This window comes from Argentina silus (genome assembly GCF_951799395.1).
Source record: "Argentina silus genome assembly, chromosome: 2".
Taxonomy (NCBI): Eukaryota; Metazoa; Chordata; class Actinopteri; order Argentiniformes; family Argentinidae; genus Argentina; species Argentina silus.
The window spans coordinates 23,646,387-23,714,207 of NC_139656.1; the positions used below are offsets into that span (position 1 = coordinate 23,646,387).

A 67,821-nucleotide genomic window follows, 5' to 3' on the forward strand; every position below is an offset into this window, starting at 1 on the left:
GTTAGACTTGCATAGTCGTTTATAGCCTTTGCTAGTTGCAGTCACTTTGGATACCCAGTTAGTTAGCCATTAAAGTATAGACCGGGCACATGACTCTTCTCCCTGACTCTGCCTCCCTCTGGTGCACGGGACAACTTCGTCGTACTGGGGATCCCCACTCCTAAAATGTTTAAACGAATTGTCTGATATTATTAGTGTAGGATTTGAGAAAAATGTTCAAACTGTAGCTAGCTACAGTGGCCAAGTGAAGTCTCATTTTACTGCATCCTGAGTAGCAGCAGGGATGATATTGGCGGAGGAATAGCTGTTCGCTCGACGCCCTGTTTTATAATAAAAAGCCTCAACTTGAAGAACTCTCCGTATAAATGAGTTTAATTTTGATTGATATGGCTAAAGAGGTTAGGCTATAATATTTGATTGATAAAGTAGAAATGTTTTAGAAGCGCTATAGTTTCTGAGATATCTGGAAAAACCAACACATGAGAAATAGATTGCACTATTTGATTAGCGGAGGAAAATCTATTTTGCAGCGGAGCTATGGCTGAGGCCATGTGCTTCTTTGTTTACAAAAACAGCGGTTTGCGAAGAGAATTGTTGAGGGGTGTTATTCAGTTACAGAGTGGATAGTTCAGTGATGAAGCAGGAACTTCTGAATTTCGAAGACGTGGGCGCGCAATCGGTGAGAAATCATGCATTTTAAACAGGACACTTTGGAATTGTTTGTCCTTATGACATGAGACGCCGCGGATTTAGCTAGTTTCGTGACGATTATGCTGCTGCTGGCCTTTTGACATGCGCGCCCATTTCTGGCCACGGTGCTATCTGTCGATGTATTGTTTGCCTAACCAAAATGTTTTTGCTCTGTAGCGCATTATATAGCCACTCAACTGCTTTGCAGATTGAATGAAAGTTAGTAATCGTGTATATCAGACGTGTACAATTTACTAACGCGGTCTAAGCTAGCTATAGCGGCTAGCTACCTAACAAAGGGATATTGGAAAATAAATTGCATTGGAGTCCTGAAAATAAAAAGTTCTTTTTCGTTGTGTATATTTTAGCGTTTCGTTTGTGCTCCAATGAGCCGAGTTTGACCTGAATGAACCTGCATTACAATTAGTCAGTTCGTTACAGTTTCATGTCAGCAACCCAACATTCGCAATCCCAAGCATGTACTGCTTTTGGAAGCGCACTTTCAAAATTGGTGCGGATGGATATCATCATCAACTACTCTTAAATGTTACCAACATTTCGTAGTTCACACCCCGGCCAAATGAGACAATTGACAATAATTGATTGTGTACTTGTGTCGCATTCAGTTCCTACTTCTTGTGGCTAGATGGAAAATACTTTGGCTGCGTTGCACTCCAGACCCGCCAGTTGCTCCCTCCAATCTTCCCTCGTTCACTCCCCTTCACAGATGTGACTGGACTGGATAAGTGTAGGCTGCAATGGGATAACTATGTTGCTTACACTTATCCAGCTACCGTGTTCTATCCGATCTGTGAAGCGGAGGGAAGGGAACAATCTTTTAGAATGGAACGCAGCCTCTTGTCTGACTATCCAATACAGTGTTTTTGTGTTCCTTTTTTTGCGGAGGAGGGGAGGGTCAAGTGTTGGATGAAACGCTCTGTTTACAAGCAGTGCCGGGTTGAGTGAAAGGAGTCTGCTTGGGGACCGTCAACCTTTCACGTACACAAACACGCACTTGTGTGACGAGCATTCTTCTGTATGTTGAAAAATAGAAGGGGAGAAAACCACTGCAGATACTGTAGAGCAAATATGTGGTGCAGCGTAATGGAAAATAGTGGCTGTCCAGTCCACTGATCCAGTCAGACCTTTGTCAGGTACTTAGGCTGATGTGAAATGAGTGTGAAATGTTTTCACCCTTCACAACACTTGATGATTTAATGTATGACCTTGTATGTGCTTTACTTACAGCCAGTTTTTGGTGTCCTCTCTTAAAGGGTGTATTAATGATCTTTAATCAGCACTCTCCATTGCAGCTATTCAAATTTACACAATGTGAATACAGTATATTATCTTTTTCCAGTTGCTTTTTTCCCTGACTTGCCTTAACCAACACTTGTTTCTGCTTAATATCTGCACCAGGCCTGGAGCTATGTCTGAAAAGACTGGGATAAACTCTCAATGCCTGGCCTCCGCTCCCTTGAGTCAAACTGGACCTACTGTATAGGTAAGTCTGCATACCACCAGCCAGCCCTTAGCAAATGTCCAATGCCATTTTTTTAGATCAGAAGGTGAGCACTGTGTAGAGAATTGGGACTTTAGGCAATGTGATTGTTTTTCTATGACAGACATGGGGGTGCCAGTTGGTTTCCTTAGGGGGTTATGTGGCTATATACAACCCATTATTTAGATAAAACCTGGAGTGGCTGGTTACGGAAAACCTGGCTCCAACCTAGTTTCTGGTCTCTATTAATGTATTTGTTAATGTCATTTTGATTTCAGTGAATGTTCACTATTGTCCTTGGCCTATTAACATGTTTACTAACATCTATTCTATAACTACAGTTTAGATATAAGCTTGCCTTTTTTAAATTAGCCATGGCTACAGGTACAGGCGTGTATCGGAATTGTTTTAGGCTGCTTGTCTGGTTAGACTGTAACGCTATCCCTAACCGTTACCATAACCAGTCGTAAACCATAACCTTATAACCATAACCTTTACTCTAAACTTAACAACTTGTGTCTTTTTTGCAGACCAATTTCCAGGTTCCGGTACCGTTGGCTAACCCGTATCCTAACCCTAACCAATACCTATACCTAACCCTAAACTTAACCAAGAGTAATAAAACATTGTGTTGAAAAATGTCACAGAAGGATTCAAGAGGAATAGTGGTGAATTTAAGAATACACACCGTTACCCGTAGCCACTTCTAAATTTCACACCTCAATGATATGCCATAGCATTTCATGGAGTAAATGAACGTTCTGAGACCCCTGATGCTTTATAAGGTTTGCTGAGTGTTCTATGGTTTGGTGGAAGGGGACTGGCGAGCTTGTCTGCAATGTAATAAAGTGCTTACAGTGCAGGTAATGGTTATGCCCTACCTACCGCAATGTGAGCACTTCTGTCACAAGGTAGACATCCTATCTGCACAGTTCACATGTGGTTATCCAACATCTAAGCCCAAAAGCTAACTGTAGCTGTCCAATTATATATTTACTGTTGCCTCAATGGGAGGTATCCAATGAACTTTTTTTTGTCCCTTTTGTTCTTTTTTTTGCCCCTTTGTGTCCAAAGTGCTGTTTGTGCAGGTAGATAAACTCATCAGGCCTACTGCAAAACCAGCACTTCCTGACTCAGAGGGTGCACCACTATTCCACCAGAGGGTACTTTTTTCAGTCATAGTTGTAAGTATTGGTAACAAAATGCCTGGGTAACTGAATTATGGTTTTCATATGCTGTATGCAAAGAACAGGCCTTATGAAAGGATGTGGGTATTGGGCAAAGGGAGTGCAGTCTAGTCACATTTGTTAAACAGTTGTCATAGTTTGGTGATCGACAAGCAAAAGTGAGTGTGAGTGACAGACAAACACACACACAAGTGTGCAGAAAGTTCACAAAATGCATTGTTGCTGGTTCAGGTCAGCTTTGCAGGGTGAACAGTCAGCCTGTGCACCTCAGAGTCGCTGTGCAAACCCATGCAAAACTGACTTTGACTGGAACCGATCACCTTTACTGACTCACTACCCTCCTGTCAACACATGAAAACCTATTGTTTTGTACCTTTCTTGTCTCCTCACCCATTAAGAAAGAGTCTGGTGGTCTGAGTCAACTGTGGGGTCTTACTCTAAGTTAACAACCCAGTTTTGCTTTTTCAGCTGCAACTTAAAGGATGCTTATCTCCATAAACTGAGGTTTTACATTTCTACATTCTGTAAGTAGGGCCTTTTATAGACTAGCTGGTGTTGAGAGGCGGAGTCTTGGGCAATTGCCAGTAATTTTAGTAGGCATTGCACTTGTCTCGGTCTGACAGTACTGGCAGAGCGCAACCATTTGAGCAGATCAAAGAAGCACAACACAAGTAGGGCAGTGAATTCATACCAATAGATGGAGGTTGTCAAATGGGCAATTTGGAACATCAACAGTGATGCATTCAAAGCAAGATATGTCTTGACTCAAATCTTTTTAAAACATGATTTGTTGTGAAGGTGTCTACTATTGACTAATGAAAAGAACAAATCCACTAGATTACAGGGTACAATTCTGCTTTAACTTTCAGCTACTGAGCAAATGCTTGAGATGCATGCTCAATGTATTCTGTGTCCCTGTGATTTAAAGTTGATGTTTATTTTGAATTATTGAATAAAGTTTTTGTTTGGACCCCAACTGTGTTGCCTTCAGCCTGGTTTTGTGGCAGCCCTTTACATTTACATTTTTGGAATTTAGCAGACGCCTTTATCCAAGGCGACTTACAGCAAATACATTTGTTTAAGTAAGTGAATTATGTATCCATCAGTTTGTTTGTTTTTAAACAGGAGAAAAACTTGTACAGGGGGGTAGTGGGGGTGATGAGGTCTTTAGGAAGGACTGTTAAGATGCAGCCAAGTACATTGCTCTCTTAATTACACCACAACTAGGTAAAACAAATGTTCCCCAAAGGTTGAAGGGAAATGACATTGGAGAGCCTATAAAAATGTAGATACTGTACTGCCATTGGTTGTATCCTTGATGTGGCACTGCGTTTTACTTTCTCAAGATGTCAGTTAGCCTACAAATGATGGATCAATTAAGTTGAGCAAGCTCAAGGGTTATAGTTGGAGGCTCTTTATTTTATTAAAATTAAACAAGGTTTATGGTCATTTGGACCAGAATATTTTCTCAATGGTGGCACAGTACCTTTTTTATATCTGTATGATGAAGTGCATCAAAAGGACATTATATAAATCAACATATAAAGATGGGTATGATGTTGACTGAAATGAGTACCCCCAACACATGTTCATTGAATTGGAATGTGTACTCTTTTAAAGGGGAGGGGGTTGGACTGGTCAGGACAGGCTAGTCTTAAAAGTGCTGTCATCCTTGTCTGTATCATTACAGCATACTCTGTATGATTATTTTAGGACGGCCAGTGTTACTGTTAAAGTCTCCCTACTGTTTGAGCGCATATCTCAGATTCCTACTTTGTCTCTCTCACACCTGTTTAAGCACCTCTCTGGGACTCTTCTCCGCCTCCTCAAAGTTCTACCCCTGCCAGCCCTGCAGTTTATGTCTGGGGCCTCTCTCTCTGCCTCTGCCACGACTACAGTACATACAAGGAAAGCCTCTACTGCCCTGTCACCACACCTCAGACTAAGGTCAACATAATTTAAAATAAATGTCTTTTCAAATGCACTGTAACATCATTAAAATTGATGTCTCTTCCGTTCAAACGCTCTTCCCTTCAATTACATTGCAAGTTATAGCCTCGCAAAACCTAAACTAAAAGGCCTGTTTCAATGTACTGGTGTGGCCTTAGCTCAGCACTCCTAGCGAGAGGTTCGAGAGAAGGTCATTATCAGATGTGATTTGCCATGTACTGCAGATAACATGATGACAAGGTACAAGTATTTTAAAGTATAGCTGTGATATTTGCTACCCTGGGGGTGATAAAGCAGTGCCAAGCCACATCTTGACAGCAGTTTGGCTGAAGCATGCTGTGTGGTTATGCTTTTGTGCCAATTCATATTCTGTCTCGAGGCTCCTCTCTCAGCCCTTTAGTCAGCAGTGGCACACCATTGGCCTAAAACACTTTGCTACATTTGGACAGATTATCACTTATCACAGCGCCCAGGCGAGAATCCACGTGGTTGTGTAAAGAATATCCAGCCTAAAATTAAGGTTTTCAGAACAAGCACCCCTATGGCGCCATGGCAGTAATAGCCCTTTAGATTTTCTTTCTTTTTTCTTTTTTTTTTTCAGTCCATTTACGCAAAACAGAAGTCAACCCTGCGCCCCTCAACCTGCTTGACTTGCCAACTAACATGTTAAAACGGAAAACTCCAGCTGTTTTGTGAGAAGGGGTTAATTTTGCCGTTCAAGCACGTTTCGTCAAGAAAAGGGTTGTTATTTCAATGTCACCCCATCTGATAACCGAACAAAGTTTAAAACCTGACGGTTGAAAAATGTGGAGCCATTCTGTAGCCATTTGGTAAACGCGTGTCATACCATGCGGTTCGTGTCATCCAGGTTGATATTAACGGGTTAGGTCCATGTGTTGTAGTTTGAGGTCTTCCTTCCTTAAGGTTCCTAACAGGACCATGTGCTGCTCTTAATTTGGGAAAGATGCCTAAACTTCAAGGGACCAACTAAACCTTCTGCTCTCAGTGGGTGCTCGGCTGACAATTTTTTACAACAAATTGGATTTCATTTGAAGTTTGACTTTTATCGTTATTCCCTCAGGTACACTCACTAATAATAATGCCTAATGAGCGCTTTAGCCCTTTCAACGTCTAAAGAAGAAAATGATTGTAGATGCGCAAGGGGTGGAGTTACTCTGGGCCAATAGCCAATGAAAAACAGGCAAATTATGAGTAGCATATTAAGATCAGTATTTATTAACTGTTATGTTCTCCTAGACCGACATTGGACTGTGAGACACGGATGCAAGTGTAGGTGAGTAGAACTCCGATTTTTTCCTATTGAACATCATGATGACATTGATGAAATAGACATAATAATGCCTATTAATTGATAGAGAAACTGCATCTCCATACTCATTATATACTGAGTGATGACTCGATTGCTTTATTATTACAGTATAGATTAGCATGCATCTCCAGTGTGATTCGTTTTATTTTAAGGGTGTTAAAATGAGTACCGACTGTAGTTGGTTTTCCCAAGAGGTTTGCAATTACTGTTTGCAATTAGTTAAGACTACTTGTATATTTTGAAAAGGTTTAAAGCCACCATCCGTGAGTTTTTCATTAGTCATGAGAGTAACACAACTTTATTACCTCATCATAACTAAAGCAGAACGTTTGCTCTATTGTTAACATTTCTGCCAGGCATGCAGAAATCACTGACCAGTTCTTTTAAAAAGATTGACTTGCATGGATTCAACTTGCATAAGTCATCTTTTTTTTTTTTTAATCAGCTCATTGATGTTGTGGCAATTGGGGCACCATAGCCTTGTGGGAATAGCTAGGGAGACCTTTAAATATACATATTTCAATCAATATCTATTCAAAAGTCATTTACTGCTGCTCAGTCATGAGGGGCTGCATTTGAGTTTAGCTTTAAGTCATGTCATATTTAATATGTTCACTAGGTAAAATGAATGATTGTATCATCAAATAAAGTATTGTTTTTAGGGTTGGGCAATATCCACATTTTCGTATTCACAATATTACTTTAGAAATGTTGTTAATTGCTGAGCTATGGTGGAGACATGCCAACATGAGCAAAAAGGACCGAACTGCAACGCATAGAGTGTATGGCTGGTGTTGTAAATAGCCTGGTGAAACAAAGAGACATGTTTTCACCGCTAGATGTGCTGTGCGTGGCAAAAAGCGAGATACAGCACTTGTAGTTATGCACATATCTTTAGTTTTAAGCACTTTCACAAACTATTTTCTGTAAGTGAACAATATCACAATATGCTCCATATGCTCACAATATTAGATAATCGGCCCAAATCCTAATTGTTGTCATCTCTGCTTATCTGATTTCCTCACTCCCTACAGCTGCAAAGAGCTACAGTACATTAACTTCTGAATTAGTGAAAATGTGTTTGGAATGAGCTCTAATCCTGTAATATGGTGCTGTGGGAACCAGTAGAACTCTTGAAAGGCATATGAGAGTAATGTGTTTGTTCCCTGGTAGAAGCAGATGCAAAGAGTAGAAATCATAATGTCACATGTACTTCTAGTCCAGTCAGTTGGCTTTGTGTGTGATTGCAGGTGACAATGATGATTGCTCGGGTTGTCCTGACGGGGACACTATGCTGCCTACTGTCGCTGCCAGGTCTGTTTCAACACTAAGCCAATATAGTTCTGGATAAACACAGATGGCCTAAATGTGGGGTTTTCTAAAACACTAGATGGCAACTGGCTTAACACTACATGGTCTACACACGCAATATAAATCAACTCTGCTCCTCTTATTCAGACTCTCACTGTTGTCTTCACACCCTCTCACTCTGTTTGTGTTCTCTGCTCTGCCCTCTCTCTTTTCCTACAGGTTTCCTGGAGGCTACACCGCTAATGAAGATGAGGAAGGCTGAAGGTGATAGGGAAACATGTGTTTCTGCTACTGCCACATATATCCACCATGTGCTTATTTAGCCGTGTGCTGATCTTACCTTGTGTGCACGTGTGTGTGTGCGCGTGTGTGTGTGTGCGTGAGCGTGTGTGTGTGTGTGTGTGTGTGCATGTGTGTACGTGCGTGTGCGTGCGTGTGTGTGCGTGCGTGCGTGCATGCACGTGTGAGTTTGTTCTCTATTTTTGATGTAATTTGTTGTTCCAACCCTCCTTTCCTTGACCATGATTCCTGCCTCTCTTTCAGCAAATGCAGCTGTTGGGGTAGTCAGCATAGACTCTGCCCAAGCACATGGCTTTCTGTCTCAGTCACGCCCAAAACGGAACCTCAACGCTAAATGGTATCATACCACACCTGACTTTCAGTCCTACTACAATTTCTACAACAGCATTGGGCACACTGAAGGAGTAAGTGAAAGGATGTTTTGGAATATTTCAAACAGGAAATTTAGTTAGAAATGAGTTTCTTCAGGTTAAGCGATAGATAACACCATTTCACTTTGTACCCCCTTGTCACCCCCTTGACCCCTCTTTACCCCTCTTTACCTCAACCCATCTCACCATTCATTTTCCCTTCTCATCTCTCCTTTTTCAACGATGGCTCTCTTGTCTATCTCAGCTGAATGAGATTAACAGGATCAAGATGCTGTATCAGCAAATGCGTCACCTGGAGCAAGTCCATGGCCCTGATGCCTCCAAGTACCAGAATGCCCTGGGTGTACTGACCACCACTACACCACCACCCACCACCACCCAGCCTCCTCCTCCTCCCACGACACCACCGCCACCACCACCACCACCCTCGTATTTAGACGCTGATGTCATTTATCTGTGTAACCCCAAAGACCCGCTTTGTAAACCTCAAATCGTCTACCTGCCAACCGGTGCTGTTCCGGTCCTCTGTGATCCACGATACCACCCTGCCTGTCATCCCAAAACGAAATCTGCACCTGTGGAACCAGCTGCTGCTGCAGCACTGCCTCCTCCTCCTCCTCCTCCTCCTCCTCCACCACCCCCTCCCAAAAAATCTCTTCCACCTCCCCCTCCTCTTCCTCCTATCATCATGAAAGGAATGGAGTACGACTGCGATCCTTACTGGGACCCTGACTGCCTGATTGACCACCCACCTCGCCCTGTCGTGGCAACTTCGCTACCACCCCAAGTTGAGGAGAAGGTGGAGGAGGAAGAACCTGCATCTGATGAGATTGGGGCCCCAGCACCAGTGGAAAAGAGTAAAGTCACCAGCCGTTTCTTTGACCCTTATGATTACCGGCGTGACCTCTTTGACCCGTACCGATATGCTAACCCTACCCCTGAACCCTAGTGAAAATCAGTGGATCAGTACAGGTATGAATGTGAATAAAGTCATAATAAACCAAAATGAACACAACAATTTCATCATGTATGACACTTATTCAGTGCTACCGGAACATAAAGCTGGAGAATAAAGCTTTGAGAAAATGGTTACACATTGTTTTGTTCTAAAGACAATATAATTATTATATATTACATTCAACGTTGTGTGTGTGGCTTTTTAAATAAAGTTAGCCTAATATAAAGGGAGTATCCCTTATGAACCATGTGCCATTCTATGTGGTGCAAGGGCGTCCTCCAGTGGTGAACTGAAGAGAAACAAGTGCATTCTAGGCACTCCAGGCCGTGGACACCATCTTGTTGAGGGACACCTGTAAGGCTAAAACAATATACAGTGTATCTCTTAAAACTGTCCATGCTTGTGTTGTTCAAGTAGACTTTTCTCTTTGAGTATTACAACCACTGATTGATAACAACCGAGCAATATGTGTTTAATGGGTTACAGTCAAACAAATGAGAGAAATGATATTTTTGCATTGTTAGCTGCAGTGGACTTTCAAACCCACTACAGGAACCACCTTGCTTCCGTCAGGTAGCGTGGCCGAGCGGTCTAAGGCGCTGGATTTAGGCTCCAGTCTCTCTGGAGGCGTGGGTTCGAATCCCACCGCTGCCATTGAGTTTTAACAGCATTTCCCATGTACTACTGGTGTGTTGTTGGCGTAAACTGATTTAGGTGAGCGGCTGAAAATCAACTGACCATCGTCATTCAACGTACATACGTTTGACGATCGTGCGCGATGTCATAAATATGCAATTTTAAAATATGTAGAGAAAGATTAAATATCAAATATTACTATAACCAGTAGCCTACTTAGCGATCATTTATTCGGAACAATGTTTCGCAATGCAATTTCGTGAGTCGTGACCCTCCCTGTTAGATTTGTCCTTTATTAGTTGTAAACAATTGACTGAAAACACGTTATGCAAAAGGCCCCGCTGGGATTCGAACCCAGGATCTCCTGTTTACTAGACAGGCGCTTTAACCATCTAAGCCACGGCGCCTGACATCCAAACCACGGCGCCTGACAGTCAAAAACGCTGAAACATAGTGTACCAAATTATTTTGAGGAAAGTATTTCAAAACAGTAGCTGTATAGTCAATTGAACTGGGAACTAGTCTCCGTCGCGAGAGAAGCAACCTTACATAATTAGAGAGGATAGATGCGACCACAGCCATATGCGAAGAAGACTTTGTATTTTATTTCCTGTCCTATCTCGACAAAACTCCACTATCCAATGCTTCTTGACATGTACATTGTCAATTTCTATATCCTTAAATGTGTACACGGCATAGTATGATGTGTCCAACTATAGCCAACTACAATTTTCAAAGCTCTAATCTACACAAATGTAGCCATTTCTCAGGACAAAATCACTTCTTCCGACGAGGATGGGATTCGAACCCACGCGTGCAGAGCACAATGGATTAGCAGTCCATCGCCTTAACCACTCGGCCACCTCGTCTTGTGCTCCAGCGCGCGAATACAATGTCTAAATCTCGTTGTACACCTTACATCTTATGTAAAATGGCAAAACTGTGGTCAAAGGTAAACGACGGTGTCGCTATTCTTTCCGAGACTGAGAAGAGAGGAAGCACACTCATTTCTCCATTAAGCGTTACTACTAATTTGTGTCTTACATTTCACAGAGTTAAGATCATCAGTTGTAATCAGATAAGGACATAAGGAGTGTTGCTTTTCTCCAAATATCTGGTGAGAATAATCATATCTCATCGCTGTCCAATCATCATGATCTGCAACTTCATTAACGAAGTAACAGGTAAGGATGTACCTCACTGACGATAGACAGAAACAGTGTTCGAAATGGCCATGTATGCGGGGAAATTAATTTCCATCATGGGTGCAACACACAATTTTAATCACTGCTGCTGGTAATTGTCACATGTAATTTAGACATACTCCATCGTAGATATTTAGCAAAATTGTTATGAAATGTGAATGAAATGTAGGAATAGGCCGTGGAAAGTCTACTCGATTTAACTAGAGAAGTCTTTACGGTAACATTTGCATATTGTCAGCACAATCAGTTTAGAATTAAATATTTTTTTCCTCCACTGCACTTGACGCAAAATTGTGGTCAAAGCTGAATTACGCTATAGCCATTATTATCAGAGAAAATAATAGATTTCCAACCATTCAGGAGTTGTTACACAAGTTTACAGTAAGGCAAATGTTAACAGAATAACGACGCATTATTTTATTAAGTCTCACATTTGACAAAATCATGATCGTCAGGTGTAATCAGATAGGGACATAAGGAGTGTTGCGTTTCTCCAAATATCTGGTGAGAATAATCATATCTCATCGCTGTCCAATCATCATGATCTGCAACTTCATTACTGAAGTAACAGGTAAGGATGTACCTCACTGACGATAGCTAAGAAACGTGTCGGAGACGATCATGTATGCGAGGCAAGTCATTAGAGTCATGGTTACAACATAAAAAAATGTTATCACTTCTGCTGGTAATTTATACATCTATTTTAGACATACCCGATCGTAGATATTTTGTAACATCGTAATGAAATCTGAAAATGTAAGCGAATAGGCCGTGGAAAGTCTACTCTGTTCAACTACAGAAGTCTTTGCGGTAATATTTGCATATTGTCAGCACGACAAGCCTTCCCATTGGTGCTTACGACGATTACATTTATTTGTTTTTGAATTGAGAATTTGTACTATCGACCCATATGATAACAAACATTTACTGTTAGTCTAGTTTTGAATACATTTTTGCTTAAATTACGTCTTAATATCGCCGAATAAACAAAGGGGAACCTACCTTCCTCTCCAAAGTGTGGACTGCCACTGCCCCTAGTGGATTCAAAGGGTAAATTGGTCAACTGGTGTTCGAAAGCGTACACATGTTTAAATGTCTGAGATGAAGTTAACGACTACACACTTGGACATATTTGCACATAGGTGGAAAATGCTCAATATCGCAAAAGGAAGACCGTTGTTCACTAAATGGCCATGCTGCAAAGTCTAAATTGTCTAGGCCTATTATCAAAATCAATGGGCAAGTAAGTCAGGTATTAGGTCCTAATTTAGGGTTAGTGTTAGTTTTTACTGTTTACAACATAATAATAGACGAACTTAGTTCCTGTTTTGCAGCATGTAAATAATCTTTGATGGTACTTTAGTGACGACTCTGCTCTCTGTCAATCGAGACGCACACAGTCAGTGGCAAGTCGCCAGGCTGTTACAAATGCAATGAAAAGGCGCAGATAAGAAAATGTGCGACACATACAGAAAACAACATTGCTTACTGGTTCATACCAACAATCGCTCCTCCTCTAGCATCCAACTGTAAGAGAGATTAATATTGCCCTCTCCAACACTCACTTGAGACCAGCTTCCAAAGCATATTTCAAATGTTAGTATCTCTACAACTTCATTCCCCTTGTCCTCGGCATGATCTGAGTCATGACATGCCGTGACAGTACCAGTGGTAGTACCACTACACTTCGCTAGGCAGCTCACCCCGGGCCATAGGATAACTTACTATTAAGTTGGGAAAAGGCTTTTATATCTATGTCATACTACTAGCTACGCTTCTTTATGCTAGAAAACGTAACATCCAAAAGGGTTTCAATAGCCTACACAAACTTGCTGAATAACTAACAAGTGAATATCTCGATAGACATGATAAAAATCTCTCGCTGCTAGCACTAGCAGAATGTACCGTCCACCCCAAGGTTGTGACACTTCTCCATCTTCTTACCGACTATGACCATAATCAAATATCAGGTAAAATCAGACCACGGCTAAAGCAATCGATATTATTGTGGTTATCAACGTTTTGGTAAAGAAAGACATGCACCTTTCCATTTTGACTAGTCTCGGTAAATAGCTAGTTTAGATATTTGCTGGCTAGACGAGCTAGCCAGCGGTTAGTGCGCGAAACTAATTAAATGGTTGGCGCCAAGAGAAAAATACATATACATACATAATACCTTTACATTAATTCCTTATCCTTTTTTTTACCTTCTAGATTAGTTTAATTGTTAGGAAAAACTTGAGTTCCTTAGCCTCTCTCCGGATATTTTATAGCCTCTACATAATTACTTGATTGAAGCAAGGATATGTTGTTTAATTTATGGGGTGAAATAAAACATAATTTACCAACATCTTTTAAAGATTCCGGTTGTAGGTTGGAAATGTGAACATGTAAGATAGCGTGGCCGAGCGGTCTAAGGCGCTGGATTAAGGCTCCAGTCTCTTCGGAGGCGTGGGTTCGAATCCCACCGCTGTCAATCTGTTTCTTTGCTCTTAGTGTATTAATTTAGATATGAGGTGAGTATATTTGCACAAAATTACCATGATTATTTAGTCTAGTACTTATTTCCTATATATTATTTTTGTAACCGGTTATATATTTTGTAACCGGTTATATTATTTTAGTAATGGTTTTTGCCATGGCTAATTTGTATTCCTAAACAAAACCGGGAATTTGAATTAAGATTCAATAACATTTATTTCAATTTGAGAATTTCAGGTTAACCTATCACTTTGACTTCAACCTGGAGCACCACACCCCCTTTCTACGCCATTTTGTCGACACACCATCTACGTAGGCCTATCTAATGATTCGACCCTCATAACGATAATGTGTTTTATTCAACTAATAGCCTATGGTTTTGATATAATAGATTAGGCTTGTCCTCATTATGAATTATGCGTTCCAAAACTACACAGCCACCACTGGTAACACTTGACCGTGAATTGGCTCTATGCTTTGTCACAGACATGGCTGCTCTCTACCATTCCTTTGGCTGGCCACCCCTTTCAACCTGCGGCTCCCGGGATGACGAATGACGTCATCAAGCCATCTTTGTTCCCTTAATCCAAGCGTCTGTTTATTACATGTTCATTACTGTAGTGACACAGAGACCCGCGGTAGCTCAGTCATTATAAAGAGGTATTTTGCGAGGTGCCACACGATCTGAGATTTAGAAAAAGGGGAAAATTTATAACCGGGGGGAATATACACCTTTTTGGTAAACATTATCACTCCCTCATAGAAAACGCCAGAAGAGTGAATCGACCGAGAGGGAGCGAGTCGAAAAAAGAGCGCTGAAGGCAACCCACTCAACAGCCACTTATTAGGCGACTACATTCCAATCGGATTTGCGTACATTAATAAACTACCATAAGAAATGTGAGTATCACATGTTTGTTGCAGTGTTTAATGTGATTTATTATATTCGTGGTCGGTGTGTAGTAGGACGCAAGCCTTGTTGTTCAGCGATGGTTTAAAGACAATTAAATGAACAATTGTCTCCAAGGCATATACTGCATTTGCATCACTGCGCCAGTGTGGTTAAAGATCCTTATCATTCTATCATTATGTTTTCTTTATGTTCAGTTGTATCCTATACCTGACCATTTAGCCTACAGAGAATATTTATAATACACGCAATAACATTAGCCTAGGCTAGAAGCCAGTATAGGCATCGAATAACGATTACTTGTTGGCTCCTGTTTAATGCCAAAATTATTTGCAAGTAGCCGACAAATAAATTGGCTATTTGTAGTTAGCTAATCGCTGTTTGTTTGCCTACATTTTCCCCAGAGCCTATTGAAATATAGCCTATATATTTTTCATCCCTGGGATATTGGACACGCACACGTTTTCTCCGGATTGGACTGGTTTGATTTGAATGGGTGGTCGTCCATATTCGTCTGTAGTCCATCTACCTATTCATTTGTAATTTTCATATAGCCTGGGCTAGAAGCCAACAGCAATTTCCTCATTGCGTTATTTGGATAGATGCTTGGTTTCTGTCATTCTGACAAGACAGAATAAGCGGGCAATAGACACTAGCGGCGTCGAACTAATATCTTGTTTAATTGTATTCCATCCAACATCTTGCACCTGTTATTCACAGAGAAACGACAGATCCGTATTATTATCATGCTTGTAGCCCAATTGAAGTAGGGTACACTATTATTAGCCATCTTGTGGGCTTAGCCTACGTGATATTGCTAACCAACTGTGGGGGTGGGGGTAGCCTAACTGACGCTCATATCTGTCGATTGTCACGCGAGGACGGACAAAATCTTTTATTTATTTTTTTGTTTCAATGGGTAAGCTACTGGGGATGTGTCCGTTTACCCGTGTTTTATTTGAATAGCTCGTTCGAGTTTGTTTTTTCAGCGACTGGGTCGCAGGTGTTTCAATGACGGGAAGATGGCCGTGGCAGCCTTTTCTCTGCCGATTTATGCATAGAAACAAGTAACTGTTGAAGCATAGGCCTACAGGTCGTTGAAACCAGGCCACGAATGTCTTACAGCAATATGTTGTTGAATTACTGGAAATGTAGCGATAGGACACCCTTGGTCTTGAATTTCTTCATATATTTTCTCGCATAACGCCCTTGATAAACTGGTGGTGACTGACATCGCTGTTCTCATTAAACTCAGACCGGCCTAACCTTATCAGCAAATAGCCGATGAAACCCCCTGGCCTCTCCCTTTTGTTCAGAAACCACGGCACGACTGAAAAGGGAAATATTCCCCATCTACGAGATTTATTATAATAGGCCTTATGACAAAGGGAACCAGACTAGATACCCGTGCAAAGCCGAGTCGTGTTTCAGCACTGGTCAGCGCTGTCGCTGTCTTTCCTAGTAGTGCTGAAATAGACTTGCGGGCAAGATCAACTGAGTGTGTGTGTGTGTGTGTGCGCAGCTACTTAAATTCTTTCAACCAGACTGTCACATTCATGGTTATACGACGAAAAAAGGTGTTGACAACGTAGGCGACTTGTTCAAGTTGGTCAGCCATGAATAGCCGAGGCCTAGCCTAATCGCTGCGTCGTGTGTCTGCTGAGGTGAGCGATGCAGGTGGTTTAGCAAAAGGGATGTGGAAATGTTGACTACACCATGGCAGTCGCTGTCTTTATAATCAGCTGGAGACCAAATGATGGCCCTGTTGACTGAGAAAATTGCAATTGTAAAGGTAGGCCATGCCCAGGGTATTTCTAATGTCACTGTACCACCACAGCCTACACACAATATATTTGGCTCCCTTCGAATGTGTTCCCCGGCACTGTGCACATAATCGGCCGTTTAATTTCATTTCAAGCCCTGAGAAAACAAAGAAATGATGTAGGCTACGAAACACATGCCGTTATTGTAGTGGGGGGTTCCAGAAATCGTCCTCGTTCATCCATCTTCTCGCTTTTCCTCGCGGCGCAATGACGATGGCTTTTTCCGCGGTGAAGGTGAAAGAGGCTGGGTATAGGATTTGGGCTCTAAAAATAGAATCGTTGTAAACGAGATGACAAAAGGTATGTCCTAGTCGTTTACTTTATTATGGAAGCGACAGACGGAGAGCAAACAATTTGGCCAACATTACAATCATTTATTTGACCAGGTGCCACACATTACCGCGAATTATAATGTGTTACTAGACAAGGCTTTGCAATCGAAAACATCCAAGACTGTAGCAAAGGATTTATAGCCACATGGGGATTAGCTATCTGTTAGGTGGCCAAAGCCAAAGGTGACCTTTATACATAGTTTTGTCTCACTCTGGTGGAGAAACTGTGTCACTACATACAGGCACACAACTTTGTGTTGAGAAACCAGATTGAAAGCGAACATGCTGTGCATTACCCATATACACTATAACTTATTGTTGGATATTAATTGGATTTTACAGCTCTCAATCTGTAAATAAACAATTGGGACTGGTTGCTCACTCATGCACACATCATGTAGAGCAATGTAGAAAACCATCAAACAGTAGCAATAGCACACACAGCTAATTTACCACTGCCCTGCATTGCTGGAACTACATATTGCTATCCAAACAAAGGTGGGAACATGTTGCTCCGTTGTTCACACAGTGAATGACCAACACAACACCAGGAGGACTGATCAGGGCAAGAACAGCTCATTGAGGAAGGAATCCCCTGGCACACTGCCTTGCCTCTACAGTACAGTGTTTTTAGCCTCCTGATATGACTTTCCATATGTGAAATTGTAGTTTACTCTTGTCAGAAACATTTTTGATCGCTGGTAGTGTGATCATGATAAGCAATTTAGAATAAATACTCACCACACACTATCACCAGAGTCATTAATAGAGATGCTGACTATGGCTCTGCACATCTCAGCCTAAACAATACTCAGCTGAAGGTTGCAGGCCAGGATGGTATCTCCTCTAGAGAAGACATGCAGCATAGAACAGGTTTCCATGAGGACATACAGTGTGATGGAGGTAGGCCAGGTTGCAGCTCATTCAAATGGGAAATATAACAGCATTGATAAATCAATGGATTCTTAGTGAAATTAGTCAGCCCTCAGAAAAGCATGTCACAAGCAAAATAAAATAAATAAAGACAGGTGAATCAGTCATCGGTAATATGTGAGGTTTTCTCTATAGTCTTATATTCTAAAGCATTTTACTCCTGGATTTGAATTGGATAACCCCCCAGTAATGTCATGCGTTACATTACATTCTAAACGACTCAAATCTAATTATATCTAATTAAATCTAAGTAGGCTTATTTGTTCATATTGACAATCATCGCGACCTTAGTGTCCATTGTGTCTACTCAGTCATAAAACATTCATTGTGTTCTGCTGTGTGCGATCATGGAATTTGACCTGATGCAGAAGGACCAGATGTAGATGTAGATGTCAGGACTTGTACATTTACCTTTCTTGTTACCCTTCTGACGCCTACTGTGGTTTGAAATTAATATCAATAATGGTTTGGTCATAATGGTTTGGTCATACTCCGTTCATACTACGTTCATTCAGAAGTGGCGTACGAAAAAAACGCCCACTCAACATGCTTCAGTAGTGTGTCATGATGTATCCAATGAGAAAGGTGCTGGAAGCACTCAGGTTTTGCATTATTGATAAAGGTTCTTCAAAAGATTAAAGATCATTTCATTTAGGCCTTGGATGCCAGTGTTAAGCGGTTACATATCACATTTTTGTTCAGTATGTGTAAACCCATTTAGACTGTTGTTGAGGTTCATTTTAAAGTGAGAGACCCAATTGACTTGATCCAATATAATATTGGAATTCTGCAACACTAACTGCTGAGTTTTTCTTATAGTACCCACGGTTTTCTGATATCTTATCGTTATGTTTATGCACAAGCTGACTGTTGGCCTACTAATACGATTTCTTGCATTATTGAAGGTGACTAGCCTTGGGCCTAATGGACGTGTTGTGTTTCATTGATAGGTCTGCCCCAGCTGCTGGCCCCCCTGCCGATGGAGCTCAGCCCCCTCCCAACACCACCAGCAACCGACGCCTGCAGCAGACACAGGCACAGGTGGATGAGGTGAGTAACCCTCATCCATACACACAGACACACCTTTGCATTTACAGACATAGAGACTAACTAACGCTCAGACATTTTTTTTAATGTAACATCTTCACCAGTTTGTAGATCTGATGAGGCCTTCTGTGTGCTCCCACGCTGTGAATACTCATTCAAACTTTTAATTGAAACAATCGGTCAATACTGTAGACAGAATGTATACGAGCACACACAGAAACTCCCAAGTGGACAGGAATGAGTGTTTGGCTGTGTTTGTCTCCCTGCCCAATCCCTCACTCCTCATCCCTGTTTCCATCCATGTGTTTTCCTCAGGTGGTGGATATCATGCGTGTAAACGTGGATAAGGTTCTGGAGCGCGATCAGAAGCTTTCAGAACTGGATGATCGGGCCGATGCCCTGCAAGCTGGAGCCTCACAGTTCGAGACCAGCGCTGCAAAACTCAAGAATAAGTACTGGTGGAAAAACGCCAAGGTGAAGGCATAAAATAAGACAGAGATGTACCGTAGAAATATTTCGACATGATGGGTTTTTTACATAGGGCTTTGAAGACTAATCCTTTAAAATGGAATGATTTTGATTTTGTGGAACATTCCAAAAAAATCACTAAATGCTGAATTTAATCTTATAATAACTGCTACTGCTGTGTCAATAACTGTAATGTTTTACCTCTCCTTATCCCCATCCTCCCTGTCTCACCATTTTGTCCATGTCCAACCTTGCTTTCTCTAGATGATGATTATTCTGGGGGTGATATGTGTGATTGTCCTCATCGTTGTCATCGGTAAGGGTCAATCACTGACAATGGAACCCATTTTAACAATTCTAATGCATCATCCATTCTAAATGAAGACATACAGTATACTGTGTTTGTGTTGGCCTCTTTTCTCACTTCCTGTCTCCCTTTCCTCCTTCCGCAGTCTACTTCAGCACCTAAGATGAGTGGCTCCTACCCCAGTCTGCACTCGAGACTGCCCGCTTCCTTGCAACAGAAAATCCTTCAAATCTATGACAAAATTAACCACTGACGATTCATTAATTAGATTGCTCCCCAAATAGTCTTAATATGACCCCCCCGACCCCCCCCCCCCCCCCCCCCCCCCCCCGAGCACCTGCTTCCACCGCCTCACCTCTGGACCCCTGTCAATCTTCGTCCTGTGAGTCTGTGGCCCCGCCTCCTTTGTAAATACTTCCTGCTTTTCTAATCTGTTGTTCATACTCAGAACCCAATACTTGTTGTGATTATTACCAATGACAACAATAGAAAAAGGAAATGATGACCCTGGCGATAATTGTTATATACCAGATATGAAATATATATATATAGTTCTTTGTAGAGTTTTATTCTGATATAATGTTTTTGTAGGTTGTGTGTGGGTGTGCGTTTTGTATTTTTTAATTTTTGTATTAATTTTACTTATGCTTCAGATTTGAACTACTGCCTATTAATCAGAGTGTGTATATCTTGCACGGTCTCTAACTGTCTCTGCCTGTCTCTGGCTTTCTCTTTCTTGCTCTCACACAGAGTATAGGTGCATCTTCGCACAGTGGAGTTAGTCTCTTTTAACCGAAGTACTTAAACAATATTCCCATCCTTTTCTCCAATCTTTTGTCTCTCTCTCTCCCTCTCTTTCTCTCCCTCTCTCTCTCTCTTTCTCTCCCTCCCTCTCTCTCTCTCTCTCTCTCTCCCTCCCTCTCTCTCTCTCTCTCTCTCTCTCTCTCTCATATCTTTTAGCCATACTGTTTCCTTAGCATCCTCTCCTCCTCTCCTCCTCTCCTCCTCTCTTTCTCTCTTTCGGTCTCTGTTAAACTTTCTCACCTTTCTCAATTATACTTTTTCTCTTTTCATAAACTGCCACAGTAGAGTTGGACCAATGTCTGTAGATGTTTTTTATTTTACTTATTTAGTGTCTTATTTCGAAAACATTCCTTCATTGCAATCTAGTACAAATGCTGTCAGTGTAGCACATGTATGTGTAAGTATCTTTGAAAACGAAAATAGGTATATAAAGAGAACATGAATATTATCATCAATATCAATATAAGAAGCCAGAGTGGAAAACAATGATATTGATAGAAATTATGGATTAATTGTTTTTGTTTCGTGTATCAGGATTTGAACCTGTCCAATTTGTTCTCTTGTGAACATTTTCAGAAACATTAAATATGATGTCGCTGTAACATTGCACCCATCCGACAGGGAGGTCATCAATAACATCCTCGGTATGGACATAAAAATGATACTTTACACCTAAGGGTTCAACATGCTAACGGTGTACAAATGTGGCTATCAACAGAATTATTGGTTTAAAAGGGTTAGGGCTCAGTCGACCATGCCCTACCTGAGGACACAGATAAGCCTTAGTCTCTCATCATTCAAAAAGATTTTGGCGGCCAAACTATTCCCATACACACTTTATTTTGTGTAGGGGGAGTGGCTGATTGAAAAGGGGGAGGTGGTTTAAAATGCACAAATAACCTTGTTTTTGATGGCGCTGTTTGGCTGGTCAACGGCATGACCGGCCGAGAGAGAACCTCATGCAGCAAAACCTCACCGTATGATGAGCACACACACACACACACACACACACACACACACACACACACACACATATATTCAACTCAGCCTTATTTGTACTGTAAGTGAAGGTACAAGTGCAGAGATGGATGAAGAAAATGGCACGAACACACAGTAGGCTTGTTTAAAAAAGATAATCTTGCAAGTGAATGATTTGGCCCCATGACGGCCAGCTCCATTGTCTCAGATCCAGGGAGTTGCTGTAGAACATTAATGACGCGTATTCCAAGAAATGCCATGAAAAATAGTTGTAGTATTCCCAACACACAAGCTAGTGAGTGAGTGTTTAGCTATTGCAGATGTTCTCTCTCTCTCTCTCTCTCTCTCTCTCCCTTATGTTGTCTCCCTAGTTACTGCCTTTTTCTTTTTTTAAACATAGTTATAGAGTATATTTATATAGTATATTTTTTGTGTGTGAAGCAGACAGGTAAAGAGGAGAGTTCAATCAGGACTTTATTAACTGTTATGAGCAGTGAGCGCCTCTCTACCTCTGTGCATCTTGTGTGTCTTTTTGCAGTTCAGCTCTGTAAGTTATACACTGCCAAGCAACTAGGGAGAGGCTTTTATGATCAGTTATTTTCTCATTGGTGTCCTTACTGGTTTGGTCTTAGTCTTTTGCTCTTGCATGTCCACCCCTTACCCCATCCATCTGTAACCCTGTTCCTAGTGCTATCTGCCAGGCCTGTTGTCTACTTTAGCAGTAGCAATAGAAGACAAAACTAAACACTGGCATTGTGGGATATCCTGTCTTTCCCCACTCTTGTCTCAACATGACCTCTTTCCAACCCCACCTGCAGATCTGCGTAGAAGGCTATTTTTTCCCTCAGCTCCCCTAAATGATTCAGGATCCCTGTGTGTGCTCTGTGTGCTGTGTGTGGTGGTGCAGCTCAGCCTGGAATGTCCCCGAGTTTATCCTGACAGATTAGGCCACTTAGACCTTAGAGGTAAGGTCAAGCCGTTTCCATGGTAACTCGTTTACACGAGCAGAGGGGGGAGGGGGGGTTAACAGATCAGCCAAAAGACTGTGTTGAAGTGGCCTCAGCACCTTTTTTTCCAGGTGTGTAAAGGAATGCTTGTTGGATCATTTATCTTTGTGGGCAGAGCAACTCCAACCACTTCACATCACATTGCACATATGGGTGAAATATCACACTGACACACGCACGCACGGACGCAAGCACACACACTCACACACACACAATTAGCACACACACACAATTAGCACACACACACAATTAGCCTTGGCACATATTTTTCCTGTAAAGAGTACCACCCCCCCCCCACACACACACACCCCTTACCCTTTATTCCCCTGAAGTAGAGCAAAACTAATTTACAGGAAAATTACCAAAGACCAGATTGTCTTGCTTATGCTGCCAACTGCCATCAAAAACAAGTTGAGGGACACAACATATTTTCCCTGAATCACTTAAACAGTGATTGCACTCCCCTGTTTTTGAAAGCTTAACCCAAAACACCCACATTCATGTGACTGTCTAACCCTTTCAGATTTTAGTCAATGTGTCATCCTGGCAAATAGATGGTGACTTAAATGTGCTATTTTAAGATATGCAAGAGAAACCAAAACCCAAGTAAAACGTGCTTCAGCCCCCTTCCCCTACCATAAGACTGCTGTGTATACCCAAGTCTGAAGAGCTACAGTACTTGTCTTGTGTCTTAGACACATGCTCCTATAACTAATGATAGCACAACTCCTCTTTTTTGTGTGTCTCTGTAGTGCTGACAACAATTTCAACAAAATGAAAGAAAATATCAACTTTAACTATAGCTGTTAAATAAAAACAAACAAAAAGACATAAAAAAAAATAATCTGTATTGTTCGGTGTTGTAGCGTGGGGGTGTATTTGGGGGAAGGGGGGTCCTATTTCCTCAGGTCGGAGATTATAATAGTTTATCAAGATGTAGGTGAGGACAAGAAACTTAATGAAAGCTATGTAAACATAACAATTCCAGTCAATTCGAAAATATTTGAAGGTCACAAAAAACAATTTAGAGTGGAGCCTTCAACAGGAGTTACTATCATCTCAGTGGATTGAAGTGACATGACACCACTGATCGGGGTAGGACTCTTGTGTTGTTCACAAATCCAAGGGTTGTCCTAAGAGTGCTCAGCAAATTTAGATAAAATAAAGTAGACAACATTGATTTATGTGAGTGCTCCTTTTGCTTTTTCTCTCTAAGGATGGATGTGCGCATCGTTTAATGTCCTGGCACTTTTCTGTTGTATTCTGGGGGGCTTTCTGTTTTATTTTTATTAATATTTTTTGTTTGGGGGGGGGGGTGTATAGAATATGATGTGGTGGAGAATATTGTTTTATGCCAACCTTCGGATGTGTTCAGTGACCTCATCATAGGAGGGAACCTTTTGAGCCACTGGACCTGGACCTAGGTTGGCCATAAATTCACAATACTCTGTCCACTACATTAACTTTATTTATATTTTTGGACCAAATATTTTCTTTGTAAGTTGCATAAAGTAACTTTGGTATGATGTCATTGGTTTAGACTGTGTGAACTTTGAAGGAGGGGGGGGGGGGGTGAAATAGAGACTTACTATCATGTTAGTCAGGTCAAGAAAATGGGATGTGACTTGAGAAGTCATGTCAATTGTTCAGAATGCTTAGAATGGTGTTAAGATTTGAGCCAGAATGCTGTGTTGTTACTATATTAAACATTTATTTTATCTATCATTTTGGGGAAAAACTATTTCTTGAGTTTAGGGGATGAATGCCCACATTGCTCCTGTTCGCCTGGCCTTACAGGAGGGACTAGACTGGGGGATCATGGATAATGTGTTCTATTCAGTTGGTTTTGTTTTATTTATTGATGTATTTATGTTTTCGATTGGGGTTGGATACAAAACAAGGTGGATTACAATGTAACAGAGGAAACCAATTGAAAACCAGAAGTACATAAAACAATTGTAGTGTAAATCTATCAATGTCTTATTATATTGATGAACATCATGGAAATATATATATATTGGAAAAACAATAATTATGATGACCTGTGTTTATTGTTCCGAGTTAGACATTTCCAGCGTGTGTGTGCGTGTATGTGTGTGTGTGTGTGTGTGTTTGAAAACAATGACAACATTAAACTAAATAAAATCGATGATAAAATGGGTCCAAATACGATTGAGTTATATGTACAACTGTGTGGTAAGATATTTTGTTACTATATATTTCATCAAGGGGCAAGCGGTGGAGGCATCTCACATGAACTTTGAGAAACCTTGCACGAAACACAAAATGAAGTCTTCACCGGAAATATTAACTGAAGAATAATAGAATAAAACACAATAAATATATAAGAATAATCGTCACAGGGTTTTAGGTCTAGAGTTATGTTATCCTTAAAAATATAAAATATCATGTGCATTGACTGACATAGCCTTCATAGCATTTATGAACCACACTCACAATCCATGCCGCACAATCCCCTAAACAGCCAAATCTAACTTGAAAGAGGATGTGAAACATAAGTTATTATGTTACGCAAAACGTCTGTGGGAAAGCAACATTTTAGTCATGTGTGCACAGATCAACAAGACACAAGACCCTTTTATTGCCACACAATCCAGGTAGGTGGAATTTGTTTGCAGCACGACGAGGAGCTCCACATTCACCATCATATCAAGCAATGACACAAGACATGGTTCTCTGTGGCTCAGTTGGTAGAGCATGGTGCTAACAGTGCTTAGGTTGGGTGTTTGATTCCCGCTGGGATCATATATACTGAAAAACGTATGCACTCACTGTAATGTAAGTTGCTTTGGATAAAAGCGTCAGCTAAATGGCTTATAATAAGACAGACAACACAGAATAATACAACATGATGTACAATGAGGTGCAGTAAGATGTTCAAGACAGGTTCAGAGGTTATGTAGTGCAAGAGTTGTGTAGAACAAGAGGTAAATGTAAAAGAATAGCATCATTCACATGGATGCTGAATGCATTAAACATAGGAACCTGGATGCTCAAAATTGTTTTCGTTGTAATGGACATAGCACATACTATTTCATAACACACAGACACACTGTATATGAAATTGAGCAAATCATTCATCATTCAATCAATCGTTCATTCCACAAATCATTTATTTGTCAACAGTGTCCCGAACTTAAGGTATGTATCTAATCATATCCCTAAAACATCATTGGGCACACCCTGGAGAGGCCCTCAGCAAGACGATAGTTCGCAACAAAAATATTGTACAGCACCACCTAGTGGATATTTATCACTCTACATCCATATGCATGTTACCCATAGCCACAGGTGTATAGTTTCACTGTCATGGTGGCACCGACTGACAATGTATTTCATTGAGTTAATGCTGTGAATAGAAGGCCAGTCGAAGGCCTATATAATCATAGTATAGTTGTTAATCATAGTAGAAGTGATATGTAAGATTATAGCCCATTATTGGGAGTGGGTAAGCTAAGCTAGTGATACAAATAGTAATAGGTAAACAATTTCGTTCACACATCAAGAGAGTCTGTAGCACAATGGTAATCCTGTATCATACAAATAACCCTAGTATTTCCTGGGATTTGCCCATTCAGCCTGCCAGTGATGAACCCAAATTTACCCCGGGCCCTCTCAGACACACCTTTCTAATTCTGCAAGCCACAGCAAGTTGGCAAAGCACAGTTTCCAGGAGATTCTTCATCATATCATTAGTGTCAAAGACTCATCCACAGCAAACTAACTCTCTGGGCCCCATGTTCTCTGTGCACAACAATCGCAAGCAGTGAGCCAAGTTGTCCAAAATAACCAGAATATTTCAAATGGACAGGATGGGACATAATCCAATGGGAGTTTAAACAATAATGAAGGTAGCAATTGCATGGTGTACAATTCATGCTGTATTCAGAGTTGTTAGGTTGTTGTTGTTGTTGTTTTTTTGCAAAGTTTAGGAAATGGGGCCCTCAGTAAATTCTTGATAATCTGAGTCACCCCCATTCATAAATAAATAAATATTCCTGGGTCTGTTGTATAGTGTAGCCTGTACACGTGGTGTATAGTGCAACATAGGCCTGGGCCACAGCAACAGCATTAACACAATGTCATGTTCCTTTATGGTTGTATGCCTATAGATCATGAATAGCTGTATGACGTTGACGGGAAGACACCTTTCAATTGTTCACGGATCAGTGGTATCTGATGCTGGTACCATAAAGGAAAGGAGTCGAGGAAAGGAGACGAGGAAATGACTCAGTTCTGAGTATTGGGACGTATCCAGACAATGTTCTAGCTGGGTTGTCGGAAATAGCGGAGCACTGCTGGGGCAACGTGACAGCAAAGCCCCGTGCATGTTGGGCAGAACCAATGAACGCAATGGATGGGCGTGGTATATTGTAATTGGGCGGAGTCGGACCTGATGGAGACCAATCACTGCGACATAAGGGACACGACAGGGGCGTGCGCACGTGTGCTTTTGCGTGTGTTCCCACTCTCGTACAAAGGGAATGTGCTGTTCTATGTGTACTTTCAGGCGAACGTCAGTTGACCATGTCGCTATAGGTGTCGATAGGGCGAGTTTTTCAAGGATCTTTATTCGTTTTCAAATCTTCTGAATACTTCGTTGAAGGCTTTTGATCATCATTGTTTCACTTGGATCGTACCTTCTCTTGATGAAAAAGGTGAGAGTGGCAGCTTTATGAGCATTGTGGTGATAGTTCGGTAGATAGCAAACTAGCTGGCTAGCTTCCTAGTAATACAGTTGTAGCAAAAGGTTGCAACTTGTTTTTGCCATTCACGGTTTGCGCATCATTTGTTTTACAAGGTTGTGTTTCTGGTTGTATTTAAAAAAATATATATATATTGTCAAGAATTTTTTTTAAAGTAGTTTTGCTGCAGGAAGGAATTGATTTGGATTGTTGTTTATGACTGACATGTTTTTATAGATTGGCTTTAGAATATTGTGTTGTGTTTAGTTTATTGTAAGTGTGACGAAGTCACTGTTTGGAGGCTGTATGTCCAGCAGAACAATTACATGGGCGCATGCGGAACCTAGCCTAAAACGCAAGGCACGTTGCGTTCACTGCTGTCAACAATAATATCAGCCGGTGTCATCCTGGCAAGGTGGCGCTTAAATCCTCAACACATGCCATGACACACGGGAGTTGACTAAAGCCAGAAGCGAACAGAATTTTACCAACTGTTACAGTCAGATAATTGTTTTTCACTGTGACTAAATTAGTTTGTTGGGTATATTGCTCTATCTACGCTATACATCGATAGGAACAGAGTGATGCAGTTCTTTTAACCACCACAAAATGACTCCGTGTGAGTCATTTAGGGTATAGATCACTTGAATGACTTGATTCTCTTGAAATTAAGTCATGTACCCAAATAATTCTTTTAAATATTAAGTGTATTGACAAGTGTATGGACACAATAGGCTTACTTGATTTTCGACGTAGCTACATTGTTAGATGTAGACAGTAATCTACTCTGGATTTTCTTGAAGGAGAAGCAAAAATAATGCTAATTTGATTTCTGTTTAGTGTGGATGACAAATTGTACTATTACACTGAGTACTCTGGTATACTCACGTAAAACTGCATATTAAAGTTTCTGTATTTCTTTCAACAGGTGAAACACTGGAGAGGTGAGGAAGGTGAGGAACACATTTTTCTTCAATTGGTTAATCAGATTAATCTGACAAAGTAATGGAAATACCTCTCAAGATCTATCAAGAACAATCCTGAAAGGAACATAAGGGCAGTGTATTTGAAACAAACTACACTTAATCTTTAGATCGTTTCGCAATTTTTTCCTTACTCAAACCATGACTCTATCTAATAATTATATTAGCCCAGCCTTGTGGTAGGGTGCGCATCTCCTTGTTTCGACGGAATTATTGGTGAACAATAATTATAAACCACTCATATAGATTTATGATGAGTGATGATAATGCATACATCACTCCTGGAAATGGCACTAGTGGAGTAAGTGTAGAAGAAGATGCAGTGGGGGGTCAAGAGGTAGGCTCCCCTGGACTGAGCGGGAGCTCTTCTACCAATGGAAATCGCATCCGGTCATCCGGAGGCAGCTCCTCCAGGGGTCCTGAAGTGTCAAACTCTGATGATACTGACGCCCACTCAAGCGGGAATGATTCTGCTGAGAGGGAGGTCGAAGGTCACATGGGACGTGAGCCGTCAACCTGCAGCTCCCACAATGGGAAAGACTCTGCCATGGAGACAACAGGAAGCAAGAGGTGACAAATTTAACATAATAAACATGTATTACAAACATTCTCTGATGGGTGGTAGACCCACCACGCCATGCATGTGAGAAATTAGACACAGGAGACTAGACACACGCTAGTTATACACACTGGCTAGATTTTGAAAATGTCCAGTGTTATAGCTCAAAATGGAAAACAAATCACGTCAAACGCCTCTGATGAAATTGTCTGCTCAACAGTGCTATAACTGACTGTCGTTTCTACCTTTCAGCTCAAACTCGCACAGCCCATCCCCTCCCAACAGCTCCATGGCCTACAGTCTGTTGAGTGGTAGCTCAGAGCAGGACAACCCCTCCACCAGCGGCTGCAGCAGTGACCAGCCAGCCAGGCTGCAGACCCAGAGAGAGCTGCTGAAGGCCTTGAAGGAGCTGAAGATCCGCGTCCCCGCAGACCATCGGGGAAAAGGACGCTCCAGCACCTTGGCCTCCCTGCAGTATGCACTCAATTGCGTCAAACAAGTCAGAGGTAAATGAGTGACCGTATGTCTATGGTAGCTACAGGGTTAAAGATGCCTTTTGCAGGATGTTGATTGTGATGCTCAAGCATCGTCACTAAGTTGCAGATATTGAGTTTAACAAACGTAGAATATGTGGTTTCAGATCTCGTTTAGCTACAGTTAGCATGTATCTGCTTGTATTTTGATTTGACTGTGTTTTGTTCTCTAGCAAATCAAGAGTATTATCACCAGTGGAGTGTGGAGGAGAGTCTCGGCTGCAGTCTGGACCTCTCAGCCTTCACTGTGGAGGAACTGGACAACATCACCTCCGAATACACTCTTCAAAACACGGTAGGAAGTTAGAACTACATACCCATACCTTTGTCGACTTGCACTAGGCCAAAAGCTCTCAAACCCAACACCACTGTGGCTCTAATCCTCTTTCTTTATTTCTTGACCTCTCTTTTACAGGATACATTCTCTGTGGGCGTGTCCTTCCTCTCTGGGAAGGTGGTTTACATCTCCCCCCAGGCTTCCTCTATGTTGAGCTGTAAGCCTGAGCGACTGCAGGGGGCGCTCTTCTCTGAGCTCCTGGCACCCCAGGATGTCAGCACCTTCTACAGCAGCACTGCTCCCTGCCGTCTGCCTCCCTGGGCCTCCTGCACTGGCTCTGGTAAGTCATAAGAGACGAGAGAAAGAGGAGACAGATTGGAGCTCAAATGCATGAATTGAACTCCTTCACATAAGTCCTATTTAATTCACTTCAGTTGGAAATGGACAAACCTGTTTGACTTGGCTAGTATGGAGATTGCTCTTGTGCTAATGTCTTTTCTTCTTCTACCATCTTTCTCAGTGACCTCCCCTGTGGACTGTACTCAGGAGAAATCCATGTTCTGCCGCATCAGTCGGGGGCGGGACACCGAGGGCGAGGTGCGATACTACCCCTTCCGTCTGACCCCCTACCAGCTAACGCTGCGAGACTCTGACATCTCCCAGCCCCAGCCCTGCTGCCTGCTCATCGCTGAGAGAGTGCACTCAGGATACGAGGGTATGTAACTTTCAGATTTTCAGGCCTGATCAAAGTTCTAAAACACATATAAACAATGCTAAACCGGTACAGGTCCAAAAAAACTATCCTATAATTCACACTCTGGTGTGTCCAGAGTTATCTCTGTTCTTTGCTAACCAGCCCCTCTCACTCTCCCTCCATTCCCTATTCTTCCAGCTCCCCGTATTCCAGCGGACAAGAGGATCTTCACCACTAGCCATACGCCCAGCTGTCTCTTTCAGGAGGTTGATGAAAGGTCAGTGTTCTTTGATTGTCCATCTGTCTGTTTCTATGTGAAGAACGTTTTCCTGTGGCGGTCCAGGTGTGTGTTATGTTTGCAGTGTGTAATAATGTTTTTATTGTTGTTGTATTGTAGGGCTGTGCCACTGTTGGGCTACCTGCCCCAGGACCTTGTGGGGACTCCTGTGCTCATGTACATCCACCCCGATGACAGGCCTCTCATGGTGGCCATCCACAAGAAGAGTGAGTACCTCTATCCCCTTCATCCTTTCCTCTCATAGATACACATACTTCAGTACACAAGCTTTGCAAATGGGCACATTTACAAGGGGGGGGGGGGTTTAATCCTCCGTAATTTTCAGAATGAGAGAATTAGGTGAAAGTAAAGGCGACACTCATACATATGTGTTGTTCCTCCCTCAGTTCTTCAGTCAGCAGGGCAGCCCTTTGAACATTCCCCCCTTCGTATGTGCACCCGGAATGGGGAGTATCTCACCATTGATACCAGCTGGTCCTCCTTCGTCAATCCCTGGAGCCGGAAAGTTGCCTTCATCGTTGGTCGGCACAAAGTGCGAACGTGAGTAGCCCCTTGAATGAACCTCTCAACAACTCCAATGATCTTCACCTCCCTAGCAGCCCTAAATTGTAACATCTTGGTATAGCTATCAAGTGGTTCAGGTACTTTGTTGGGACCTTCTTGTCTCTTACCTGTGTCCCTCTCTCTCTCTCTCTCTGCGCTCACTGACAGGAGTCCCCTGAATGAGGATGTGTTCACCCCTGGAGGAGAGGTGGAGGCGCGGGCCATGTCTCCTGAGATCCCCCGGCTGAGTGAGCAGATCCACCGTGTGCTGGTTCAGCCAGTGCACAGCGCTGGCTCGCAGGGCTATGGGAGCTCCCATGGCTCCCACCACCACCAACAGCCCAGTCCAGGCTCATCTTCAGGCAGCAACAGCCCCTCAAAGCTGGCCATCCAGCCCCACAGACCAGTAAGTGCAATCACGTACGCATGCACACATGAATCTGATGCCAGTTCTGACTCCCAGACAGGCACATCCAGAGCCAGTCTCATGTGTCTCTTCTCTTGTCCCCTAGCAGATGACGTTCCAGCAGATGTGTAAGGACGTCCACATGGTGAAGACCAATGGTCAGCAAGTCTTTATTGAGTCTCGCAACCGGCCGCCACTCCGCAAACACACCACCAGTGGTGAGCATTTGAAATGATACAAAGACTATTGAGAGATGAACATGCACATATGACCTTCATAAGGAATAGCAGTGAGAGAATGCAGAACTAATGGTACATTACCCCCCTGTCCTCTCTTCAGTAGCCCTGGTGGAGACCGAGAAGGTCAACAATGACCTTGGACCCATAGGGCTTTTGGGAGTGCAGCCACTAAGGAAAGAACCATCAGCTACCTACTCATACCAGCAGATCAACTGCCTGGACAGCATTGTAAGGTATGTGGCCGCTCTCGCGCCCATGTGAAGCTGTAAACCTTGGAAATGATCTACTTGCTATTGCCATGTGTTGGGCACTTTGTAATGCCATATGTCATTTTCTGTCTGTAGGTACTTGGAGAGCTGCAATGTCCCCAACACGGTGAAGAGGAAATGTGGCTCCTCCTCCTGCACGACATCATCAACCTCCGATGACGACAAGCAGAGGGAGCTGTCAGGAACAGCTAAAGGTACACACATTTGAACATAATGCTGTAGGAATGCTGACCTGCCCCAGTGCTCTTTTAAATGGTGTGATTTAGGTAGACTTTGACCAGTATATCTAACTAGATGTGATGCGGTTTTGTCTGCAGATTTGAATGCCCAGGGGGTGAATGAAGGCCTTAAAGGGGGGGGTCCACAGGGGTCCCATCCACTGAGCCCTCTGACACTGCACTGCAAAGCTGAGAGTGTGGTCTCCGTCACCTCCCAATGCAGCTTCAGTAGTACCATCGTCCACGTAGGGGACAAGAAGCCTCCAGAGTCAGGTGGGCTACAACACTCTTGCTGTTTGTTTGACTGACTATCCCCTCAATGTTTTTTCCACCCATTCTCCCTCATTAATCTCCCCTCCTCCAATCTCACGTTTATTGTTGACATTCTCTCTTTCAGATATTGTTATGATGGAGGAGGCGCCAGTGACCCCGACTCCCACGCCCACCTCTCCAGCCCCAGCCACTAACGCCATCACCACCACAGTGACTCCCCGGCCCTCGGCCCAGCCCAGCCCAGCTCATATGGGAGGAGGACAGCTGGAGGTTCAGGCCTGTTGGGTCTGACCAAAGAGGTGCTGTCTGCCCACACACAGCAGGAGGAGCAGGTGTTCCTCAGCCGCTTCAGGGACCTGGGCCAGCTGCGCATGCTGGAGCCCGGGCCTCCCCCGCTGCGTGGACACACAACCACACCCAAAGGTAGGTAGCAACCAGGAGGAGAAAAGAGTTCTCACCAAACAGTAGATTTTAATTCTCACAGAAAAGTAAGGATCTCGTTACCTGTAAATGGCAATCCATCATCCATTATTTCACTGCTATGTATTTCACTATTTCAAGCCTCTCTTGGTCTTTGTGTGTTTCAGGAGTGCACAGCTCGCAGGACTACCCAGCAGGTGGTAGTGGGCGGAGGCGTGGGAGGGGGGGCAAGAGACTGAAGCATCAGCAGGAGGGCTCCCAGCATGGCGGCCGCCCTCTGTCTAGTTCAGGCATGAACAGCAGCTCCAGAAGGGCAGGGGAAGGACACCCAGGGCCTGCATTCCCCGTCGGTCAACCTTTGATGATGCAGGGACCCCTGACCTCCTCCTCCTCCTGGCCCACCTCTGTGGCCTCTCAGGCCAGCCTCCCTCCTGCTGTGACCCCTTACCCTCCAGGAGTCCTTCCCTTCTTCCCCCTCTTCCCCTCTGTCCCTCAGCAACTCCTGGGCCACCCAGGGGTGGACCCCAGCCTGCAGATGGGCTTCACCAGCCCCCAGGCAGGCTTCCAGTACTCCATGCATCCCTCTCAGTTACCCCTACCCCTGCCCCCTCCAATGATGGTGGTTCTACCCAACTACGTGTTCCCTCAGCTCAACGCGGCTGTACCACAGCTCAATGCTGCCCTACCTCAATACAACACTGCTATACCGCACCTGAACCCCGCTCTCACACAACTCAACCAGGCTCTATCGCCATTCAATCAGGCTGTACCAGTAACCCAACTCAATCCTGGTTTGGCTCAATTCAACCCCACGATGACCCAAATTAATGCCGGCATACCTCACTTGAATCCCACGGTGGCTCAACTCAGCCATTTAGCGCCCCAGCTCAACCCTTTAGCGCCTCAGCTCAACCCAGCATTGTCGCTGATACCCCAACAGATACCCCAACACTTTTACAATCCCAGTCCTACATTCCCTTTCCCAAATGCTATTCCAGGGGTTCCCGCCTCGGCCTTACCGATATTGGACCCCATCGTAATCCAACGCGGCCCCTCCCGCTCAAGTACCCCTCAGTCGTCAGGCCAACACCCCCTGGAGGGGACGGACTCGCCCCTCTTTCAATCACGATGCTCCTCCCCCCTCAACCTGCTGCAGCTGGAGGAGACGCCCAGCAACCGTCCTGAGGGCATGTCCACCCAACAGACCCCGCCCCCACCGGGAGTGGCTGCTCAGGATTGGGTAGGGAAGCAAGGAGGCTCTGCCAACCGCAGCAGTATTAAAGATGATCTCAAAGAGAACGATAACGTGAGTTTTTAAAAATTCTTCTGCAGTCCATTTTCTTTTTCTTTAATTGTCTGATGAATAGAACAAGTTGTGTTGATGGGCTCGTGAGTTGTTCTTGTCTCACTTGTTCTCTCTGTGCTCTCACTCCAGGCTGATGCGGATGAGTCTAATCAGGACGCCATGTCCACGTCCAGTGACCTGCTGGACCTACTGCTGCAGGAGGATGCATGCTCAGGCACCGGCTCAGCCGCCTCTGGATCCAGGTCCTCGGGCTCTGGGTCAGGCTCCTCTGGATCTGGCTCTAATGGATGCAGCACGTCAGGAAGTGGAACGAGTGAGTTGGAAAACATACAAAATCAACCAGCGTTTACTGCCCTTGTCATAGGACATTTGTAGAGAGTTGACATGCAAACACACATACAAACACTCACAAAAACATATCCCATATTGAATTACATTTTTCATGAATGTGATAAGACAAATATAATACAGTATGTTGAGAGTGGGCTAAACTTTGACCTTTCAACTTCAGGAAGCAGCAACACCAGCAAGTACTTTGGTAGCGTCGACTCGTCTGAAAATGACCACTCCCATAAGCAGCCAGCAGGTGGTGCTGAGGAGGTCCAGCTGATGAAGTATGTCCTTCAGGACCCCATCTGGCTCCTTATGGCTAACACGGATGACAAAGTGATGATGACGTACCAGATGCCCACCAGGTGAGCAGTCTTTCATGGCCACTTTGGCTTGTCATGGTTACAAGTCATGATGAGTCATGTGAATATAATACCATATTATTCGGTGTTCAAAGTATTAGTATTAGACATGCATGTGTGAGATATGTAGGAATTCATTGGGATTCTTCAGACTGGAATATCTGTGGATGTGTGTGTGAGAGTATTTGTCGTGTTTTTAAAGGGACAGAGAGACTGTTCTGAGGCAGGATCGGGTGATGTTGAGTGCTGTGCAGAAGCAGCAGCCGCGCTTCACTGAGGAGCAGAAGAGGGAGCTGGTTCAGGTCCACCCATGGATGGGGACTGGTCGTCTTCCTCATGCCATCATGACCCCTGTAAGTGACCTTACTGACCGCCTTAACTTCATTCCTGTCACTCTCAGCTCTGCCTGAGCCAGCCACTGTGGGACCGTCACACTTTACTTTTGATTATTCATTTAAAAAGGCCATCTAAATAATCACAGATGACCATCCCAATGCTGTTATGACTACCAACGAGAAGCCAATAGGTTGCGATGGGGATGAATAGATAGGAGTGTACTGGTGTAAGGAGTATGTGTTTTCTAAACCTTCTCCCCTTCCTGCCCCTCTCTGTGTGTGTGCTTAGTCATGTACTGGCTGTGGGTCTCCTCCCGCCTCCTCAGCCGCGCGGCCTTTTGAAGAGGAGCTCCAAGACATCGACCTAACAGAGGTTCTCCAGCTGCAGGAGACACATGTCACCATGGCATCAGACACTCCCGACACATCCATCCAGCAGACGGCTGACACAGGTGACAGGACAATGGAGAAGGACGGACACGTTGCTGCCACGAGCAGTCAGGGCAAAACAGCTGAGGAGTCCGAGGTGACGTCATCCTTGACAGGGAAAGGGCTTTCTGTGGCTGACAAAGGCAATTGAGGACCCAAAAATAACTCAGACAATTTTACGTAATGGCGCAATGATTTGGAACAGATAGAGGCAAAGTCATTGCTGAAGAATGGAAATGGATGTATGGGAATAGATAAGGAGCCAAAGAATACCTGATTGAGTTTGAATAAATGTAACATATGATGGAGAATGTAGTTCACTGTCTGTAAAAAGGTGTGTTGTATACATTTAGGAGTAGAAAAGGAATCTCTTTGTAAATATTCACTTTATTTGTATATTTGTGCCTGCACTACTCCCCTAAAGTAGTGACCGTTTACATGCTATTGTGTGTACCAACGCAATAGAATTTATTGATCCAATGTCCATATTGGAAAATGCTGTCATATCTGTGATGGTAAGAACAATGGTTAAATACTAAATTCATGTTGAAGGATGTATTTGGTAGAATACTTACTACAAAATATTTTCTAAGTTGATATTGTACAGTGTTTGTCTGTATACCATCCAAGAGCTGATGTACTACAGTTTTTGTGGGTTTAGTTTTTGTCATGTAATGTAATTTTTTCTAGAATGATGATACACAATCTGTGTAAAAAGATGTACAGTTTTAGACAATAGACATGACTATTTTATCCCCTCCCCAGATGTACATAATACATAATTTCAAAAGAAAATGTTAAAGAATTTCCAAATACTCTGTTCTTTGTTTGTGTTATGGGGTGTTCTGTCCAAAAAGTATTGCCAATTTCTCTGGAGCAGAGATGGGAGTTCCCATGGTAACGAGAGAGAGAGAGAGAGAGAAAAGGCTCGTCGTATTGGTCAGATACTCTGTGTTTGGGATTCAGTCTATCCCTTATTCCTGCTTTCTCTCTCTCCTTATGTATTTTATGAATGTTAACTTCATATAAAACTTCAATAAAACAAAAAAAAACACTTGTCAATATTCTGTGTTTGCGCCGAGGGATTTTGGTATATGATAATAAACGTTTAAAAAATACTCTTGTTTCTAGTGTCTGATGTGTTTTGCGTTTGTGGTGTGATTAGTATCTACTAGGTACAGTATTCGGATTCGGTTTTGTCAAATCTGTTGTTGCCTTCCCTACCACTCGAGGGTGTAGATACACAGTTAGTGGTGAATTCAAGGAGAATCTTACGATGACACAAAACACTTGTTTTGAAACATTGGCATCATTTTAACTTGCCGCAAATATGTAAGTACCTATCCATCCTGACCTCTCGGCTTATTATAATTATGAAGGTTACAGCTAAATAAGTGCTACACGGTGTACCCCACTCTAACACTATCCCATCAGGGGAGGCTGATGGAGGTAGAAATTGGAGGATGGGCTCATTGGAATGAGGCTGGCCTCTGATTTCTACCTCCACTGTATCCCCTGTACTGTAGGGAATTGACTGAAAACCTTACCTGATCTGACTTGTGTGATCAACAATTCTCTCAATGATGATGCATAGCCTTAGAATAGCATTGATATAAAACCATCATAACCATATAAATCCATTTTATGAAAGAAACAGTGTAGGGTGGGTGGCTCCTCCATTGCTGGAAAGAGAGGACGTCCCTGACCCTCTCAGCGTGAGCACATTCTAATCCCACTCCTTAGTTTTCCAAGAATTTCTGGAATCTTCTCCTCAACAAATCAGCAGTTTAGGTTCCACAGGCAGGATGATTAAATTGTGGCTCGCGTCTTAAGTCAGTGTAAAACCCAGTGTGGTAGCGGAGGGGCTCAACTGTGAGCAATAAAGAGCCATGAGATCAACGCTCTTAAATCAAAATGGTCTGCCGTCTCTCTTTCTGGGGTTGCAAAAAAGGAGTTCAAAGTGTTTTGAACATTCCACTCCATTTTGCATGTACATGGAGGGAGAGACAGTACTCCTGGCCACTGGCAGAGTGAGAGAGAGGAGGCAGGGACACTTTTCTCCCAGTGGCAGCGCTATTTCCACCCATAGACATATTGGCATTATGGCCAAATGGTTAGAGCATGAAGTCAGAGCAGAATAGCTTCAACAGATGCCTTACATTGCATCACTATAGAACTGAAGATATACTCTGAAAATGTATGTCATTTTCATTATTAGACAAGGAGAATCTGGAATATTGCACTCAAACTTCTAGAAAACCCTACCAATTTAATGTGGTTTTCATATACTGTATGCATGGTCTATTATCTGATAAAGACTAGTACTGATTTACCCCTGCGACACAGGTTAGATTGAAACAAAAGTACAGGTCACATTATATACCCATATTTTGGAAAAACTGAGGCTATGACCCAAGGTAGAAGGTATGATCCAAATCTAAACACAATACTTCCCAGAAGACGTGTGGACACCTGGCGTTCTGGCACAGGGTTTGCTTGACTGTTATTCTCCAACAAATTAATCATCATTCTCATCATTCTGCCAGAGTTTGTGGTCTGCTTCGATGTCTGTTTCTGCTCCTCTGGGATTTCTCTGAATAACTTGATTTACCCATTACTCACGATTGAATATTTTTGTGCATAGACGTGTTACCTTACGAGCAGTAAACATTTCACTGTATACTTATATGCACGTGACAAATAAAGAATCTTGAATCTTGAATCACTGTTTCATTCTTTTGTGTTTTCTCTGTGTGTGTACGTCCATAAGAATGTGTGTTTGTGGTGGACTCTGATCTTTTTTGAGCTGCTTTTGGGTGAAACCATAATGACAGAGAAGAGGTTTATGGTTCTTCTGAGAAGAGCAGTGGCAGTTTGTGACCGCCTCACACACATTGTCACCGTCTCACACAATTGCAGGTTTCCGGAAGGCTATTGTCACTCCGTTTCTCCGTTTTCTTCACTCCAGTCTTTAGTTTTCCTCTCTCCCTTCCATTTTTACACACCTCAGATTGACTTCATTGGTTCCAGAGATGTTGTGCAACTCTAGACAACATACATACCTCCGAGGGGTTGTTGGTGGTGGTGTGGTTTGGCTGTTGGGATTTCTGTCTCAAGCAGGGACAAATCAACATGACTCACTGAAAGACAATTTTCTATTTTATTTCCAAATTTGCTTATTTTTGATCTCCCATCCTTTACTCCATCTTTTCAGTTTCCATCTCGCTATAGAAGCTCCCTTTTCCATCCATCCCTCCCCGAACACAGACTCTTACTCCCCCATTGCTTCACCCCTTTTCGTGCAGTAGTCCCTCTCTCTGCAGTAATGGCTGTCCATCTTGATGGATTGTTCTGGAGCCGTGGCAGAGGCCTACACCCTTGGACTCCAGCCAGGTGTTAAGGTCACTCATACTCCCACACTTCAGCAGCAGATGCAAACACATAGACGCCATCCACCCCCCAGCAGACTCCGCACGTCACCACATTCCTGCTCTCCCTCTTATCAGAGCTTCAGCTCTCTCACACACACAGCAGTCGGCACACTGGAGAGTTACAGACCAGCTAAGAACAAACACCCTTATCATGGCTACAGGCCGAAATGCATTGTTTTTTTATACAATAACAATGCATTTCCTCTTCACTTCAGTTTGCTCCTCAGTTCAGGCACCTTGGTTGGAGAATGAGGTAGCAGCAGAGTTCCTTTCCCGAGTCTCAAACAAGCAGCAGTTCCATAGCATTGGTGAATATTGTTATTTCTCTACCTGTAACAGCAGTACAATTCAAAGCAGTATAGCAGTATACATTAGCTGATGAATCCTTGTTCAAATGATTGACCATCTGTAAAATTGGTAACCAGTGTGCCCATGTGGTGAGACTGGGATGAGATAGTATAGCCTGTCTATGCCCCCTCCTCCAGGCTTTGATCATGGTGCTGTTGATCTGTCCCCCTGGGTGGGGCTGTTTTTATGGGCTTCATGAAACAGCATCCCCCTCTACAGGCCCCAGCTATGTAGGCCAAAGGGTCGGTTCTGCAACAGAGCAACCTTCGAGGAAGAACACTCCCCCCCTCTGGAGTGTTTTTCCTTGTCTTGTTGCATTGTGGGGGTTGATAGAGCCCCTTCTGACTCTATGAAACTATGGAGCTAAAGAAGCTCTAGGGGGCTAGGGAAATGTGGTCCAAGGAAAGAGGCCAGACAGTAGCTTCAAGACACATTTCCATAAAAAAGGCTCAAGTTCAACTTCTTTAGTAACTTTGACTTTTAGATGTCCTTGAGAAAATCACACAAAAATCATAATTCTGAATACATCAGTCAAGGTGTTGGTCAGAAGCTTGCACTTACTGGAATGCAAAGAAACAGGAACTTGCTTGTAAAGTGCCACCCCCCGCTTTGTGCCCCAGGCTCTACGTCCAACCGTGCAGCCAGCATAATGATCCACCAGGCCCTCTCTCTGGGAGTACCTGAGACATGTTGTCAACAAAACTGACAACTAGGACAAGTGCTATAACTTCTGCTATAACCATAACATGCTAAGTCTATAAAAGTAATGGTCAGATCCAATACGGTGCAAATGATACTTTTTGATGCTATGTAGAAGTTTTGTAATGAGTTTGCAGCCAATGTTGGGTACTTGTCCCTATTCCTCTGCTTTCCTCCTCTCTTTTTCTTTGTGCCCCCTCTTTTGCATCTAGGCCAATGTTAACATTTAGACAACATCTGGTTATAATTAACCTCCCCCCTCCCTTCCCCCTCACGTCGCCTCCCCCCTCTATGACTCCTTCTTGCTCCTTCTACCCTTTCAACATCTCTCTCTCTCTCTCTCTCTCTCCTCCTCTTTCTCTCCGCCTCTCTAGTGGCTCCCTCCCCCTGTCCTTCACCTCTCCCCGTCTTGGTCCCATCTCTCTACCCGGTTGCTGTGTCTACACTCTGCATCATGAAGTGTGAGGGCTGTATCTGGGCTCTTTCCCTGCTCCTGTCTCTCAGTTTAGCCAGGGCTCAGGCACAGAGCCAACCACAGACGACCAACTACACCAGGTGAGGCGCGGGGGCATGTGACTGGGTTTAGTGGGTTTGGAATGTGTGTTTGTAAGAGGAAGCACAAGAGGCTCTGGTTGAATTGATTGCACAGTGTATACACAAGGATGCACATTTTGTCATTAGGTCTGGTTTAAGATGTGTAATGGGTGCCAAGTTAGGATTTGCTTTGGTGTGGATATGGCAGCACTGTTGTCCCAGTAGCTGTGACTGGTCTGTAGTGTGCTGTGGTTGAGCTCACAGATGTTGATGCTTTGGAGTCTGCTTGCCTGCCTGTCTGCATGGGGTTGCACCAGGACAGCTTGGCTTTGGACATCTTGGCTCTCATCAGATGGCGTCTCTCTTCGCTGGGGTTCTGCAGTCTGAGCTCGTATTTAGTGAAAAAGAAGGAGTTTTCTCAACATGTCTACGTTCAAGTTGGCGTCAATGACATTGGCTGGAGTCCTGGAAAACAAATTTTCTCCCCCATTTCCAATGATTTGACTCAGCTTCTTCGCTTTATAAGGAGTTTATTTTGTTGCTGTTCGTTTGACGACTCGATAATTGTTGAAACAAACTATTTCTAATTTAGTGTGCTGAATTGTAGGGATGATTATATCATTCAGTTAATTTGCCTATAGGACTTGTTAACAGACACAACTGTAAGAAGCACATTCAGCACCTTTACTTAGTGTGTTTATTCTGTCCCTAGCATCAGACAGTCTGTGACTATACTGTATATAATTATCAGTCTGTGGCTATATACTGTATATAATTATCCATGAAAGTATGCTGGCAATAGTCAAGGCTTGGGTATTTTCCGTTGTAACGGAACTATGTGTTATTTGGGAGAAGAAGCTTGGATTAAATATTTGAGCAGGAGACTGGGGGGTTGAGTTTGAGATTGGGATAAGCAGAGGACATAAAAAAAGATAAACAAAAAAAAGAACGCAGAGAAATGTAGGGGAGGTCTTCAAGAGGAAACTCTTGTGGAGGATGCCATGACCCCCCACAAACTATATCCAGTCTCCATCCTGTCTACAACCCCCCAGGTCTTCAGTCTCTAGTAACCGACACCCAAGTTCCAAGGGGAGACATTATTGCTATGTACTAAAGGGATTTAGAGATAATCTAGTGAGGAAGTGAATCATAATACTGAGTATTAGTGTGTGTGTGTGTGCGTGTGCGTGTGTGCATGCGTGCGTGCGTGCGTGCGTGCGTGCGTGCGTGCGTGCGTGCGTGCGTGCGTGCGTGCGTGCGTGCGTGCGTGCGTGCGTGCGTGTGTGTGTGGGAGTGTGTGAGAAAGAATGTGTGACTGTGTGCATAGGCGTGTGTGTGTGTGTGGACAACACAAAGTGCTTATACATTCATCTGTACATCCTCATGTCCATGATAAACATATACTCTACTATTCTCATGGTATTAAACTTCACTCTATGTTCTCACTCTGCTCATTCTCAGGCCAGTGTTCCACTGTGGAGGTGACTTGGTCTCAGACTCAGGCTTCGTGGGCAGCGAGGGATTTCCAAGCTACTACAAACCCAACAGCAAATGCTTATGGCGCATCACCGTGAGTCACCGGCCCCCACAACATATATAATGCCTGACTCAGCGTTTTCCCCACAAACTTATTCTAAGACTCATGTTCTGCCCCCTCTCTGAACTCCAGGTCCCAGAGGGCAATGTGGTCATGCTCTCCTTCCGCATCTTCGACCTGGAGGCTGACCCGCTCTGTCGCTATGACTACTTGGATGTGTACAACGGCCACTCCAAAATGGTGCAGAAGCTAGGAAGGTTCTGTGGAACGTTCCGGCCTGGTTCTCTCATCTCCACCACCAACACCATGATGCTGGAGATGGTGTCTGACACAGAGACTGGAGGGAGAGGCTTCCTGGCCTATTTCAATGGAGGGAGACCACATGTAGATGGTAAGCTACCCTTCCTCCTAGACTTTGATTGCTATTTTTATGATATGGTTATATACATTTTTTCTTCTATTTTATCTTTTATTCTATGCACTTTTAGATTATTCTTGTATAATGAAAAGCGCTTTATAAATTATTATTATTATTATTATTATTATTATTATTATTAAGTCTTTCTTTCTAATAGGAATGACTGAGAATGAGAAAAAAATTAAATGATTCCAGATGACTTCATTCGGTATGCCTGTATGACTTGTTTTAGAAAATCAATTCTGCGGAGGCAAGATGACAAAGTCCCAGGGCTCAGTCATGACACCCAACTGGCCTGACAAGAATTACCCAGCTGGCATCAGCTGCTCTTGGCTCATCACAGTGGAGCCAGACATGGTAGTTTCCCATCCCATCTTTATTATGCATAGCATTCTGCAAATGATGCTGTCACTATTATGCACAAATCATAAACCTGATGTGTTTTTCTGTCTATGTTGGTTAGGTGATTGAAGTGACGTTTGGTAAATTTGACTTGGAGTCGGACAGTTACTGCCGCTTTGACTATGTGGCATTCTTCAACGGTGGAGAGAAAGACGACTCTCGACGTATTGGAAAATACTGTGGAGAAGTGATACCCGAGTAAGTGGTAAAAGATAGAAATGTGTGTGTGTGTGTGTGTGTGTGTGTGTGTGCTTGCATGCATGTGTTTGAATTTGAGTGTCTGCATGTGTTTGTATTTGCCTATGTCCCTGTCTGTTTGTTTAGGTTACCATTAATCTCACTGTCTTCCCTTGCTCTCCTCCAATCCTCCCTCTGTCTCCACCCACAGAACGATCGTGACCAATGGGAACGTGCTACTGGTCCAGTTTGTGTCTGACCTCAGTGTGACCTCTGATGGCTTTATGGCCACTTACACCAGCTACCCCCGCGGCTCCCGGCCAGCAACGGCTGACAGAAACACGGGAACCCATGTAGGGTCAGTCCCCTCCAGGCCTGCTGTTAAACCCATCCTGCCTGTCATTAAAACCACCACTACCACCCAGCCACCCACCACCACCACAGCCAGATACATAGCCCCCCCAACACTACAGCCCCAGGAGCCCACCGCCAAACCCAAACCAGTCAAACCAGTAAGAACCCGTGGACCAATCAAGCCAGGCCAGGGCGGGAGAGTGGTGGTAAAGAGGCCAGGTAAGTAAAGCTGGAGCACTAATGTGGCCAGAGCTGGGTGTGTGTATAGTAGGTGTGGGTGTATCTGTGTGTGTGTAACTGTGTGTGTCATCTGTGTTTGTTTGTGTTCTACAGTCCCCTTGAACCCACTGTGTGCTAAGGCATGCAAGAGGGATGGAACCATCAAGACCAGTTTCTGTGCCAGTGAATTCGGTGAGTTCCACACACTGCACAGCAAATCACAGAGAGCTAGCATCATCACACCATAGCCAACCAAGGTAGCATTCTAATTAACTCTAACTCCCCCCCCCCCACCTCCCTTCCTCTCTCCCAGTGATCACAGGGAAGGTGACAGCACTAACCCCTGCTCCTCAGGGACGTGTGAGTGTCAGCATCTCGCTCATTAAGGCCTACAAGGCGGGGCGACTGACCATCACCCAGGCTGGACAGGCCATGTCTGTCAAGCTGGAGTCAACTTGCAAGAAGTGTCCTTTACTGCGGAGAGGTAACCCACCCTACAACATTATACACACATGCACACCCATGAAGGCCGGTGGAGGTAGACATCGGAGGAGGGGCTCATTGTAATGAACACAATGTTGTTTGATACCATTCCTCATGCCATCCATGAATTACAATGAGCCAGTCCTCTGATTTCTACCTCCACTGATACACACACATACTGTATCAGGAAAGATAGTATTGCAAATGCCTGATCCATATATTGTTGATCAATCTCCTTTTCAGGTTCAAACTACATCATTATGGGCCAGGTGAACGAGGATGGACGTGGCACACTGGCACCTGGTGCCTTTACTGCCCCATACAAGGCCCCACATCACAAACTGCTGAGCAATATCAACAACCAACCCTGCTAACCTCAAACCTCAGTCCGCCTATCAGAGGCCAGAAAATCCGGCCTCATCCAAGGATACCATGACAACTAACGCAATGATGCCAAAATGGGATATATGAACTGAATGATCCACAGTATGTTTTTCCTGAAGATTCTCCATGACCATAACTTAATTGATGAAAACAAATTCTCCAGGGTCTCTCACAGGTATCACATAGCAGCAGTTTTTATCCAACTCATAATATGATTATATTGTATTATTTTTGTAGTTTTATAAACGTTCAAATGTCAGACCTTATATTTGTAATTTATGTCTCTGAATAAAGGATTTATAACACATTGGTCATACGTTTTTATCATATGAACTTTAACCGTAAGAAAATGTAACATTCAGAAGTCATCTGTACAAATTTACTGCACAGTGATTGTACGCCTCCTAGTGGTCAGATTCACAATAGAATAGTCTTTCTATTGACATTCCAAAAACAGGCGCAGCAACTCTGTGCTACCAAACACGCTTGCTACCAAATACAACATGTTATGGGTTTAAATCTAGATGCAACCTAGAGTAGTTGATCAGTGAGCACACACTCATACTAAAATACAGGATAAAATCCTTATAGGGATCTCTAGAGTGATGCATGGGCCTATAATGTATGATCACGCACTTTGCCTGGCGTGACCACGACAAAATGACTGACTGCATACGGGGAACTGCTTCGACATTTCTCGTATGCAACAGTGTCACCATGTGGCCAGATATCTGTTGCCATTTTGTACTGTCAACCATGCCATTCATGGTGTTGTTATCACAACTAAATGATGTGAATTGCCTTGCCTCTTGCCAAATATCTAACCAGGGAGAAGAACAGTAGGGCCAATATAGTCATATTTCAAACTCAGTTATATATTTCAAAATCATTACGATATGATGATTCATGTGGGCTATTAACCACTCTTCAGGTTGACCATGTTCACCTTTTAGTTGCAGTTACTATTTAATCATAATCTGTCATGATTATATAACATGTTATCAGATCTCATTCTGATATCATGTACATCAGGTATTATGACGTTTGCTTTATGTTCACCCAGGAGTGTTATCTGATGCACCGGATGGCTTAGTTCATATGGTATACTGTGGATGGAAATGACATAACCTTTCTACCATGTCGTATCTAAAACGTGTGTTGTTTGTTTACACGGGCAATTTAATCGCTACCGCTCCCCCATGTCCTATGTCAGGTCACTGCATGTTAATCTTTAACCTACGTTTACAGTCTCGCATAGAGGCCTGTTTGTTCAGTAAGTACATCCCTTGTTTTCCTGTACCAAAACATATACAGTCTCATTCAGACAACCCACACAAAGCGGTAGATAAACAAAAATAACATGAAACAGACGTTAACATTTTAATCAAACGGCACAACGAACACTGGATTTGTTACACTACATAACAGTATTGGTCTTGTAATTGTTAGTCGCTCATTGATTATTTCACGGAAACAATACAAATGCAATATTGACGGTAATAACTGACATTTGCACAATCATAACAAATTGTACAACCGTAGACTATAACACCAGTTGCTAGATAGGAATTTACAGTAATAAAGATTTTCACATCCAGTGTAGTTACTGTAACAGTATCATCTGGTTAGGTTTTTCAATGGACCACTACAAAGCAGGCTTTACACGTGCAACCATAAAAGCAGACAATCACATTATCAAAGGCACACACACACAGACACACAGACACACAGACACACAGACACACACACACACACACACACACACACACACACACACACACACACACACACACACACACACAAATGTAACCCTACAAATAAATAAAGTGACAAATGACTACAATGACGTCAAAACATGGAGACATGAAGAATGCACTGAACGGTAATAGGCAGCGTAAACAAAGCAAAGATCCTGTCTCACAACCTTTAGCTAAAAAAAACGTTCTCCCATTTGTCAAACATGTTCTAATGTCAATCATACAGCTCACAATGGTGCTACCAAGCAACTAACTGCAACCTTGAGGTTACATAACGAAGCTCCTCACCAACACACAAGTGCAGTTTGCCAACCATTACGCGTGACCAATGGTCCTGACATGTTACTTTCAGTCAAAGACCTAGCTAAGGTAAGATTCCTCTGTCTGTCATGGTCTGTGAGGGCGAGAGAGAGAGAGTCTGGTTGGAGTCGCAGAGGCTTCTGAGCTCACAATTGGCTGCTTGGGGCATGAAGTGGGTTGCTGAAGGTTGCGGTAGGTGCTAGATGCAGAGGATGCTGGTTAGTAGGTGGCATCGATAACGTTGCCTTCCATCTGATGTCTGTAAGTCACTCTGGCCTTGTGGGAGAAGTACACAGGGTACACCCCCCCTCCAGCATCATCCCTGGCCCAGGACACTGCAGGGGAGTACTGAGGCTCCACCTCTCTGGATGGGACTAGGGAGCAAGAAGGGGAGAGAGAAGAGGATTAAAAACACATTCACATGACATTCATACTGGGAAGTCAGAGTCCCACCACTGCTGCCCATAAAAGGAATCCCACTTCTCCTCTAGAGTGTCTTGTAGTGTTCTTACCGGCATTAGGGGGGCAGTGTCTTCCCTTGCCCCTGCCTTTACAGCGCCTGTACCAGGGAAAGCATTGCAGAACCTTCACGCCCATGGGTGCAGCAGCAAGAGGAGCCAGTCTGAAAATAGAGAACAGCATTTTATAACTTTGAACACATTTGTTATATATATAAAGTATTTAGCACAGGTAATTCTGGCATATTTAGGTGAAAACAACTGCCACAACTTTGTAAACTTTCCAGCCAGAATATGTTCTACAGTTTCAAATATGTGCTTTGCTCAAAAATGCAATTACTTTTTACCCCTCCAGTGAATTGCACCAGCAACATTTGCTCATTTTCTTTTTCCAAACCTAACACGCCAAACTTGGTTTGGTTGTAAAGCTACATTATGAAAAAGCATTGATAGATTTTCTGAGAGAGTGAGATAGCTTTTGGGTGGTTTCTTCCTTGTCCTTATGATTAAAGGTACCTGATGGCTGGACTATTAAATGAATAATTTCAGCTCTGGTCGAAGCCATAATTGGTCCTGCCTAAAGGCAGGCACTTCATCAAAGGGAGCTTTTAAATGTAATGTATTCAGTATCTGTGACCCAAATCTTCAGCTGGCTCTGTGCCGGAGCCAAAGACCCAAAAAATCTAACAGCCATAATCCAATGCCTACTAATACGGCTTCATACTCTTCAACTCATTTTAACTGAGTGTCACAGGGCATATCAACGCTGGTCATGTTCATTTCCACCATTAAAGTTTGGGTCATACGAATAATTGAGCTTTGTTGTTCGACGTTTCTCAATGGATTTGAGCAGCAAATCCAGGAGGCTTAAGATGTCTCTTCAGGGAATTGCTGTGAGAGAAAGTGGACACACTGCCAGCAAGCATCTTGTGATCCGCAGTAATCTCAGAACTCAGAAAATGTAGGACTCTTAATGTCACCTGCTGGTCCATGAGGAACAAACAGCCATGTCCCCCACATGCCCAACTAAGCATATTGAGAGTTGTTGGTTTTACTATATGCCCATTAGGTTTGACAAGTAAACTCACATCCATGATCATATTGCAAGTGATGTGCTTCAATTTCACATGGCTAATGCAATGCCAGTGTAACAAATGAGGTGGAACTGCTGGAATCAGGTCTTGAGCCCAGTTTGAGCCTGCGGGTTTAGGGCAAGCATGCTAACTACTTATCCACAAAGAGCTAGACCCCTTGACATAGCCCATTGTTCATTAATAAAGTACACATGCAAGATACACAACTCCACTAGGTTTGTGCATTTCCATAAAGGCCAGGGAGACTGACACATACAGTTGCTTCCAATAGGCCATAACGAAGTATCAGACAGCATCAGTGCTTGAACCAGTACATTTAAGGCAACAGGGCAAGTGTACCTCCCATGCGATCAAGTGACTGTCCAGAGGACGCTACTTTTCTGCACGCTAGACCTGTTACGGTCAACCAGAAACGTCAACCGGTAAGCTAGATACACAGTCCGTTATATAAAACGGCTGGAGGATAATCTGCTGAGAGGAAATTGAAACTAGAGCAAGTCAACAGAGCGAGAGAGACGGCTTATAGTATCACAACATTCACAGTTGTACTGTTGTACTGTGAATGTAGCTGCGGCTGCATTGTCTTCAACATTCAACTTGTTGGTAGCCTTAATCGGTCTTAATGTGCGTACTTGGTCATTTTGTGCGTGTTTGGTTATTTTGCGAGTGTTTTGTTTTGTTCTTATTTTTTTGTTATCAGGTTAGCCATCAAATCAGAAATTGTGTGCAACTTATTCTATGCACAATGGCAGCTCATGTTTATTGTTTCCAACACGTGAATATAGAAGTCATAATAGAAATCATTTTTAAAGAAGATCTTATACCATTTAGATCTCATCCCCTAGCTCATGTACCCAAAAACACCCTAAACAAAAAAGAAACTCAGAATACAATCTATAGGCTATATATATCAATAATCAATCAATATACAACTATGAAATAGAATATTACACAATAAAACAAATTGCCTAGGATGTATTCATGTTTTTGAAAGTATAAAGTTCAACTCACCTGCAGAATTCAAAAGATCCAAACTAAATGAAGTTGCCTAGTTATAACTTATATGCAAGCAATTTTCTTTGAATTGTTGTAGAAATCGTCTTGTTTGTATCCTCAATAACCGTTTCTGTATGATCTTCGAGTGGTTGTGAGGCGAGCGCTCATTCCCCGATCTGACTGACGATGCTCTAAATACTAGTCTCCAGCTCTCCTGCCGCTACAGCGACGGCATGGGAAATTTCCACTGCCGACTCGGAGTCTTTAAATAGCTAATCCCTCAGCGCGTGGCCACAAGACAAAACATGCCTCCCTCTGTCGCTGACCCCAGACTTGTGTGTTGGCACAATGACATTGGCCATGAATCAGATTGCCACTGAACTGTTGCTACTGCCCTCAAAGCACTGTCAAACATAATTAGGTGACTTAGCTCTGTGCTGTAGGCCTAATGTAATACACCTGTACTTCCACAAAAGCCACTGATCAGGTCACCAAATGTTAATGCCATTGTTTTGTCCATCATCACAGTAGGTCAGGACAGAGAACAACTGGGCATCAGAGCAAGTAGGGCAACTTTTAAACAACAACAATATGATTTGCATATTGGCCTGTTTGTGTTTGGATGTCCCTAACTGACAGCAATATACTCTGTTACTGCTTCAGTTAGGCTATCAGCCACATCTTGCTTTTCTTTTTCATGCTACTTTATTGCTTGTCCAACAACCATGGTGCCTGCAATATAGACTTTCAGTTCTGTAAGTATTTTGGGCTGAAGTGAGGAATTAAGGGTAATTAAGACAGATTTGAGTTGCCATCAATTGTCATTTGGATTGTTGCTTGAGTAACACTATAAACATAATATGTTTTGATAACTTTAGGTGGTACATATAATTGTGCATGTATATATATGTGGCTTTATTCCAAATAGGTTGTCAATGTCTCCTGAACATTTCTCATATTATCATCATTCACAAGAGAACATAAGGAGACTCTTACAGTGACTAAGTTATGCAATACAAGTTTTTTTATTGATTCTGTAGGCCTGTGACATTGTAGGATATACATAGATTAACACTGCATTAACTTGGATTAAGATTGTTTGAACATTGGACAGCTGCCAAATGACATCATGGGGATAGTATCCTTGGTAACCCACAGGTTTTTTGAGTGACGTAATGGCACTGTGCAGCTGGAATTCCACAAGAGGGAGATGTTGCATACATAATAGGAATATCATGTCTCCAATGGTGTCTACTCTACAATGGTAGAGTAGTATTTTCTTGAACACAAAGCTCCTTCTGTAGTTCAATGGGAACAATTTTATTCAAAACATAGTATCAAAAGTACAGCAGGATTGAATATAAAAACAAACAAAATAACGTGACAATGAATTACAGTGTATGTTACAGTGATGTTTGATAGTACTTCATGTAGCAAAGCTATGTTTTAAAGCAACACGTTTCCTCTCTTTCTATCGAAGAACCAGTGTATTGTATCTTTCCAGTCCCAACTCCAGACCACCCCTAACCAAGATCACAAACATAGATACACATAGGTGTCCTTAGCCATCTCCAGACCTCAACTTTCCCTACCCCACTTTCTCATACACCCTGTTCACATTCCAACCCCCCCCCCTCTCTACAAACCCTCCCTCTTCCCTCCTCACACCCACACACTGCCTTTGCCCTCTCTCTCCGAGCCCCCCTGTTGGCCACAGCAGCCCCCCCCCAGACTGCGGTGGCGTGAAGCTGGCAGGTTCTTGTAGACGGCGCGGCTATAGGGGATGAAGCACAGGCCCAGCTGGAGGTGGCGGGCCAGGCGGCAGTAGGCAGCCAGCGCCAGGACCAGCAGAGGGGTGACCAGCAGGAAGCCCACTACCAACAGAGCCACGCAGCCCCCGTCATCCAGCAGGTCTGTGCAATACAAGGACGTCCCATGGGGCCGCACCTAGGGAGGAGGAGAGGAAGGAGAGGAGGGGGTCAATAGTCTATCTACACTGACACACACACACACACACACACACACACACACACACACACACACGCATGCATGCACACACACACATCCTCCCCTCCTCTGTGTTTCTCAACTCTCTCACACACACACACACAAACACACACACACACTTCCTTCCTGAATGACAGTCTTACCGTGGAATGGCACAGGAAGCCAAACACGACCATGACGAGTGCAGGAGTGAGGATGGCGCCGAACACGATGCTGGCTAGCCCGGCGTTGACCAAAGCGATGATCAGGTTCTGTGCTGACACCAGTACAGAGCACGCCCAGCAGTCCAGAGAGCCTCTCAGCTCCAGAGGGGCTTCTGCCCCCCCTGCTGCACTGCCCCCAACTGAGTACGGGGGCGGCACCACTACCCCTGACCCTGCTGTAGGCGACCCTGCCACCACAGAGTTCAAGGAGCTGGCATTCTGGAGGTGAGAGTCCAGATGTGACATATCGTCAGAGTGGGGCTGCTGGGATACACTCTTCTCCAGGGTTCCGTTCCGTGGCAAACTCATCCTCCCTACGGCCTCTGAAAACAAAATGATTTCAATAACTTATTCATTAATTTATAATCTATTTATTAATGACGTATCATACAGTGTTATTGTTACCATCATTGTCGTGAATTTGGTGGTGGTGTTTTAGCTGTATCAGATAACCGGCCTGGCCTGGCCACTTCCCCTCCTGCCTTTTACTGGTATTGTAGACTGTAAGGCTGAACATGAATATCCCTGATACACTGAGTTTGGCATGCCGTCTTTTTAGATTAGAGGGAAAAAGACTAAGAATGTTGTTCCATTAATGTGAGGGTAGGTTTCCTAAAGTACATTGGTGAAAGGTGCGGAAAGTAAACACAGATAACTACGCAAAGCTAGGCAGGAGGAAATGGACTCCCTTTGGCCCCACCCCCATCCTCCTGGATGACTACAGACTCAGAACAATGCGCCAGGAACAGCCAACCGCCACCCCCGCCCCCTCCACACACACACACACACACCCACACACCACCCTAAAAAAACCCTCTAAACCCCACATTTTAACTGTCAACAGGTTGTTTTTCATTGGATTTTACCTGGTCATTATAATAAATCATAATAATTATAATACTTCACATTTACCCCCTTGATCAGTTTGTATTGATGGTGGGAAAGGGACTTGAGCTATCATAGTCATGGTCACATGTCCTCACCTCTAATCACTGCCCCAAAAATCTGATACCGCGACTATTGGTATTGGTTAGTATTAACGGGAGCTTAGCAGGCTTCACCTCTCAATGAAGATGATGGGTGAAGAAAACTACTTTGATACAAAGAGTTGGACTCTCCCACATAGTCTCCACATGAATCAAGATAAGATACTCTCATCTGAACTCACTCACAGTAATGATGACCTGTGTTAACTCACTGTGTGCTAGTGCTGCCGATCTCTGTCCTCCTCTGAACACTTCAGCAGTTTGACGATGAGGATACGACCTCACTCACAATCGTCAATATGTGTGTGAGACAATAAAATAGACGTTAGACGTTAGTCTTCTTGATGTAGCGTTGAGGTCAACGGTGATGCTTTGAGTTTTTTTATATGATGATGGTGAATATCTAGACCGATCTTGTTCTCAAATGTTTCCTTGTGTTGCCGGTAAAGTTTCAGCAGATAGTCTTCAGGTGTTTTCTTGATGTTCTGTGTCCGCAGATCCTTGAGTTGAAGCTAGTCTCTCTCACCTCTTTGCTGTGTGGGAAAAAGTGAGTTCTGCGCAGTGAAGGCAAATTCTGCTTTCCTGCTGGCTCTCGCTCTTCCTTTCCTGCCTTGCTGTTTCCTCTCTTTTACTCCAGTCAGATCTGAGTGTGAGAGTGTGTGTGTGTGTGTGTGTGTGTGTGTGTCTACTCTCTCCTATGTGGTACTGGTGGGTCAGAGAGGCAGCTGGGGTGTGTTAGAGGCTGATGATGGTATTTGAGAAGGGCGGGGGGCACACAGGGGGGATTACTCTGATAACCCCCAGACTCAGTGGGGAGCGAGGGGAGGGAGAGGGGAGGCGAGTGTTTATTTGGATAGATTAGAGGAGTCAGGGGTGAGTGTTGACTCCAGCAGCCACCCCACAAGTAATTACCACTACTTTCTTTACGTCAATAGACACTGCATTATGGTGAAAAGTGTGTGGATAATAATACAGTTTTCCCAAACAAAAGAGGATATAAATAGGAGATACAAAAGTGATGGACAATGTGCTGTATGGGGCTGAGGGACATCTACTGAACTTTTGACATTTGATATTTTTTTCTTGGTATTTAGTAAATATATAGTGAACTGCCAATGCAATGGATTGAACTGCTAAAAGTGTTCTGTACATGTGGCCATTGTTAAGTATTCATAGATATAACATGTATAATATGTATCAGATATCACATTGTAGGCCTAGCTTCTTACATAACACATAAGCTCCTTACACCATACTCACTGTATCCATCACATTCCTCGGTTCAAATGAGAGAAATCTAGATGATAGCAGAGTGAACATGCTGTCCAGAGATAATATGGGCTCCCATAGCGCTTGCATGCAGAACGCCGGACAAAAAACAGAACTCAGGAATTAATAAGCTCTGTAGAAGGTATGAAGGGGCAGTGACTGGGTCATGCAAGACACTGTTGTTTTAGGGTTGTTTTAGGGGTCAAAAAAAAAATGGGACTGGTACTTGCCCTCTTGATGAAAAACAGAACACCAGGTTTACGAAACAAAGAGGAAATGTGGATGTGGGAGGGTGGGGGGGGGGGGGTGAGTGATGTGGCTGGAGTGGAGAGAGGATCACTGGTCTGATAAGAGACCAGTGGGGGTTTCAGTTCAAAGGGTGAACATTAGTATTTTAATGTCTTTTGCTTTTTCATTCCAGCTTGGTTATGTTTGTTTGTTTGCTTATTTCTTCTGATAGTAGATATGAGTTCTCTCTGGAGAGAGAGTGGTCGGGTGGGGTGTGTGTGTGTGGGCGGGGGGGGGGGGGGGGGTGATTGAGTGATGGAGGGGGCTCAGGAGAAGAGAGGCGGTGATTAAACAGTGTGACAGGGAGTAAGAGAACATGCTAGAGAAAGCAAAATCCTGAGAGGTCAGAAAGACTAATGAAGATGGGTACTTCGCTGATAAAACGTGTAGCTGCTATTAATCATGGCTGATACCATTGGAGTGTGTGTGTGTGTGTGTGTGTGTGTGTGTGTGTGTGTGTGTAGGAGTGAGTGAGTGTGTGTGTGTGTGTGTGTGTGTGTGTGTGTGTAGGAGTGAGTGAGTGTGTGTGTGTGTGTGTGTGTGTGTGTGTGTGTGTGTGTGTATGTGTGTGTGTGTGTGTGTGTGTGTGTGTGTGTGTGTGTGTGTGTGTGTGTGTGTGTGTGTGTGTGTGTGTGTGTGGCTATGTATGTTGAGAGGTCTAGGGGCTTGCTTGCTGAGGAGGAAGGCCAGTCTTCCTGTCCTTGGAACCAGGATATCCGCTGCTCTGTCCGTAAATCTAGGATGAGGTGTCCCTGCATCCGCTTAAAAGAACGGTTGTTGTATTCCCATTCCCCCAAACCTCTCAACAGGAGAAAATAGACATAAGCAACATTCAGCAGGCTTTGAGAGAGAGAGAGAGAGAGAGAAAGAGAGAGAGAGAGAGAGAGAGAGAGAGAGAGAGATATCAGTACATGATGATAGAGTGGTTTGAATGTGTCTAGATAGAACATTACAGTGATTTGTATCCTAACCGCTGTAATGTTCGATCTAGACACATGGAAGCCACTCTATCATCATGTACTAATCTGAACACTAACACATTAGGGTATAATTAAGGACATTCTGGTTGCTCTATCTAAAAAGAGCAAAGTGTAGGAAGTGAGAATTGATATGACAGAAATGATGGATGCTTGACGTTAACGCGAGCAGAGAATGATGAGTGGGCAGATCCAAGGGTTGAAGATAACCCACCATTGGACTGTGTTTCCCTAAGATATGTTATCAGCTAAGGCACAAATCTGACCGTAATACTCTCAGACAATATCCAGTATTCACGTAACAATATCAAGACCACTTTCTTCCAGTAGCTAGGACACCAACATCACCCAAATGTCTTTAGCCTGGCAGACAGAAGAGAAGGAAAACTGAGAAAAAAATGACATGACATAGATTTCTCAAAGGATTTATCAAAACATTTTATTTCTTAATCAATAATACTCACAATGTCACAGAAAAATCACAGAGTGTTTAAGACAAGTCAGGCTCAGGTTCTCTTCGATGTGAGTTCTTTCTTTTTTGAAACAGTGCAGCATAAATAAAAAGTCAGAGGGAAGAGAACAATAATACATCCTTTAAATAATAACGGGGAGAGGACACAAAAGGAAGCAAACCTTGACCCAACTAGACACCCCTAAAAGTCTCTTCTCAAAAGTGGCTAGAACTACAACTACTGCTAATGTTCATCATAAAATCACAAATGCCTCACAATTTTATGAATTTCACACAATGCAAAAAAGTTGAAAAAGGTATTGTGTTTATCTGTTAGATACAGTACAAAGACATCATTCTATTCATTTACTGGTAAGTGTACTCGGTTCTAAGCACCAACCTGTCGGTTTAAGTTATATTCATTTACTTATATTCATAAATCATTTATACACAGTAAGTTAATGAGGGGCTGGTGAGGCAAGAGGGGGGTCCAGCACCATGAAAATCAAACCCTCCCCCTGATTGCCCATCCCCTCTCCACACATTATGATAATAGGAAACTTTAAAAATATCTGGTGGCCCCTTAACAAGAGTACCATCAATATGCAATAAATACATTTAAGAAAACAAACATATACAGTATAAATAAAGTCACAATTTACAATTCTTCATTTTCTCTGAAATCCAGAAAAGAAGGAGATAACAACAAAAAGAGGTATAAAATCTGGGAAAACAATCCCATTGCAATAACAAAAAAACGTGAAAGGGATTTTATTTAGGGCGTATTGTAGCAATCACATCTCTCTCTACCAAAAATGATTTAGATTATGCAAAAACAAAATTCACAATAAACACACAAGATTTCCAACTAAGAATGAAACCAGATTAGTCCTCTAGTAAACCCGTATTTCAGAGAAATTGAAACAATTTCTTAAATTAGTATTAAATTAGTATTCCTAATGCTTTAGAAAATGTGTGTATGTTTGATTTTCTAATTACCTTTCGTCTAAATACAGTTCACAAGGCCAATGTGGTGCACTTCTAGGCTGGTAAAACTTTTGAAATATCTAAGTCAGAATAAATAAGATTGAAATAGCACCCCAAAGAGTATACAGACAGGAATTACAAATGTCAGAGTTTTTTTTACCCAAATACAAAACCAAACCAAAATCCAATACAATATCGTTGAGACTATCTGCTACTTTGCTAGTGAAACGATTCCCCCGCTGTTACCGCAGCAACACGGCAAATTCATGGACATAGAATAACTAGATTGGTTTAAAAAAGTTCTATTAGGTTTTTGCATAAAAGTACCTGAATTAATGCACGTAACCGGCTACTTGACGCTTGAATCACAGCAGTGTCCGTTGTAAATAAGACCTGATTTCCAGTGCTAACAATGTTCACATTTTCTGTAGATGTCTGACATGTTTTTAACGAGTAGTACCAGTCTAGTCATTCTATCGCAAGACACAAGTCCAATCAGCAGCTGGTAGATGGGGAAGACGACAGTGAGCTGGAATTTTAATTGGCTGATGCCGATATCGTACTGTGATGTAAACAATATTGAGTAAACATGATTGGCTGTTCAGCAAGTGTAAGCAGTAGTAGTTTTCCTTGAAGACAACATTTGTGCTGCCATTGAGTCGACGTTTTGGTTATGGCTGTTAGACAACAGAGAGGAGTCCTCACTTGGAACAGGGGGCTGGAGCCTGAGAGAGAGGGAGAGAGAGAGAGAGAGAGAGAGAGAGAGAGGGAGGGCGAGGGGGGAGAGAGAGAGAGAGAGAGAGAGAGAGAGAGAGAGAGAGAGAGAGAGAGAGAGAGAGAGAGAGAGAGAGAGGGAGAGAGAGAGAGAGAGAGAGAGAGAGAGAGAGAGAGGGAGGGCGAGGGGGGGGAGAGAGAGAGAGAGAGAGGGAGGGCGAGGGGGGGGGGTCATTAAGGTGGACATGACACCTCTCACATCTCATACAGAAACTGTACATGTGTGTCTTTGTCTGTGTGTGTGTGTGTGTGTGTGTGTGTGTGTGTCACTGACCAAGCTGAGGCTGTCATAGGTTCTCATCAGCTCCTCCATGCGGTACTGCTCCAGTATCACCGTTCCTGCCAGCAAGGGGCTCCTGAGACGGGCACAGTCCTCACAGTGCACCACGTACGTCTTCCTGCTGCCACTCTCACTGGTCACAAACAGCAGGTCAAACACCTCCAACTGCACACACACACACACACACACACACACACACACACACACACACACACACACACACACAGACACACAACACAAACAAACAGTCACCACAGAGCAGGAGCAATGTAGCTACACACCTGAATTCTGTTCATATGATGCTTCGTGTCTGCGTCAGACATACAGTATACACTCACAGAGAACTTTATTAGGAACACTATACTAATACTGGGTAGGGCCTCCCTTTGCTCTCAAAACAGCCTCAATTCTTCCTGACATTGATTTCACAAGATGTTGGAAACATTCCTTTGAGATTCTGGTCCATGATTACATGATTGCATCACGCAATTCCTGCAAATTTTTCAGGTGCGCTTTCAAACTGTGAATCTCCCGTTCTACCACATCCCAAAGGTGTTCTGTTGGATTCAGATCCGGTGACTGGAAAGGCCACTGAAGAACACTGAACTCATTGTCATGTTCATGAAAGAGGTTTGAGACGGCTTTTGCTTTGTGACATTATGCTGGAAGTAGCCATTAGAAGATGGGTAAATTGTGGCCAAGAAGGGATGCACATGGTCAGCAACAATACTCAAATAGGCTGTGGCATTCAAGCGATGATTGATTGGTATTAACAGGCCCAAAGTGTGCCACGAAAACATTCCCCACACCATTACACCACCTCCACCATGAGAAGGTGTACAGGTGTTCCTAATAAAGTGCCCAGTGAGTGTATTTCACAGGTCAGTCTAAAAAGCCATAGACAGCCTTGAAGCCTATGACTTACATCACACTCGTTGCAGTAATAGGCTGGCTCATCCTTCACACGGCTCTGGTAAGAGATCTTCTTGCCTGCAGCGACCAGCTGGTCTCTCAGAATCTGGATGTGCTTAATGGACTGTAGGAGACAATGTCTGAGAGAGAGATAGAGAGAGAGAGAGACAGAGAGATAGAGGGGGGGGGGGGTGTAAGGTGTGGCTAGTGGTTATTCATACTGAACTCAGCAATGCCAATGTGTAATGAGACACATCTATCCCAGGCACACATTAACACATACCACTACACACACACACACACACACACACACACACACACACACACACACACACACACACACACCGACATGACACACACACACACACACACACACCGACACCGACACACACACCGACACCGACACACACACACACACACACACACACACACACACACACACACACACACACACACACACACACACACACACACACACACTCCTTGCTCACTTGAGCATCTTGTAGGTGTCTTCATCTGTGATCTTGATGGTGCGGGCCACATTCCAGGAGACATGGATCATGGGAACAATGGACTTGACCTTCTTAACCTCGTTCCACTCCAAGCGCTCTAGGGCCAGCTGATACTGGTACGCTGCAGGAGCAGAGAGCCAACGTGAGAGAACGCTTATGGTCAAACTAGTCGTGTTTAGACCCTATCAAAGCAGTGTTCAGATCCTATTAAAAGATCCTGATCATTCAAATCCTTTATTTGGAAATCAATAGTACACATGAAAAGACACAGCAGATTAGGACATGGATTTTGATTGTCATTTTAAAAAGGTAAAGGGTGGCATTGCCTATATGACCACTACACTCTTGACAGGTTTTCCTCCCTACGGCTCCCCCTGTTGGTGATAAGTGGTAACTCACAGTTGAGCGGTCCCACATTCCAGGCGATGTTGTTGCACCAGCCCACAGCTTGGACCCAGTGGACAGTCCCTGCGTTGATCCACACCAGGTCTCCTGGCCGCTGGATGAAACGGTAAACAGGGATGTTGGAGCGGTAGAGGTCCTCCAGGACTGGCCACCACGAGCCTGTTAGGTAGTCTACACCATGCCTGAATGAGGAGAGACAGAGGCAGGAAAATGAGAAGACATGGGGAAATGGGTTATGAATATGCAGAGGTATTCTCCTTGAAATCCCTAGCGGGTAATGCTGTAGTGTTCATGAAATTAACATCAGTGGAAGCTGGTGTTTCTACCTCCACTGACTAACATATAGAACACATACACAGTCTCATCACTCACTTCTCACAGTAGTTGTTAATGGCCTCCCAGTAGTGTTCATGGACAGCAAACCACTCACAGTCCCCTGGGCCGATGTTGATGTTCACAGAGCAGAAGTTATTGTTCTCCTGGTGGCCTAGAAAAAGATGCACACAGAGGCATTCAAGGCTCAGATGCATGCACATTAACAATACACACGCATGCATGCACACATACTGTACACGCACAAACACACACACACACACACACACACATACACACACACACACACACACACACACACACACACACACACACACACACACACACACACACACACACACACACACACACACACACACTGACCTGGGGTGCGGCTGCCGGGGACCTTCATGTAGAGCTGGACAGTGTTCATGCCCAGGATGGTGTGGCCTACGTGACTCAACATGTTCCCACTGGAAGACACACGCATAAAGGCTGGCAGCTTCAACAGCTCCTGGAGCTGGGACTTCCACCTAAGACACAAACACACACGCACACGCACACGCACACACACACACACACACACACACACACACACACACACACACACACACACACACACACACCACATAATTACACGTCAACCGTTTAGTTTACTCAGCTCTGTCTGGGAGGACCAGACTCATACAGTATATAATCAACCACATCTTACTTCTTGGGATCAGAGAGGTCGATGTTGGTGCCAAATTTGATGATCTTTCCGACTGATTTCTGGTCTGGGCTGCAGGAAAAAGGGGGAGTTGCCTTGTGTAAATATCTTTGTTAACATGGTAATCCTTTATTAAACACTCCCCTAATAACCTGGACAATGTTTTAATAAATACCATTGCTAAAAAGATTGTCAATGAAAGCCATTCATATCTGACTTTTATTTTGATTAAATCATGTAGTATTTAGGTCAATGAAGACAGCAGACAGAGTTGAGCTGACCTGGGTGTGGTGGTGGCAGGGCCAGGGCCAGGGCCAGGGCCAGGGGCAGTGGCAGGGGCAGGATTGGCTGGTGGCTCAGAGGACTTAGCCTGTTCTTCCTCCTCCTCATCCTCACTGTCCTTCTCCTCCTGTGCACACAACATAAACACACATGAACCTAGCTGAAGGGGTATTAGAGGGTTAAAGAAAGGTCCTTTGGGTCAAACATGTTAGGGAGCATGGAGGCTGGTGGAGGTAGAAATCGGAGGACGGGCTCATTGTAATGGCCCCATCCTCTGATTTCTCTACTAGCCTTTCCTGGTGTGTGTGTATGTGTGTGTGTGTGTGTGTGTGTGTGTGTGTGTGTGTGTGTGTGTGTAGATGAGGTAAATGTGGTGTGTACGGTACGGTACCAGACACATACCTGCAGGCTCTCCTGGAAGCTGGAGGCCTGGTACTGGGCGTACTTGGCGATGGTTGTGTGTGAGCGACTACTCTCGCAGGGCCAAGTCTGGGCCGAACCCGAGGGGTCCCAGTTCTCATCAGCAGGCTGCTGCACCTGGGTCCTCACCTCCACAGCATGCTCCGAGTTGGCCTCCACCAGGGACTTGGTGGAGAAGAGACCCAGATCTGAGAGAGAGAGAGAGAGAGAGAGAGAGAGAGAGGTGGGGGTGGAAAGTGAGTGAGGGAGAGAATATACAGTATGTACAGTAGCTGTTTCATTAACGATCCTCCCCAGAAAGAAGCGAATATGGAAGAGGGGAGGCTGGTGGAGGTAGAAATCGGAGCTCATTGTAATGCATGGAATGGAATAAGTAACGGCATCAAACATCAAACACGTGTCTGATACCATTCCTCATTCCTACCATTCTGCATTACAATGAGCCCGTCCTCCGATTTCTACATCCACCAGCCTTCCCTGCTCCATATCTATACGTGTCTGCTGGGGAGTGTTTGTGTCTGCTGTATGTGTCTGCTGGAGAGTGTTTGTGTCTGCTGTATGTGTCTGCTGGAGAGTGTTTATCTGTGTGTGTGTCAGCTGGAGAGTGTTTGTGTCTGCTGTATGTGTCTGCTGGGGAGTGTTTATGGGGGGGTGTCTCTCCATGTGTAAACTCACTGAGACGGAGGGAGCCGGCCAGGCCCCTGATGACAGTGACGGCGTTCTTGGGGTCGGTGCAGAATTGCAGCAGCACCGGGGAGAAGGCATCTCTCTTACTCTCCAACTGGAGACAGGACACACAACACAGGTAGGAACACATTATTCAGGCATTGCAACTCATTGAACACAACACGGAAAACTGTTTACATCAGGTCAGTAACGGAACATGACTGTGTGTGTGTGTGTGTGTGTGTGTGTGTGTGTGTGTGTGTGTGTGTGTGTGTGTGTGTGTGTGTGTGTGTGTGTGTGTGTGTGTGTGTGGACTCACATAGATGCTTGGTGTGGGGGGGTTGAGCTTCTCTCGTGGGATGGGCGTCTCGGTGGTGAGGTTGGGTTTGACAGACAAGGCAGAGAGCAGGTAGGACTCCCGGAACTTCCCCTTTACCCTCGCCCCCCTGGAAAAGACAGGAGGAGGAGAGACAGAGAGAGAGAGAGAGAGAGGGATAAGACAATTACATATTTGTTATATAAAAAAAGTCTGTCCACAACCTTTCTCCCTTCATTGAAACGTTCCCAGATCGTAAAGTGACAGTGTCACAGTTCCAGTATGTCGACTACTCACTTGCAGGCCCTGATCACCTCGCTGGCTGTGTGTTTGATGCTGACCTCCCCCAGCGGGATCCTGCGTTCCTCTACCTCAGAGGCGATGAAGGTCTCTCTGTCTCCACTCTCCACCTTGATCAGATGGATCTTCAGCTCCCTGGGGGGTCCCAGAGACAGGGCCTTGAGCTTGAGGAAGTCCGCTGCAGCCAGCGGACATGGGGTCCTCCTCGGCAGGGCGGGGGCAAGCAGGGTGGAGCCGGGAGAGGTGGTTGTGGTTGTGGTTGTGGTTGCGGTTGTGGTGTCTGCGTTGCTAGCCGGTGTGAACGTCCTGGACGTTTCTGCCTCGCCGCCCCCCTCCCTCTCCCCCTCCTCCTCCTTTTTCTCTGCTACTTGCACTCCCCCCTGCTCTGTTTTCCCTGCTTCTTCTTTTGGTCCCTGGATGTCTTTACTCTGCACACCACCCTGAGCCAGCTGGCTTTTCCTGCTCACACGGAGCTGCTTGACTGAGCCACTGGAAGACGGTGACAGCAGAGATGAAACAGATGAAGATGCTTTTCGTTCGATTTTGTCTTCTGTCTTTTTCCTTTCGCTTCCCCCACTCCTCTGATGGGTACCACCGCTGACGCCGCCGTCCAGTCTCCTTCTCTTGCTCTTCCCTTCCCCCTCCCCTCTTCCCTCCACAATCACTTGTTCCCTCTTTCTGTCCTCCGTCTGCTTGCGTTTCTCAGCATCCCTATGTGCCCGGTCCTGCTTGGCGGTGGCTGGGAGCAGGTCAGACAGGGAGGTGGAGTGTGTGGTGGTCAGTCTCAGCTCAGCGCTCAGAGACTCGTCCACCAGAGAGGACTCGGTCTTTCCAGGGACAATATCAACACCTCTGGTCCTATCCTTCTTTCTCTCGCTCTGACCGTCCTCCTGGTTCTGCTTCAGACCCTCCCCCTCCTCCTCCTCCCCCTCCCCCTCGCCCCCGCTGGGCTGTGGTTGGCTGGGGTCGGAGGGAGGGCAGGGTTTGGAGGACGGCAGGTCTAAGGTAGTGCGAGTGGGTGATTGGTTAGTGAGTCTGGGGGGAGTGGCGGAGTCAGAGGTGGGGGAGGGACTCTGGTCTTGACAGTGGATCTCTGGGCCCAGGGCAAGCGAGGAGGAGTACTTCACCCCACCAAGGGCACTGGGAGGGGGACGGCCAAATGGACCGCCCCGATACGTATACCTCTGCCCCCCCAGGAATGAGGCCAATGATTTAAAGACGTCAGCCACACCCGTCTGGTGGAGGTGCGGCCGGCGTGGTGGCAGGGAGCTGGTGGCGTCTGTGCTACTGTCCTCCTCTACCACCTCCTCCTCTTCTTCCTCTTCCTCACCCACCCCAATGGGTGTGTCGGGCAGGCCATAGAGCTTGGCGAGGTCACTGTGACGATAGTCAGCGTCCCCTCCCTCACTGATCCCCTCTGCTCTACCACGGACCTCCTCTGAATCCCCAGTAGGAGAAGGAAGAGGAGGAGGAGGAGGAGGAGGAGGAGGTGGAGGAGGTGGGACTGGGTCATGGGTGGGGCTGGGCTGCAGGACGGGTCTCCTCAACACACCCTTCTCTTCTTCCTCCTCCTCCTCCTCCTCCTCCTCCTCACTCAGCGCTGACGCCGGGGAGCCCTGCCAGCTAAGCACAGGGGGGCTGGCGGGGGCGTTGTCTCCCAGCTCCTCCTCCATACTGCCCACCCCCGCTGCAGGCTGCAGCTCTGGGGCACGAAGGACCCGGCCTTCTGGGCGCTGCCTCCCTGCCTCGCCCTTGACGGGCTCGTCTGAGCCGTTGGAGCCAGCCACAATGGGAGCTGGGGTTTGGGGTGAGGGGGAGGAGGTTTTTCCTGTGCTGCAGTCATGGCGGGCTGGAGCTCTGGGGGGCTGTTTACTGGTCTTGCTGGTGCTAGTGGTGGTGGTGGTGGTGGATGGAGGACAGACTGGCAATGGTGAGCGCTTGATAGGGTGTTTGAGGGACTTTTTATGGGTGCCCCCCACCTCTGACACTCTGTGTTTGGATGTATGTTGTGGGGGACGGCTGGGGCGGGTGGTTGGCGGCCCAGAGGGAGAGATAGTCTCAGACGTATTTAGAGAGCTGCGGTCACGTGATGTTCCATCTGCTCGCTCAGCCCTCTGCCTGTGTCTGTGTTTGCCTGGGGCGGTTGGTGTCTTTGACGGCTGGACTGGCTTCCCTAGGACTAAAGAGGCAGACTGAGCCCTATGCTGTGCCACCATGCGTTCACCTTGGACTGAGGAAGGGACTAATGACTTCCGTGGGGAAGTGAAAGAACTCCGCTCTGCTTTCTCCAGCTTTATTTTATTCCTAGGGGTCTCCTCCTTTTTCCCTGCCCTCTTCTCTCCCTCTCTCTTCTTTTTTCTCTCCACTTTCTCCGCTTCCCCTTTATTATGGGCAATTTTCTTCAACCCATCACCCCTTATTTTCTCATCTTTTTCCTTTCTCCTCTTCTTCAATTTTTTCTCCATCCTCCTCCTTTCCACCCTCTTCCCATCTTCCCCCTTTTCCGTTCTCCTTTCTTTCTCCTTGCGTTTCTGTTTCTCTGCCTGTTTGGCTCCTTGAGGCTTCAGCTCCGGCTGGTTGGGTGGGCTTTGGGCCTGTGAGACCCTGCTGGCATTGACCTCTGACCTCTTAGAGCATGTGCCAGGCCCTGTGGGCAGAGAGGCAGCTGTGGGGGGAGGATTGAGATGGGATGTCCACTGTTCTCGTGGGTGGGGTGTGGCAGCGGCAGTATCAGGACTCCTCTGATGAGTAGGTGGTGATGGGTCTTTTTTACTGCTGGACTTACTGGGGGTGGAGGGGCTGGAAGGAGGCATGGCAGTGGAGCCTCCATCTCTGTGGTGGCTGTGGAGGGGGGGGCGGTGGGGGGGCTCCATACCAGAGGGCTGGTCTCTCATGTGATTCTGCTGAGAGTCAGCCCATGCACTGTAGCACTCATGTTCCTGAGGAGAGAAGGTAACACAATTATGAAGCTCTCAATCTCTCTATTACACACAGACAAACCCCTAATCCTACTCAATGTAATATACTATATCAGTGCTAAGCACCTATGATAGAGTAATGTAAATGCAATTGCTTCTCCGTACTAATGCCCTTGAAAGCCCCTGTCCTCACCGTGATGTGCTTGCTGTGGCGGCCTTGTGTCTCCCTGACCTCCTGTGGGTGTCGGTGGGAGCGCGGGGGTGGGGGGCCGTGCTGAGGTTCTGATGGGGGGCCGCCTGTCTGCCGCTGGTGGTGGTGGTGGCTGTAAGGCACGCCGGTGTGGTCTGCTGGTGAGGAGGGGGGCTGGACATCCCCCTCCCCTCTGGATCCATGGTGAGGCGGTCTGCTGCGGCAGCTCTGGGCTGGAGGAGGGTGGCGGGGGTGGGAGGGAGAATGGGGGCCTTGACCTGCAGGCTTAGTGGTATGGAACCCCTGTCCTGGGCCATTGAGGGGGGCATGGGGAACTGGAGAATGGGTAGAGGGATGTGTTCTATAGGAGGGCCCTCCCATTCCCAGCTTGGGGGAGTCCTGAAATAACAAGAGGGGCAGGATGATTCATCATAAAGTCACACACCACAATTTGAGCAAACATGTACCATCACAGAGTGGGCCACCAACAAGAATGTAAACAATGGAGCAAGTGAATCCTATGAGAGCAGCGTTCATGTGTTTAAGCCATGTATCATTTGGTAACAGTCTGCTATGACAACAAAAACATAAACAATGGTAGTAATCAGTTTGACGTGTTTTGGTTATGAGAATGAAGTCATATTCTTCAACATTTCATAATTTGAAATGACTGGAAACATTGCAGTGTGTAGTTTGAAGAGACTTTACTAAAGCTTAGATCTAAGCAAAAACATCAAACCAAAGCACAAATTCAGATCAAGTCATTGAGTTGTCATGCTCCATTGACGATATACAGACTCTGTTGATACAGATATAGACTCAGTATGTGACTTACCTGTGGCTCCGTTGGTGAGGGCCTCCTGTCAGAGTGGCTCCAAGGAGCAGCTCTATTGTACGGTGGGTCCCAGAAGCTGTGTTTGGGAGGCGGGTAGCGGGGTGGAGAGTGGGGCTGGCCTGGGCCAGGTAAATGCTTTGACCCACGGTGAGATGGCTGTAACAAGAGGGAATGCCATATTGAGCACCCAAGAGTAATGTGTGTGTGTGTGTGTGTGTGTGTGTGTGTGTGTGTGTGTGTGTGTATATATATATCTGACCTGCTCAGGACCAGAGTTCCTGCTCCTCTTGGCAGGGCAGTCTTCCCTCGGGGGCGGGGGGTGCTGTGTGGACGGGCTGCGGTGTGGTGTGTCTCGGTGGTGGTGGTGGGGGACTGGCCGTTTCCAAGGTCCAGGCCCGTGGTCCATCACCTTGCCAGGGAAGCCTCTGGAGCGGGCTGAGGGGACCCACCTCTCTTCTGGCGGGGGGAGATCTCTGAGTCGATGGTGCTGGTGAGGACCCCCATACTGATAGAGACATTTATCATCAATACGTCATTTTTATATAACCTTTATTTATCTAGGTTAGTCTCATTGAGATCAAATATTTTTCAAGAGAGGCCTGGTCCTTATATAATAGGGATAATAGCCTTCCCCACAATGACATTAAGCTATAGTACATACTGAGTCAAATCCCTATTCCTCTCTCACCCTAGGAGGCTGGTTGGCATAGGTGTCCCAGTTTGTGAAGGGCTCTCCTGGCCGTGCTTGGTATCCACTGTGGGCGCGGGCATGGTTCTGAAATGATCGTGGGGAGTCATGGTGCCACCTCTGGGTCTCATAAGCCTGGTCCTTGTGGTCCCAGGGTTGCGGCGGTCTCTGCCCCCTCTGAGGGTCCTTTTCCTGGGCATGAAAGAGTGGTCTGTCCCCCCTACGCTCCAGAGAGAGCATGGAGACAGCATATAGTAAAGTGGCTGTGAGTGAACATTTCAAAGTTTACATGACATACATAATATCACTGGGTTCCATTCAAGACTGCTGTGAGAATTAGTGCAGCAAAGCAGATTGCAATGTTTCACTCACCTGTTGTCATAAACCTTGTTTGAACGTTTCTGTCCCGTCATGTGGCTTGGGGGCGGGTGCTGGGATTGATTGATTCCTCCATGGTACCTACATTTAAAAAGAAAAAGCACGGTTATGATTGGCTCAGTACAGATCACAATATAGGAAGTAGGGTTGTCATTGGCTCAGTACAGATAGAAGGTGCAGAGGCCTGTGGGGGGGGGGGGGGGGGGTTACCTGTGTGGGGGACCCCAGGGGCGACTGTTCACAGGATCCCATGTTCCTCTGTTAGGTCCTCCAGCAGGATAGGAGTCCCGTGTGTTACGCCCAGAACACGGCTCTATTGGATGATACATCCAGCCTCGACCACAACACATAGAAAACAACATCACTTTCAGTCACCTCGGATCCCAGAAAATACTACTGGACCGAGTTAGTGAGAATACACTTTCAGCAACTTAGGACATGCACATTTTCAGAGGT

The 67,821-nt window shown here is 44.6% G+C and overlaps 7 protein-coding genes across 8 annotated transcripts in view; 4 read left to right on the plus strand and 3 right to left on the minus strand.

Moving 5' to 3' along the window:
• Positions 1-6,586: 6,586 nt before the first annotated feature.
• and3 (actinodin3) lies at positions 6,587-9,589 on the plus strand (the record flags this gene model as incomplete). The annotated part of the gene is made up of 5 exons (XM_083665237.1): positions 6,587-6,622; positions 7,909-7,972; positions 8,189-8,233; positions 8,513-8,673; positions 8,885-9,589. The coding sequence occupies exons 2-5, from the start codon at positions 7,915-7,917 to the stop codon at positions 9,587-9,589; spliced, it is 969 nt and encodes a 322-aa protein (XP_083521363.1). The 5' UTR covers positions 6,587-6,622; positions 7,909-7,914.
• Positions 9,590-16,860: 7,271 nt separating this feature from the next.
• On the plus strand, positions 16,861-19,902 carry vamp2 (vesicle-associated membrane protein 2; the record flags this gene model as incomplete). Its single annotated transcript, XM_083665239.1, has 5 exons — positions 16,861-16,901; positions 18,869-18,968; positions 19,281-19,439; positions 19,698-19,749; positions 19,886-19,902. The coding sequence occupies 5 exons, from the start codon at positions 16,861-16,863 to the stop codon at positions 19,900-19,902; spliced, it is 369 nt and encodes a 122-aa protein (XP_083521365.1).
• Positions 19,903-27,078: 7,176 nt separating this feature from the next.
• LOC310825102 (period circadian protein homolog 1-like) lies at positions 27,079-36,763 on the plus strand. The gene is given in 21 exon segments (XM_083697561.1): positions 27,079-27,208; positions 28,164-28,788; positions 29,030-29,283; positions 29,484-29,605; positions 29,726-29,927; positions 30,108-30,302; positions 30,480-30,558; positions 30,679-30,785; positions 30,966-31,119; positions 31,291-31,528; positions 31,635-31,746; positions 31,868-32,000; positions 32,112-32,230; positions 32,354-32,527; positions 32,652-32,786; positions 32,789-32,950; positions 33,115-34,253; positions 34,383-34,566; positions 34,765-34,948; positions 35,148-35,298; positions 35,570-36,763. Coding segments are annotated over 20 exon segments (4,455 nt in total). The 5' UTR covers positions 27,079-27,208; positions 28,164-28,468; the 3' UTR covers positions 35,861-36,763.
• A 3,852-nt stretch (positions 36,764-40,615) lies between these two features.
• Positions 40,616-45,000, plus strand: pcolcea (procollagen C-endopeptidase enhancer a). Its single transcript, XM_083685918.1, has 9 exons — positions 40,616-40,742; positions 42,183-42,291; positions 42,391-42,649; positions 42,909-43,033; positions 43,140-43,276; positions 43,467-43,828; positions 43,943-44,020; positions 44,142-44,312; positions 44,555-45,000. The coding sequence occupies exons 1-9, from the start codon at positions 40,642-40,644 to the stop codon at positions 44,683-44,685; spliced, it is 1,473 nt and encodes a 490-aa protein (XP_083542044.1). The 5' UTR covers positions 40,616-40,641; the 3' UTR covers positions 44,686-45,000.
• Positions 45,001-46,855: 1,855 nt separating this feature from the next.
• Positions 46,856-49,402, minus strand: LOC310819337 (uncharacterized protein C17orf114-like). Its single transcript, XM_083690585.1, has 3 exons — positions 49,316-49,402; positions 47,265-47,374; positions 46,856-47,126 (listed from the first exon to the last, which is right to left on the minus strand). Exons 2-3 carry the CDS (start codon positions 47,347-47,349, stop codon positions 46,972-46,974), a joined length of 240 nt encoding a protein of 79 aa, XP_083546711.1. The 5' UTR covers positions 47,350-47,374; positions 49,316-49,402; the 3' UTR covers positions 46,856-46,971.
• Positions 49,403-50,592: 1,190 nt separating this feature from the next.
• Positions 50,593-53,143, minus strand: tmem88a (transmembrane protein 88 a). Of its 2 annotated transcripts, none has more exons than XM_083690995.1 (3): positions 52,709-53,143; positions 51,451-51,833; positions 50,593-51,247 (listed from the first exon to the last, which is right to left on the minus strand). In XM_083690995.1, the coding sequence occupies exons 2-3, from the start codon at positions 51,817-51,819 to the stop codon at positions 50,963-50,965; spliced, it is 654 nt and encodes a 217-aa protein (XP_083547121.1). In that variant the 5' UTR covers positions 51,820-51,833; positions 52,709-53,143; the 3' UTR covers positions 50,593-50,962. The 2 variants fall into 2 exon arrangements, with proteins under 2 accessions (XP_083547121.1, XP_083547122.1); XM_083690996.1 differs by having other exon boundaries at positions 51,451-51,824; positions 52,683-52,720.
• A 3,174-nt stretch (positions 53,144-56,317) lies between these two features.
• kdm6bb (lysine (K)-specific demethylase 6B, b) overlaps positions 56,318-67,821 on the minus strand; it is a 20,834-nt gene continuing 9,330 nt past the window's right edge. The window contains exons 4-22 of the mRNA XM_083665240.1: positions 67,576-67,699; positions 67,360-67,446; positions 66,988-67,207; positions 66,559-66,804; positions 66,300-66,455; positions 65,468-65,863; positions 62,354-65,295; positions 62,060-62,186; positions 61,750-61,855; positions 61,057-61,262; positions 60,654-60,781; positions 60,376-60,444; positions 60,048-60,196; positions 59,724-59,838; positions 59,346-59,533; positions 58,926-59,067; positions 58,448-58,574; positions 57,517-57,687; positions 56,318-57,193 (exon numbers count right to left, since the gene is read on the minus strand). Of these exons, the coding sequence (XP_083521366.1) occupies positions 57,170-57,193; positions 57,517-57,687; positions 58,448-58,574; positions 58,926-59,067; positions 59,346-59,533; positions 59,724-59,838; positions 60,048-60,196; positions 60,376-60,444; positions 60,654-60,781; positions 61,057-61,262; positions 61,750-61,855; positions 62,060-62,186; positions 62,354-65,295; positions 65,468-65,863; positions 66,300-66,455; positions 66,559-66,804; positions 66,988-67,207; positions 67,360-67,446; positions 67,576-67,694 (5,718 nt within the window). The 5' untranslated portion in view covers positions 67,695-67,699 and the 3' untranslated portion in view covers positions 56,318-57,169. The remainder of the gene's footprint in view (positions 57,194-57,516; positions 57,688-58,447; positions 58,575-58,925; positions 59,068-59,345; positions 59,534-59,723; positions 59,839-60,047; positions 60,197-60,375; positions 60,445-60,653; positions 60,782-61,056; positions 61,263-61,749; positions 61,856-62,059; positions 62,187-62,353; positions 65,296-65,467; positions 65,864-66,299; positions 66,456-66,558; positions 66,805-66,987; positions 67,208-67,359; positions 67,447-67,575; positions 67,700-67,821) is intronic.

Coding starts and splice junctions, on each gene's coding strand:
- LOC310819337 (XM_083690585.1), bottom strand. CDS start 47,349: ATGGGCGTGAAGGTTCTGCAATGCTTTCCCTGGTACAGGCGCTGTAAA. Junction 47,127..47,264: donor ACACTGCCCCCCTAATGCCG/GTAAGAACACTA, acceptor CTTGCTCCCTAG/TCCCATCCAGAGAGGTGGAG.
- pcolcea (XM_083685918.1), top strand. CDS start 40,642: ATGAAGTGTGAGGGCTGTATCTGGGCTCTTTCCCTGCTCCTGTCTCTC. Junction 43,829..43,942: donor AGTGGTGGTAAAGAGGCCAG/GTAAGTAAAGCT, acceptor TGTGTTCTACAG/TCCCCTTGAACCCACTGTGT. Junction 44,021..44,141: donor TTTCTGTGCCAGTGAATTCG/GTGAGTTCCACA, acceptor CCTCTCTCCCAG/TGATCACAGGGAAGGTGACA.
- tmem88a (XM_083690995.1), bottom strand. CDS start 51,819: ATGAGTTTGCCACGGAACGGAACCCTGGAGAAGAGTGTATCCCAGCAG. Junction 51,248..51,450: donor GCTTCCTGTGCCATTCCACG/GTAAGACTGTCA, acceptor CCTCCTCCCTAG/GTGCGGCCCCATGGGACGTC.